Below are 72,089 nucleotides of genomic sequence, written 5' to 3' on the forward strand. Positions count from 1 at the left end.
CCACCTCTGTCTACAAGTTTTCCCAAGGGATGATTCCTGCCCCAAAGTCTTATCTATGGCAAAGTACAACCCAGGTTTATTTTGTACTCAATCATGAGAATTCTTGAAAGCATGCAAAGGCAAGCGTTTGATAAAGACAGCTAATTCTTCATTTAAGCAGTAGTTTAATTATATTTTATGTTCAGGCAAAACAAAGATAGTTTTCATTATCTTTTGCTTTGGTTACCTGTGTTTCCATACAATATTTGTTTATAATGAATATGTTTTTTTCTTAGAATATAAATCCCCTATCTCAATTATTCTTTAAAAAAAACTTAAAATGAACAGAAGAGTGAACATCTTTTAAGGAGCTCTCCTAGACTGAGTCACAGACACCCTATTTCCCTGAGAACTGTCTATCCCGTTCATACAGATGGGCTGCTGACAGTCAAGTCACATGAAAGATCTTGTCCCCGTGGTCAGGTCTAACACAACCTGGACAGACTCCCAGGCCGTTCTGTAGGAATCTAGAACTGTGGCTAGAGATTTCAATCCCAGTGTGGTCAGGGTTCTAGAACAGAGAAGCTATAAACCTCAAAGCTGTGGGGCAGGCATTTCTTGCCATCTCCACTGAGTCATAGAGAAAGCCAGGAAGGAAGAGATGAGAGAAGTGCAGAGAGAAGCAGCAAGAAGGAGGGAGAGAGGACTCCTCAGCTTTCATTTACTCTATTCTTAGTTCCATAGGATCACATCTCCTTCTTATTTAGCAAGCTTTTACCTGCAAGTGTGGCACCCTAAAAATACAGAGAAAGTTCCTCCAACTCTACTCAGCTGCCCACATCCGGTTTCCCAATCCCTGGCACACATTTGCCTTAGAATCAGCAGAAAGTCCTTTAAACTCATTCCCTCACGAAAGATATTAACCAAAATGAACCTCATTACCCAAGTTCATTCTAAGGAACCTTAAAGGTTTTGACAAAATATATATTTTTTTGACAAAATATATTTTAACATTGAAATTATTTCAGACTTTTTGATAGAATTCAATTTGGACCTGAATGTCTTTCGTAGAATTTCAATGCTGTGTGTGTATGTGTGTGTGTGTGTGTGTGTGTGTGTGTGTGTGCGCGCAAAGGCACTTGCAGGTTCCTATTACATGTAATAGGACCCTTGCCTACCTGAAGTTGCATGCCTACAAGGTGAGACAGGAAAATCAATGGATTCAATTGTCAAAATCAAGTCTGTCGACTGACCTATAATCACAGTCCAACATATCAACCAAACATATTTATTTCCTTAGTTGGGAGAATTGATATAAATATATATATATATTCCACAGTGGGGCTTGAACTCACATCCCTGAGTCAAGACCTGAGCTGAGATCAAGAGTCAGACGCTTAACTGACTAAGCCACCCGGGCACCTCGGGAAAATTGATATTCTACAGACATTTTCCAGCTTAGGATCTGTGTGCTCCAAATGCATTCTGGATGGTTACAAAATCCAAGGAGGTAGTAACATTCCACAAAGCCAGCATGAACTCTTCCAGCAATGGCAAACTCGTTACCTCATAAAGCACTCATTTCCTTAAGTGAGACAACACATGGCCTTCCAATAACATCCTCCAATTCATAAATCTAGAAACATGAAGCAAAAAGGACCATAGATTTTTAAGAATTAAAGTTAAATGTTCCATCAAAAAATTATTTCTGGAGTACAATCCAAAAACAGTAACTCCAACAGCATTGATTTAAAGATTACATGTGTAATTATTTATTCAATATGTCTCCTTCATAAGACTGCAGAAGCTCTGTCTAAATTGGTTGATCTCATGCCTCTCTTTTTTTTAAATAATCAATCAAAAATCAAATGTTAGTTACAACCAGAATTCCAAGAGCAACACTACAAAAATCTTTTCTAAGGTATTTTATAGCAAGAGTATCATATTAAATATGGATATGAATTCATTTGATATGTTTTATATGATGAGGGAGTAGAGCCTCCAAAAATAAGAATGTCCGGCACTTAAGGGAGTCTTTAAAATGCTCTGGGTAGAGGGAAGTTCTATTCTTTGTTCATCAGCAATGTCCACACAAACTGGTGTGACCTTCAGAAACCAATGCTGAATGAGAACAGAGCAATCAGAAGATTTTAGCCTGAGTTTTTTTCCTGGCTAAGGGAAAAGTTCACGATGTCCATAAGCAGAGAGCAAAGGGACCCCAGCTGTGTGAAGGTTGGTGAGGACCCTAGGGGGGAGGAGCTGCCCAGCAAGGTGCCTGGCAATTTGCCCCAAACCTTATGGCTGCAGCATGAGTTAGGTCTATTGTTAGGGGAGTTGGTATTTTCCTCAATTATTTATTTTTTCATGGACATTTGAGAAAAATGTACCCATGCAGCTACTATTTATTTATTGTACCCACTGCATGCCAGATAACATGCTAGGTACTGCCTATTATTTGTTCCCTCATAGAGTTTACAGTCTGAGAGGATACAGAGTATAAGCAAGTCAACAAATAATCCTACAATTACAGATAGTGGTGAGGGTTCTGAAAGTAATAAACCCAGTACAGTAATAGAAAATAGGCAGTGTCGGGGAAAACATTTCCAAGGAAGAGATACCTAAGCCTCAAAGATAAGAAGCAATCAGCCATAAAGCATGGCATGGAGAGTGGCCTGGACAAGAGGGGCCATCTGGCATGAGCTCTTCCATTCTAGAACACAAAAGCAGTCCAAATTGGCAAGGCAGGCAGGGGTCAGATCATTGAGACCTTGGCAAGAAATCTGAATTTTATTCTAAGTACAACAGGAGCCCAGGTCTCTCTCCCACAGTGCCTGGCATATAGTTGCCACTCAATAACTATTTATTGAATGGTGATTGGATTAATGAAATCCATTTCTTTTTTTTTTTTTAAGATTTTTATTTATTTATTTAACAGAGATAGAGAGAGAGCACAAGTAGGCAGAGCGGCAGACAGAGGGAGAGGGAAAAGCAGGCTCTCTGCTGAGCAGGGAACCCGATGTGGGGCTTGATCCCAGGACCCTGGGATCATGACCTGAGCCGAAGGCAGCCACCCAACCGACTGAGCCACCCAGGCGCCCCTGAAATCCGTTTCTTGATCTTGACTAGCCACACCCCAAAATGGGACTTGGTCCATGTCTCAGAAGCTCACAAGGAATGGAGAAGACAAAACAAAAATTTGAATGGGGACCAATCATGTTGGGCACCAATATAAAGCTGTAAAGAATCAACAGTCTAGGAACAATAAGGCAGATCATAAGGCCCTCACTAAGGGAGGGTATTCATATTCACTGAAACCTACTCTTCTAAACACGACTTCTAAGAACTCATTCAATTATCACAGCAACTATGATAGGTATCCATATATTACAGATATGGAACTAAGGCTTAAAGAAGTTATCTAATGCCACTGTCAGGATTTGAAGCCAGGATCATCAGCTTCTAACCACTGATCTTTCCATCACACCAGAGGAAAGTAATGGATATGAAACAAAGTAATCAAGAGGCAAAAGATAGCTTAGAGCAGGTTTGACAAGACCGGGCATTAATAATGACTAACACTGACTCAGTGTGTATTACGTACTAGGCCCTGTCCTAAGGGCTTCATATGTATTCACTCAACAAATTCTCATAACAGCCCGATAGAGCCCTGGGAAACAAGTGCTGTTATTACTCCTTTTTTACAGGTGAGGAAATTGAGGCACAGGCAGGATAAGTAACTTTAAGGTTACAGAGCTGGAAAATGGTGGATCGGGATTTGAGCATAGACTGTTTATGCCAGAGCATGTGCTCTCCACCATGACGCAACACTCCTTTTAGTAAGTACCTACCAACAGCTAGTTTGTAGACACATCTGTTATACCAGGAGAGCTTGCTGATTTATATTTCAGTCAACTCCAACCATTCATACAAGTGTGAACCTAAGAGGACACTCCCTGAATCAAAAAAATATGTCAAAAGAGTTTGATAAAAGCATGCCATGTCTTTGCCTGATCCATCTGCCCAGAAACTCCAGCCAAGAAATAAATCATGGCCATGGCATTAATCTACTCTAAGAAAAACTTTTGTTCCAAATGTTATGCCATTTGTTAGTCAGAGATTCACAAGAAAATGGCCCATTCCACAGCGATGGGAACATTAACATTGTCTGGTTTCTCTTTAGGGTTGAGATGTTCACTAAAGTGAATCATAATAGCCCTGTGAAAATTAACAATTTACTATGCTTATTAATGAATATTGGCACCCCAACTTTTCTGAGAAACATAAAAATTTAACCCAGTTAATAAAAAGAGATTGTCAAGGGCAGAGGATTCAGAGCGCCCACATCAACCATCTAAGCAAGGGAGATGCTGAGCAGATACACCCAGGGAAAGGGACAAGCCCCTTTGCTTTCTCCTATAAATCATCACATTCATATCCTGAACCACAGATTTTATAGGACATTAAACATAATCAATAGGATTCCAGAACAAATTTGTATTTACCATAAAATACAGGAGCAAAATACATGTTTTCACCATTCCTATCCATCTTCAATCCCCAGCCCTGCTCCCATAATTAGTTTCATAAAATTACTGCCTGGGTGTAGACTGAATTTTGCCCATTTCCTAGGATTCTAGAACAGCTGAGATTTGCTATAAACATTCTTAGCACAAAAATATATTTAGAAGTTTCATTAATAAAAAATAAGGAAGTATAAAGATCATAAGCTTCATATAAATCAGAACATCCCTGGGCAGCCTCGACTTTCAAAACTCATTCCCCTGACTCGTTCTCATTAAAATTTACTTATTTTTCCTAGAAGTGGAGATTTTATAGAGCAGCTTCCCAGATTTTCTCCTCCAGTGAAATGTTAAGCCTTAGAAGTCAGAATATTTTTCTCAGTACCACTGCAGTCCAACTATTACCTTTTCTCTGGCAACTTCATTACATTTCATATTTTATCCTAGAAAACTTTACACATACAAAAAAGCAGACAGTATGCCTTACTGTACTGTATAACCACTTCCTACGGACCCATCACCAGCCTGATCATTATCGTCTAAATTAGCTCAAATTGAAACAACAAATTCCCATAGACTGAGTGTCTTAAACAATAAACATTTATTTCTCTAAGCTCCCTCATGTCTTTTCCTCTAAGACATTGATCTTGTTCATAGCACTCCAGCCTCATGACTTAATTACTTTCCACCCACCTCCTAATACCCTCACTCTAGGGGTTAAGATCTCAGCATATCAATTTGCTGAACATGAACATTCAGTCCATAGCTGAATGGATAGTCCATTAAATTATAAATTTAATTTTTTAATCTCACCACCCCCTCCTGCCCCCTCTGTATTAGTGTGAAGCAAATTCCTGATATCCTATTCTTTCAGTCCTAAATATTTCTATTTCTGATTGTTTTAATAAAAGAATTACTATGAGACACAGCCATGATATCAGTGGCATACTATAAAACATCAACAGTTCCTTAATATCATCAAATATTCTGGGTTCAAATTCCCAATTGCCTCATAAATGTCATAAATTTATTTTAATGTTTGTTTGCAAAAGGATCTAAATTTAGATCCACATATTACGATTGGGTGATACAAACTTTATCTCTTTCACTCTGTAAGTTTCTCTTCCATCTCTTTCTTTCTCTTTCTTTTTCTTCATAATTATTTTCTGGAATAAATCAAGTCATTTATCCTGCAAAGTCACCTGTTCAGATTTTGTTGATTGTATCTCCGATTAGTTTAACACATTCTTCCCTTCTCTGATTTTCTTGTAAGTTAGTATTAGGATCTAAAGACTTATTCATAATTAGTATCCATTTTATGGTAAAACAGAAAGCAGTATGCTCTTCCACCAGGAGGAATATAATTGTTGGCTCTCTTCCAGTGATATTAGCAGCCATTGATGTGCAATGTCTAGCTCCATTAGTTATGGCACTAGTTCTTTCAGCATTAGCTGGAGAAAGTATAAAGAGAAATGTCCCTTTATCTACTATTTGTTGCCCAGTAGTATAATTTATATCGGAAAAACAAGATAAATGTTTTATTCTTTTCCTTTCTTTATTTAAGGTGCTGATGCTACCAAAAATCCTTTTTAAAGAGAACTTAATGACTTCTCCTTGCAGTTGCCATCTTGTTTCTTTCTTTTGCCATTTTGCTTTTCCTGCCTAGACTAGAAAGTCGTTTTCTATCCTCATGAGGTCATGCAATGCACCTTTGCTAAATCATTCCCACATCCCTCCCCTTTTCTATTGAATCCCTGCATTATTATTGCATGCCTTTATCACAGTCTTGTTTTATCACACTGGTGTTAGCAATAAGAGACCACAATGCACTTCCTTATTCTTTCAATTCTAAGACATTGTAACATCATAAATATTACTAGAAGAAAGAGACTATGAAAGAATGTGGTCCCCAAGATACCTGAAATAAACAAGTCTAGTCTCTCTGTTTTGTTTGTCTAAAGCCAAGAAACTATAATCTTTTTGTCTTTAAAAGAAATAGAATTTATTGTATATAATAGAATAAAATAGAAAACAATGGGACTGCTATTTGCATTATCTGTGACAAGCAGTGGTCCTATGTTTTGGTTGGCATTGCTAACCCCCCTGGCTGTTTCCTCTGTCACTAGGCAGCTACCCACAGTTGGTTGCCCCATCATCTAAGACCGAGCCAGTTCTGGCGCCAGAGTGAACTCAAGGGAAATGTTTTACATAAACCCAATTTATAATTTCAGCTTTGTCCTGTGGTTTGAAATTGTCACTACTATTTAAAATCCCAGTATTCTCATCTGCAGAATGAGAAATAAATATTATGAAGATTAAATGAGATAATATTGGTACAATGCCATTATGTATTTACCAAGAGCTGCCATTAAGTAGGAGGTTTAATACTATTGTAGCTTGTAAAAAAAAGTAAAAGTTTCAGAAAGCAGATAAAATATGCACTTCCCTTAGGTCTTTAAAATGCGATGAGTATAATAGTCACTCCCTTTACTAAAACAAATTCTAAAATCTCTCCTAAAAAGAACACTCACTAGGCTGTCGGCTCCCCCCTCAGATGGTAAACTTCATGAAGAGAGGCACCCTTTGTATCTTTGAGTCCTGAATATATGGCACCTGACACATGTCACATATTCCATGAATAGCTTTGAACTGAAGTGATCCAGCCTTAGTGACAACACCACAATGCCTCACTAAGTTACAGCATTAAATAATTCCAAGGAAAACTGCTTTCCTTGAAAGGTTATGAGAATTCTAGAAGACGTGGATGGGACCATGTTCTATTTCACACGGCTAACACATGGTGGGTATTCAAACAATGCCTGCAGTCACTCTGAGAGTTTCATGAATTCTAGCTCTTCCTCTCACCCCGTCTCCAGCCCACAGGAATTTGGCACACTTCTGCCTGTCCTCAACAAGATAGAATGCTTCATCTGTCCTACCTCTGACTACAAGGCCCTAAAAATCTGGTCAATTAGGTGACTTATCTCCCCAACCCTATCACCAACTCTGGAACCAATTCATCTTGGTTTGCCTGGGACAGTCCTGGTTATGCCTGTTAGCCATTGCATTTACTCATGGTGCTTCTTTCATTCTCAAAAATGCCCTCATTCGATCATCCTAATGACAACCAGTGAGGCATGCCCTGGGTCTCGCTGGTATCCCAAAGTGCATGATTTACTCTCAACAGGTGTTTGTTGGTTGAAACAAGGATGGTGCTTTGCTAACCCGTCTAAGAAGAGGCCAGTATTCCTGTCTCTGTGTGCATTTTCCCATAGCTCTACTCTGAATGGAATATCTTCTCCAAAAGACTTTATTTTTGACATATTAATAATGCTTCCCTTGCCCTTAAATAATGGATGGGCTTGTAAAAATATCAGTGAATAGAAACGGAGTGAACTGGAGTGGAGGAAAACTGAATATTTTGACAGGAAAATATAAGCTGCATCAATGAGTATATGAAGTAAACTTCACAAATGGGGACTTAGTGGCCTTTTTGCAGAGTTTTCACTTCTTTCTTACCAGAACCAATAAATTCCTGCCACATGACTGGTCCAACTGCATCTTCAAGACTGACACTAAGATTTGTATGGAAATTGGTGCCTTTTCAACTTGTGCTGTCAGAAATGAGGAGGGTGACGGACTGCCTCGGAAGAGAGTGCGGAGCATGGCAAGACTCAGCTGGCACAGGTCAGGAAAGCTCTCTAAACCACCTGGCCTCAATTATAGCCACACAGAGAAAAGTATATTTCCTAATGCTGGCCTGTTTTAAGCACTTGCGAGGGATTCAGCTACTTAACATAGCTACTCCTTAATGAGGGGTCAAAGAGAGAATCAAGTCAGGAACTAATTGCAGGCAATTTAATTTTACTACAAACATCAACCATGTTGACTAAAACTCTAATATTCAAAGTATGAGAATATTGTTATGATTGACATAACAAAATGCTGTCTCACATAGTCCAATATTAGTGGATCTGTTCTGGGAGTGATTTCTTCTCCAGAGGACATTTGACAGCATCTGGAGACATTTTTGAATACCATGACTGGGACTCTGGCATGCACTAGTCAGAGGCCAGACAGATATGCTCCTAACCATTCTATAATACAAAAGACAGCCCCTATGACAAAGAATTATTCCACTCAAAATGTCAATAGCATCACTATTGAGAAACCCTGGTCTTTATCATTGAAAATACATGTATTAGAGAGGGGACAATCATATTCAATGACCATTTACTAAGAAATTAAGTTTGTTTTAGATTCTGATAGAGATAAATAGGACACAGTCCTGAGAGATCCTATTCTGGCAATTTGATGGTTTAGAGATCTGGAAAGCCTCCCATAATACAATTATGAAAATTCCCCATGCACTATTAAGAATGCTCTTGTAAAAAATGGAATGGGGCTATAAGAAAAAAAAAGAATTCCATTCATGTCAAGAAGTCAGAACACTGAGACCAAGAAGGTAGGCACACACTGAACCAGCTCTCATCCTGGAATTTAATGGAATTCTGTGCAATGGAGCTTCTGCATACTTGGGAAAAGGGGCAACAGTTTTGCCTTTTGATCCATATCAATGTATTATATATTCAGAAAATAAAATTTGCTTTAAAAGAAGAAAATGCAAATCCTAAAACTGAAAACAAATAGAAACAAAAGTAATCAGATATATAATAGTATATCAACTGAGTAACAAACTCACAAATAAAAGAAACATTCCAGGTGGCTTTGAAAATGAAACTACATTCTTAGGGGGATTTATTTTAAAAGCAAAATAACTTAAAAATCTTAAACAATGATCAGTGATTTTATTTCTGTTGGTAGAAATGTCAGCCTTTTCCATATTAAAACTATTTTATGTGTTGCAGCTAGAGGTTGCCCAGGAAACAAAAAAGTATGTTGTAGGATTCAGAAAATTAGACACTGTTTATGCTATTAGGAATCAAATTTGCAGTATTAGAGAATAGAAACTATAGTCCAAAAAGTTGATAAAGGGTGTATAAGGTGAATTTGAATTGAGACTATCAATATGAACACATCATCTTTAAAAATATCTTTACTTTCCGCCAAAAGAGGCTAGAAGCCATGATACCCTAATAGCGTTAAGTGCAAAGATGTTATTTTATCCCAGCCCAGTAGTGGAGCCACGAACAGGAGAGTAAATGAAATTGAAGGGCCTGGTGTGAGCTGGGACTAGAAAGGGATGTCTGGAGAGAGCTGGGGTCATAAGGAGAACCCACCATCACCGGAAGAGGCAGAGCAAGAGGGAGGTGGGCCCTGGTTCCTTGCTGCCTTTGCCCTCCAGCCTTCCAATAGTCCCTCCTACTGGATGACCTTTCCTGGAGGCCACTTGGCAAGGAAGTCTGGGAAATTGAGTTCACTGTACACTGACCAGATCAGAGCAAAAGAAGGGCTGGAGAAGGCACATGATGAGCACAGTAACACTTGTAAAGAAAAAAATCTGCCTCTATTGGAGGTGACTCTTACACCAATTCTTTACTCCAAAAATCAGTAGATATAGGGAAAGAATTATCCTGTCTTTATAAAAGAATCTGTAGCTGATCCCCAGTTACAAAGCTCTCCCTTACAAAAGAATGCCAAGTAAATAATGAAAGAAACCAATAAAATCAATCCATTACCATTTTTGCCACATTCGATGAATATTTGATTCTGACAAGACTCATGAGTAAATGTTAAAATCATTAGCTACAATGTTGGGAAACAGAATTTTTACACAGTGCCAAAACATCATACCACAGAACACTTGCTATTTGTAAAAGGGAAAATGTTCTTTGACAATGGAGCGATCCTCATGTTATGGTAATAACTGTGCAATAATCACCACCTTAATCAAGTGATCACACTCAGCACCACCCAGCCTGACTATGCTCCTTGAAATAACATAAGATGAAATACAAAACATTGCCTTTGAAATATTATTGCCAAAAATTACCTATATCCTAAAACCCTTAGGCATACTGTCCAATTTACAGGAAATAGAGGAAGAGAAGAACAAGTTAACCACCATAAAGAAATAATCAGGTAAATTCAGAAAATGAGATATTCTATCAGACAACTACATTCTATGAGAAAAACTGGAACCATGATAAATTTTAGAAAAGACAAAAGCATGAACACGAATTGGATCTTGGCTTTCAAAAAGTTATTGTATAATGTCATGTAATTACTGTTAATTCTCATGTGTGAGATAACGATGTAGTTACATGAAATAATATCTTTATTCTTGGGAGATTATGTCGAAATATATAGTGGTGAATCATCACAATATCTGCAACTTGCTTTCAGATACACAAACACACATATATGTATGTAAATATGTATGTGCATCAACTATACATATGTAAGCATATGTGTGTATATGTGGGAGGTAAATAGTAAATAATCATTGAATATTAAGCAGTGGGTATATGACTGTTCATTGTAAATTTTTTCAGCTTCTCTTTGAAGCTATCATAGTAAAAATGTGCAAAACCCACAACATATTAACATTTATAAAGGACAGTGTAATCACGAGCACATATTTAGGCTTTTATAATCATCATAATTTTTTAGAAAATTACTAATGAATAAACTAACCCTCAGAATGTGAACTTACTTGACAGGTTTACAGGGTAAACCGCTCCCCTGGCACAGAAATCATCAATGGCAAAGTTGTTCTTTCTGTTACGTACACATTAACATGTCAAAATACTGCCCTGCAATTGAAAGCTTCCCCTCTTATAGACTTCTTCTTAGCTAACATCAGTAAGATTGTTCTGCACAAACTGCTTCTGCATTCCTTTGTTCTAGAATCTTAAACTGTTAGTTAGGACTTCAGATATCAATTTTTCCAGGAACTAGTTTTAGGACTATTTCTAGAAATCACACCAGAAAAAATAAAATCCATTTTAGTATTCACATGATAGCAAGTCATCATTCTGGAATTCTTGCCTAACCAAGGGCATATTCTAGACTACATTTTTGTATCTTCAACCATCTCATAGATTCTCACTCCTGCTAGATTCTCAGGAAAGAGTGAATAAGTGTCTGGACCAGTAAGAGTTGAGGAATGATTTTGCTAAGCCTATTTATTTACTGACTTATTTATTTGCCACATTACAAATAGGCAATTATTTGTAATCCTGTTTTATTTTGTAATAATAGACCATTTTAATGTGCAAGTGAAATCAATGTTTTCTTTGCTGTTTGTCTCTTTAAAATTGAAATAATCGGGGCACCTGGGTGGCTCAGTTGTTAAGCATCTGTCTTCGGCTTGGGTAATGATCCCAGGGTCCTGGGATGTCTGGCTCCCTGCTCTGTTTCTCCCTCTCCCTCTCCCCCTGCTTGTGTTCCCTCTCTTGCTGTGTCTCTCTCTGTCAAATAAATAAATAAAATCTTTAAAAAAATAAAATAAAATTGAAATAATCATATTTGGTAGCTCTTCTATTTCCAAAGCATGCCATCTTAAATAATAATTTGATTTTATTAAGCAAATTTTGTGTTATTTCACAGATACACACGAGATGTGAGAAAGCACTTTTGCATGTATTAAAATGCTTAACTAGTAACTACCAAACTAGATATTTTTATTCCTCAGAATCTTTTTTATTGAAGTGTAATTGACATATAATTCTATTTGTTCCATGAGTACAACATAGTAACTCAACATTTGTATACATCGCAAACCCATCACCACAATAGTCTAGTTACCATGTGTCACCATACGAAGTTAATACAATATATTGATTGTATTCCCTGTACTATACATTACAAAACTAGAATTTTTATACTAAGCAAAAATATCTCTCAAAAATTAGAATAAAACAAAAACATTTTCAATTAAAAAAAACTAAGATATTACCTCCAAATAGTGTCAACTAAGAGAATTTCTAAAGGATGAATAGAAATAACCACAGAAGGAATATCTGACATTCAAGAAAAAAATGGTGAGTTAAAAAATGGTAAATATGTGTATAGTCTAAACAAACACTGATCATATAGGACTATTAAAATAATTCCACTTGAGGTATTAAAAATTCAAAATAGAGCTAAAATACTAAAGAATAATTGGATATCTATTTGGAGGATATGATTGGAGGTAGCATTTTAAATTTACGTTGTTTAAAAGGATTACAAATTACAGACAGTAGACTTGGTTAAGTTAATGCATGCTAAAAATAAGGGCTAGTAATCCAAAAATAGTAGTAGAGAAAAAAAATGAAATGAGAAAATAATCCATTTAATTAAAAATCATTCACTAAACAACTAAACAAAAGTTGAAAAATATGATTAGATGAAGTAGAAAATAAATCCTTAGAACTATATGGGTTGTATATACCCATAAGAAGAATAAAACAAATTTAAACACACTGAATCTAGTTAAAAGACATAAATTATTAGACCACAAAGCATACAGAAATGGAAATGTTGAAAGTAGCCAGATTTCTTTGAAGTGAATTCATTCTTTGAATGAAATGTAAAAGTTGATTGATGTAGCTATATTAATATCATACAAAATACACAATATGGTAAAAAGTTCTTAATAGAATTCAACAGGCTTACTTCCGAATGATAAAATTTCAGTTTACCAGGAGGATATAACAGTTCTAGATTTTTACACTTAAAATATAGTCTTAAAACATACGAAGCAGAAATCAACAGGACTATATGAGTAAATTATTTGAGACGTATATGATAAAATCTTAATTCTGGAATAATTAGCAGGAAAAAAAAAACTAAGACTATAATGGATTTCAATATGTTTAACAACATTGGCCTAATGGATAAATGCTGAATATTTCACAATACTATCCACCAACATTCGAATAACCACAAAGCCTGAAAGAAAATATATATTTATAAAAAGACATTAGAAGTATGCAGTCTATTCTCTGAGAAGTAGGCCATTAAACAAAAATAAATAATACAAAGATGACTAGAATATGTTCCACTTAATTTTTTTACATTAGAAATAATTCATGGGTTAAAGAATATTAAATTATCAAGGCATTTAGAAATTTATATAACTAATTTATTGTTAAATATGAGAGCTTATGGAATGAAACCAAAGCAGTATTTGAGGGAAAATGATAGCTTTAAATTCCTAATGTGAGAAAAGAGTGACTGAATAATTAATGAACTAAGAATTCATCTGCAAAATGTAGAAAAGGAACAGCAAAACAAATCCAAAAAAAAAAAAAAAAAGAAAGAAATGGATGGGGTGCCTGGGTGGCTCAGTCCATTAAGTGTCTGCCTTCAGCTAAGGTCATGAACCCAGGGTCCTGGGATTGAGCCCCACATTGGGCTTCCTGTTCAGCTGGGAGACTGCTTCTCCCTTTCCCCTCTGCTACTGCTCTTTCTCTCACTCTCGCTCTCAAATAAATAAATAAAATCTTTAAAAAAATGAAATGGAAATAATTTGACAAGACCAAAAGTATTTATTTGAAAAGACTAATAAATTGGCTCTTAATAAGACAGATGAAGAAACAAAGAAAGGTATAAAAATAGTACTATGACAAAGGAGACATCTCTAAGATCCAGAAAATATTTTTAAAAGATAAAAAGGATACAATTTGGAGACATTCTATGCTGATTAAGAGACATTGGTAGTATAAGATCTCTTCCTTCCAACCGTGATATCTCATCATTTCTCCTATATATTTAACTCTACCCCCAGCTCTGTGTTACTCATTGTCCATCACTATGTTTTGTCTTTAGATCATTGATTCCTCATTTGGTTTCAGAACACAGTGTGAAGTATGGCAGAGTATTTTGTTAAACATTAACATTGGCATGTGAACTCACTGGTCCCACTTGCAAACATTTGCTTAAGGGACAAATTAACCTCTGAGAATCCTTAGAGAAAAGGCTGAGATGAATGTACGTTTCAGAAAGAGCTGAGAAACATATTTAAAGAAGTAGGATCAGATTATACACACTATTTTAGAAACGTTTTTCACATAAATTATCATTTACAGAAACGTTCATGTTACTAAATTAGGTCTATCTCATTATGTATGAGTATAATGTTAACAAACATATCACAGTTGGGACTGTTTACATTCCGTCTGTTTCACAGTGTGTTTGTACATGTATGTATATGTATGATTCCTCTGTTATGCTCTCGTATGGCATTCTACACTTCAAGGAACCAACAATCATGGTCTGTAACTGTTCATGGCATTTGGCTGTTGGGGTTCTTATTTAATGTCAGTCTGCCCAAGGAAAGCAGAGCATTGATGAGATAAGGAATTTGTTCTGACAACTATTTTATACCTAACTCTTAGAACAGTGCCTGATGTAAGGTGCATATTTGATTATTTCAAAGTAAATTTTTAAAACTGTAAATGCTAGGTTAAAATATATAATGAACACTTAAATTGTTAGATATTGTAAAATTACCTTCTAAAGGTTTATGCCAAGTTAAAGTTTAATAATAGAGGATGAGTGAGTCATGTTTTATTTTTTATGTGAACTTTCTGTTCATATACTTTTTTTTACCCTAGCTAATTCTTTTTGCATGAGGATTAAAATTTATCCTTTCAAACTACGTTTTTGAATTAATTAGCAAAAGTGGTTCATAGTATTCTCTTTTCATCTTTTGAATGCCTGTAGGATTTGCACAAATGCCTGTAGGATTTGCACAAACAGGGTGCAAATGACCCAAAGAATGCAACTGGAAATGGCTGTGTAGCAGTGGTAAACAAAACACACAGGGTTCATCTCAGAAAAGAAAAACGAACCTCTTAAAAGAAAGTTTATCTGCGTATTTTGGCTGTACTTTAAAGAGAAAGAACACAAATATAGTAGGCCCAGAAACTGACATTGGTGAATCTACAATTTGTACAGCCTCCAAAAGGGAAAATTTCTGCCTTCTCTTTTTCACTCTTATTTTCTTCCTAACTAATCTAGCCAACGGTTTATCCATTTTATTGATCTTTTCAAAAAGCTGTTTTATAGGGGCGCCTGGGTGGCTCAGTCGTTAGGCGTCTGCCTTCGGCTCAGGTCATGATCCCAGGGTCCTGGGATCGAGCCCCGCATCGGGCTCCCTGCTCCGCGGGAAGCCTGCTTCTCCCTCTCCCACTCCCCCTGCTTGTGTTCCCTCTCTCGCTGTCTCTCTCTCTGTCGAATAAATAAATAAAATCTTTAAAAAAAAAAAAAAGCTGTTTTGTATTGTTCAACAAATCTTTCTCTTGTTTTTTTCTATTTTCTATCCAGTTGATTGGACTCCCTCTTCCTGTAATACAACCTGGAAACTCTCTTCAAGTGATAAGCTGGTCAATTGTAGGTCTCATTTTGCTTGTTTTCCTTTTCTTGGGGATCATATTCTTGTACTGCCTGTTGTCCAATATCTAAGAATAATTTTTATATGTTTTGTCCAGGAATTTAGTTATTAAAGGTAGAAAGGTAATCCGTACCTGTTAATCCATCATGGGAAAAAGTGGGAAATCTTTTTATTTTGCTTTTCATTAAAAAAATCATAATTTTCTCCACCTGAGTGCAAATTATATTAATAGATTTCCTGAAGTTGAAATATCTTAGCATTGCTGACATGTCTTAGTTGTTCAATTTATATGACTTTAAGGCCCTGTTAAATAATATTCAAATGAACTGCCAAATAATATTTTATTTACATATTTGCATCTATATTCAAATTATAATTGTTCTAAAAAAATTTCCTCTTTTGTTAATCTACTTTGTGTATCAAAAGGTTATCCAAGCTCCATTTAATAAAATGGGAAGTTGCATATCTTTTTTTCTTGCATGGAGCAAATTTAAACATATATGTTTATAATATTTCACGGCACTCAACCTTAAAAAAATCTGGGCTTCATTTACTTTTGAGGGCTAGATCTTGCGACAAACACTGCAATTTTTTTAAACTAGGGTAACACTGGTTTTGTATTGAAGAGGAAAATTACCCAGAGCAGGCCCAGGCCAGGAGACCCCAGAAGATGGAAAGTTACTAACAATAAGCTAGAGATAACCAGAAGCCCTACTGGGAGCAAGAGATAACCAGCCATTTCTCCTTCTGCAAACAGGCTTCCCACCACAGGCTCCCTGCACTACTGTCCCCGCCTAAAGCAGCCCCACCCCCCCAGTTTAAACCCACCTACCAGCAGTCAGCATAGCCCTTGGAACACGACTGCCTGCAGGCCCCTATAAAAGCGCTATAACCCCGTTGCTCAGGGCCCAGAACTCGAGCACGAGCTCATCTGGGTCCGCTGGCATAAAATAAATCCAATTTCTCCTACTTCTCCGAGTGTCACTTGGTCTCTCGCGGGTCTGATTTTTATTTTTTCTGCAACAGTATCACTTCCTGGGTTAATTTGTAGTTTATATTTTCCTAAAACCACTGATTTTATCCCCATTTTCCAACATATTGGTATGATATCATACAAAATAGTCTAATGTTTTTTAGTCTCTAAGTATACCGTCTTTCTCATTCCTGATACTGTTATTTATGTTTTTTTTTTTCTTTTCAGACTTTGAAATATGCCAGCTTTTAGTTATTTTATTGGTCCTATCAAATAACTGGCTTTGATTTTATCAAGAAAATCTACTATTTTTCTTAAACCTTATTTTTCATATTACTCTTACTCATTTCTTTCTATATTTTTCGTTTTTGTTGCGATTTTCCTTTTCCTTCTGAACAATATCTGAATGCTTTGAATTTTTTCTGTTAACTGTATGAAAGCACTTAAGTATGTAAATTTCCTCTGAGTACTGCCTTGACCACAGCTTGAATTCTTTAAATGAATTCTATTTATTAGGAAACCTTAATAAAAACATTTAACAAAGCATTAAGCTGATCATTCAAATGACAACATAAACAAATCTATTCATTTTTCTGATTGCTCACTTCAGCAGTTCTTTCCTATTATCTGCATTTCTACTGTGCACCAGGTGCAGACATTGACTCAAAAAAAACAAAACAAAACAAAACAAAACAAAAAAAGCCACCATAATAGATCATTACCCACAGGGCTCTCTTGTACTACTAGTTACCCTAGATCCTATATCTGATCCCTATTTCACTCTTGCAGCCTTTGTTTTCGTTTTGTTTTGTTTCATAGTACAACCTTTTTTTAAAATTAATTTTTTAATTTAAATTTTAGGTAGTTAACATACAGTGCAATATTGGTTTCTGGAGTAGAATTCAGTGATTCATCACTTACATAGAATACACAGTGCTCATCATAACAGGTGTCTTCCTGAATCCCCATCACCCATCTTGCAGCCTTTGATTTCTGATTGACAGTAGACTAACTTTCATATGTTACCTACTCAGATGTGGAGCCTCCAGTTGAACAGTATTGTGGCCTGGGTTGAATCATTGAGTCTTTTTGGCTTCTTTCTTCGGCATCTTGTCAATGATATCTTGACAGTAGATCCTTAGCCTGCTTCTAAAGTTTTCTGTGCAACTCCTGTCTTCATTACAGATTACACAGCCTTACACTTGGTTATATAGCCACACACACACACACACACACACACACACACACACACACCCCCCACTGATTTCAAAGTTACCACTATATTTAACTAAACTTTGCTAAGAGCTAAACCTCAAAGCCTACCAGAGGCTGTTTTTAGAAACATTTTCCCATACCCAGAGTTATAGGGCTTGCACAGCTGAACCTAGTTCATTAAACCCCTCATCCACTTCATAACTCCTTTCTGTGTAACAGAGGAACACATTCCTAAAATTCTGCTGCATTTTCATTAAGTCTCTCTAGTCTCTCCCAGGTTTTCACTATAAAAATACTATTCCTGCTCTTCAATCTCATTTACTTCTCTTCTTTCCACTTACGTTCTCTTCTTTTAAATGTCCAAAAATTATTACAGTATTACTTTAATTGTAAATGTTATTTGAAAACATTTACAACAGATGCATAACGGATACATATTTGTAATGGATGACTACTCTTACTAAAAAATTTTTGTATTGTTTAGCATATCTCTTTTCATTTCTATGTAGGTTCATTTTTTCTTATGGATCTCTGAATAATACTGTGGAATATATTACCTGACGTCAAGATTATAGGCACAACAATATGGATATTTTAAGGCTCACTCTATAGTACTACATACTTCCATTAAAATGTTATACTATTTATAGCAATGATTATATACATTATATTCCTCTTATTACATTTTTGAAATCATTGATCTCTTTTGCTTCTTCTGTTAAATAAGTAATAGTATCATTTCATTTAAATTTGCATCTGTAATAACCGATAATTTTGTAGATTTTTAATTGTGCTTATTATCAACCTGTATTTCTCCTTCAGTAAATTTTTTGGCATACTATTTTTTTAGTTTTAGTTCTTACTAGTTTGTAAGAATGCCTCACAAAGAAAATATATCAACTTACATTTTATATGTGATACAAATATTTTTAATATATTAAGGTTTTAAATTCTAATGTAGCCAAATACATCAGCCTTTGCCTTCATATTTTTTCTTATTGTTTATATCCTTATAAGGTTCATGTTCTTTGTAAAATAAATTAATAATCATGTATATGTTTTACAGCCTATAATTTCACCTTTTTAAAAACACTTTACACAACTGAAATTAATTGTGGTGCATTATAAAGTTTAATGATTTGTGGAGAATTTTTCCCCTAATCCAACTCTTTTAATACAATCTGTTGAATAATTTTCATTAATGCCCATGGGTTTGTGCCTTCATAGTTTAATGGGTCAAAATGAGTCACCTAGAAAAAATTTTTAGTGTAGATTTGATCATATTTCCAAATATATACCTAAAGAATGGATAACTGATTACTTTTATGGATTCCCACTGATAGCTTTGCTATTATTTTGCAAAGCTCAATATTTCATAAAATGAGGAATACGTGCTCCCCAATATCTTTTTTCTATTTTCAAAAAATAAGAGAAATTTATAGGACATCCCTTCCACTCTCAAATTCCAAAAAAATACCTCTAGAGATAGGAATTTAAATAAGTAGTGATTGAATTCTCAGTCTCCATTTCCCACTTAAGAGTCTTGGATTTAATAGATTTTGAATGCATAATGCCCCAAATGGAGTCATTATAGCCATGATGGGTTTATCAACTTAACTTCTCTATGACTTGAATCATGGAGATAGAGACTTTTGCCTCTTAGTAATAGAGACTGACAGCAATGAACCCATCATATTTTTCATGTCACTCCACTCAAACCCTCCCCCCTGCCGTCTTCAGAGTGGCACATTGCCTTATAAAGTCAAGACACTGATACACCCAGAAGTAAGTGATCTAGCCTCCACCTCAGACTCACTAGCAATGAGCTCTCACCAGTAGACTGGGAAAAAAGAAAAAAAAAAAAGTCTCATTTATTGATCAGAATAGCTGTAGTTGTTTTGAGGTACATATTTTAAGTTTTCCAGTTGCAAAATACAGGCATGTGCAATTAAATTGTAAAAGATCCCGTGGACACTAAAGGGAAGAGCTAAGCTTCAACCTACGTTTTTTAGACGAAGTTCCTTGTTTTTCTTCTAATCCAAATTACCATTCGTAGACTGATTGAGAGGACCTATTGGATGAAGAGAGTTCATATAAAAACTCAATGGCCTTCTAAACCATTATTTTATATTCTATAGAAAGGATAGCCTTAAATACAATTGCATTTTACCACTGGTTTTGCAGTCTGTCTTGCACTCTCATGCTATGTTAAGGGAAATTCACACATATGTTCCTGAGCTTTAAAATTATTAACTAAAGGATCTTGCAAACTGAGTTCACATTATGTCACTATAACGGAAAATCTAGACTCCTTAGGATGTCAATTACACAGTCTGATATTGGCATCCTGGAGATTTATGAAGGCTGGATGGAAATTTGACCATTTTTGGTCAAATGCCTTCATATTTCATTCCTGTTCTGCCATCATTCTCAAAGCCTTATAGTATCTGAATGCACAAAGCCTAGTCATTTTGTAGACTGGTGAGAGATTTAGTTAGTTGTCAAGTTTCATGGAGCAAATTACATTCCTCACACTCCCCAAAGTGATGAAGAATCAGAATTTACATTGATATTATCTCAGCTATGCTATCCAGAAATGCTTGTCTTATGAGGCAGCCTTTCCAACCAACATGTTTACATATATAACTGACATCATACTGAGGAGCAATAAAAGTCCTCTAGATCATATAATTGCAGGCATGCCCGGGGGCGGGGGGAATGGTGATTATTGCCTAGTCCTGCTCCCAGTTTATAGTAAAATTAGGAAGACTGGTTAGGTTGGCCAGAGTCTAGTCTCCCATATATGAAATGAGGTTAGATATCTGGACCCTCCTCCCTATATCCCTACACTCTATCTCCTCATTGCTTTTATCCTGTACTATAAATCCAGACTCTGATCTGGTAACTTAATCTCAATTCTAGTTTATGTTCTTTGCTGCTTGTAGGGTTCAAGCTTATCTGGTCCTGACCCTGGTCTCTGCAATAGACTAATCTCCTTACCCTACAAACCAATTATATTGTATCTAGTATGTTCCCAAAAAAAGGTAATCAGAATGCTATTTTGCCTCCAACAAAATCTCTTGTAAACAATAAAAGCACAAAGATTGATTTGATCAATATTTTGAGTTAGAATGAGCTGTCAGAGAGCTCAACACTGCTTTCGGTCTTCTCATGTTCATTAATTTTAAGGACGATAAATCATATTAACTAAATACACTGTTCTGAATTGGATGGTATTATAAACTAGGGAGAAATGACCCAAAGAATGCAATTGGAAATGGCTGTGTAGCAGTGGTAAACAAAACACACAGGATTCATCTCAGAAAAGAAAAACAAACCTCTTAAAAGAAAGTTTATCTCTGTATTTTGGCTGTACCTTAAAGAGAAAGAACACACATATAGTAGGCCCAGAAACTGACATTGGTGAATCTACAATTTGTACAGCCTACAAAAGGGAAGCTACAATTTGGAAGGGAAAAGCTGAGAGTCCATTAAATCAATCAAATCATGCTTGGTCATTTGATCTCCAAATTGTAATACTTAGAAAACGGGGAAACTCACGTGTGAACAATTCAAGTAGCTGTGTTAGACATCTGTTCTCACTCAAGTTCACTACTCTGGGTCCCAGGAAACAGTATGTCACCTTGCCAGTTACTATCTGTGTGACTTTGGGCAAGGTATTCAAATTCTCATACTGAGGAGCAATAAAAGTCCTCTAGATCATGTAATTGCAGGCATGCCCAAGGGGGAAAAAAAATGGTGGTCATTCGCTAGTCCTGTTCCCAGCACATATTAAAATCAGGAGAAGGAAAACTGGTTAGCTTGGCCAGAGGCAAGTCTCCCATATATGAAATGAGGTTGGATATCTGGACCCTCCTCCCTATATCCCTACACTCTTATCTCCTCACTGCTTTTATCCTGTACTATAAATCCAGACTCTGATCTGGTAACTTAATCTCAATTCTAGCTTATGTTTTTTGCTGCTTATAGGGTTCAACCTTATCTGGTCCTGACCCTGGACTCGGCGGCAATAGACTAATCCCCTTACCCTACAAACCAATTATATTATATCTAGTATGTTCTAAAAAAAAGGCAATCAGAATGCTATGTTGTCTCCAACAGAATCTCCTGTAAACAATAAAATAGCAATGCCTTATCCTCACAAATAAGGATAATAAAAATTTCTACTTTGTAGGGTTAAGAATTAGATTTAAAAATGAGTGTAAAAAGCCTGAAAAAGTTCTTGTTATTTAGTAAGTGCTTGATACGTGTTCACAATTTTTAAAGGTCTGGGTTTGGTTTGGCTTTGTTTTGTTTTACCAGACCCCATAAATTTTATATAGTGCTGCTTGAAGGTGGGAAAAAAGTATTATTAAAAATGAGAAGATAAATGTATAAGCAAAATGAAATCTAAATATATCAATCCAGGTCTAACACTGTAAACCTACCTAGCAGGAAGGAGGGAAGAGGCTGTGTCACAGGCAAAGAGGATTAGAAAAATAAGTTACAGTACCTGACCTCTGAAAGTTCACATTCTAGAGAAAAATACAATTAAGTGTAAGGGAATGCATTGATTTCAACAACAGAAACACATGTTAAGTACTACGAAACTCTAAGGGAAATTATGACTAAATCCGTATTGAGGAATTAGAAAAGCTTTCAGAGGGGAAATAACATTTCAATTGTTGTTTTAAAGAAGAGTGGGAGTTTTGCAAGTGAAGAACAGTATTGGAGCATCCTAAAGATGGGGAGCAATGTTTCTGAGGCCAGAAAGTTAAAAAAAAAAAGGCATGGGGTGAGTAGTTTGATGTCTAAAGCAGAGAGAACTAAAGCAAGAAATAGAAGAAGGAAGAGAGAGAAAAGATTCAGCAGAGAGAAAGAGAAGTCTAGTTTGCCAAAAACACGGAGTGGCATGCTGGGAGTTTAGACATCATCCTGAAGAGGATGGTGAGTTGGAGGACAGGACATTACTCTAGGGAAAGACAAGTCTTCAGAGTGCAACCATGGAATAGGACTGCAAGAAACCTGCAAGGGCATAGATGAGGTGGGCGTTTATCCTGGTCAAGAAAATCTCCAAAGGAAGAAAATCTCCACAGAAGGTATATAAATATTCAATTAAGTGGGCATACACAGTTCATCATGCTAGGTTCTAAGGAAAGGATAAGGGCCTACAAATGACAGATCCTAGAGTTTATTGTGCTGAGTGGACACTCGAGAGTCTGTCCAGATAAGAAGCCTCCTGTTGTAGTAAAATGCTGACTCCCTGATCCATTGGTCAAGAAGAGTTTGAATGGAGTTTCCCAAAGACCCACAAAGCCAGCGTCACTATGGGCTAGGAGCTCAGTCACCCTTGAGAGATAAAAGAAGCTGCTGAGAGGTGATTTTGGAAAGGAAAACCAGAGCCAGTAAGAAGTACTGCCTTCATTACCCACAGGAAGAGTTCTCTTTCTTGAAAAAATATTTGGGAAGGGTCCATAAGAAAAAGGAGAAACACATCCATCAAGGACCAAGTTTGGAAGGAAACAAGTTTGGAAAAGGCAGGAAAACAAAAATGGGCTTTGCATACTTAGTACTTGAGATTGGACTCCAACTCCATTATTTAGTGACTGTAGGATCTAGACTCTATTATTTAAATTGTCTTAGATTCCGGTTCCTCAGCAGTAATGTGGGGATCATGGTGCCCTTATCACAAGGCTGTTGTGATGCTGAAGCGGGATAGAGCATATCAAGCACGTAGCAACAATAGATGCATTGCACCCAGCCCAGACACACTGATTCCTCTCCCTCACCTCCACCCCTGACCCACTCTAGCAGCCTGAAGCTATCAAATGCACATATCTTGATGACTTTATCCGAGCTCTTTGCAGCATTCAAAACACAGGAGAAGGGACTGAGGCATCGAGGCTTTGGACATGAAGAAGACCACCAAAACGTGCCCTGGCTCTCTCAGTTGCCCTTTTGGGGGCTTTTGTTTTTAATCATTATTTTCTGCATCTTTAGAAGTTTGTGGTTGCTTTTAGTGCAAGTGCTTTTCTGATTAGCTGTTAATTCAACGGTGCTCATCTTAATATGGCTTTAAAGGACCAACAATATAGTATAGATTCAAAAATAACTCTCTGGTTGTTTTATTAAAACAATATTGGTAATCGATAGCTACAGTCTTGCCTGATAGCCCTTGACCATCAAATTTCTCGAAAGGAAGTTCAAGCAAGTATATGAATCATCTGTTTTAGTCAACAGGTATTGGGAATTTGCAGCATCATTTAAAAGTCACTGGAAAAACAAAATGCACTGTCATTTCCTGAGTTCCAGACTATATTATCAATAAGAGATGACTAATTTTCTCACTCTACCACACCTCCACTATAGCCTGATTTCCCACCAGCTTATTAGCCTAGCATTCTTAATAAGAAAAAAAAATGTATCACCTAAATTTTCAGAATTTATCTAATATCTTCTAAAACACAGGCCTGCAACATTTTGAAGAATCATAAATTATTAAAATTAAACTATGGTCATGTCTTGACTTGCTCACTGAATACATAATAAGAGTGCTCTCCTCATTATTAAGGGGACTGAAAATGGTATAATGCAAAGAGCTGATAAGAGCCAAGTGAGTTGGACTCTTTGTTAGTTTCTCTGGGGCCTTGAAAAAGTCACTTCACCCTCCAGTGCCTCAGTTTACCCATTTATAAAACCAGGGTGATGGTTGCCCTGGTAACACTCCGAATTCTTGAGAACACATTTTTTAAATGTTATTGAAAATTATAACACACAATGTAAAAGTCTGCTGGAATTACTGCTATTGGAAATGGTGCAATTTATGTTGAATTTTAAACTGTCAGTTTATCAAAGACTTGTTTCCAGCATTGAGTTCACTAATGCCTGACTCTCTCTAAAAATAACCAGCAATTTCAGTAAATTGTGAAAGGGGAACATTTGCAAGGCTTCCTGTCAGTAAAGACCATTTATGTGCTTGAAAGAAATGCCATTTAGATATGACAAATATAAACCCTGAAATTCTCTATAACTGACCTTGCTCAGCAGAGAGAATATTTTCTTAGAAACTTACCCTGTCAATAGGATCTCCTGGCATAAGACACACTTTATTCCAATGGGTGAATCTGAAGACAGTTCATAAGGCTCACTGCAGTTTTTAAACTTGTTTTCAAAGTCCAATGATTACCACCTTCTAATTTATAAACGTTATCCATATGGTGATGACTCCTCAAACTATTTATCTCTAACCCAGGTGACTCTGTTGACTTTAAGTTCCATTCATTCAACAGCCAATCAGACATTCTGTGCTCAACACATTCTTGACTAAATTTTTCAGCCTCTACATTAAACTTGGTCTTTCTCCATTCTTCACATGGTCGTGACTGATTTCCTTTTGCACAAGTCAGAACCTATTCAGTCAACTGAGCCGAGGTTCTATGCCACCCGGGGTCCAAAACATCCATCTTTCATACCTCTTGTGTGTCTAGCTCTGTGTCTAATTCCAGATGGGCCTGAAGCAATCTCATCCCCCATTTCCACACTCCAGTAAGTAGCAGGTAGAGAAAGAGTGGGAGTAGGGAAATAGAAATGAGGCCAGCAGTCTTTTAGCTTGATCCTAGGACTAAGAAGTAATGTTTGACATGTGCACAGATGTTGAATTCGACTATCTTTCCTGGTGTTGAGAGAGGAGATTTAAACTGAGTTCAAATGCTGACTCATCACTTACTAGCTTATGACCTGGAGAAGGTCATTTGGCCTAGCTGACTGCATGTCTGCTATAACCAACCAAACAAACAAATAAGCATATCCATCTATGTCTGTGTCCCCACCCAGTTCCAGGACTCTCATGAAAGTCACTATAACGAGTAGTACCAACTACCATAAAAACCTTCTAAGTTGTCTCCTTCCTACCACTTTTCCCCACTTCAGTTCATTATCCCCAGAACAAAGTGATCATTTTAAAGATCTCCTACCTGCTATTCCTTTTCCATGTTATAACTGATCAGTAGCTCCCCATTATTGAGACTAAAATCTAGAGCTGGGGAAGGCCCATCAGACTTTCTCACTTCCTGTGCATCAACACTCTTGTTCCCTGGGTTGTAGGAGCACTGACTTCCTCTCAGTCCCCCAGGCATAAACACTTTCTTCCCACAGGTGCTTTGATCAAGTACCCTTTCTACCTGGAATGCCATGGGTATTTGAATGGATGGCTCCTTCTCCACAATCAAGGTTTCACAGTAGATATACTTCTTCTAGAGAGAACTTCTCTGATCACCCAATGTAAAACAGGTGCCAGTCAATATGTTTGTTTTTATATCCTCTCATTAGAAGGTAAAGTCTAAGAGGACAGAGGCTTCATCTATTTTGTAGACTGTGGTATCCCCAAAGACTAGAATGGTGCATAATACATCAAAGGCACTTTTCAATAAATATTAGTTGGATTATTTAATCAATCCATCAGTGTAATAGCACCATGCTTACTTTCCTTATAGTCTCCAGCATAGAATATATTAATATCAACCCTGAATTTGCTTAGTTGTTGATCGTCTCTCTGTTTACAAGAGGGTAGGGAGCTTGTCGGTTTCAGTCATTGTATTTCCAGTACCTAGAGCAGTGCTTGGAAATCTAGATGCCAGATTCAAATGACTACTCTATGTCTCACTGGGCTCAGTACAGTACTATGCACAGCACAGGCTCTCAAATATTAGTAAATCTATTGTGATGAGGATTCCTCATTTTCCACTATAAACATTACAATATTCAGTATTCATAGGCTATCTCTACCCTGAGGCCACAGAGAAACAGACCTTACCCTCTGTCTCAGCACCTACCACAAGGTATTTACATGTATATATTTGAGTATCCCTCTAACTCCCAAATTGAGACTCTGAGCTTAGTTACAAACATCTATCTGACACACGTGTGCATCCTCAGTTTGGAATGTGGCTATCAGCACCATGATCATTATGCTTTTGCTCATTTGTCTTGCTTTCCTATTTGTTTAAAGGAACTATCTGGTTCTCCAGTTTTGTTTATTAGTTTTGAGTTTTAAAAGGATATTGCGTTTAGATATAGAAGATACTCTATTTTAAATAAATTGCAGGGTTTTTTTGTTTTTCTCCTAATTTATTAACAATTTGTTTATGATATAGTATATTTGTTCATAAAGATAGATGATAGATGATAGATAGATAGATAGATGAACTAAAATGACAGACATTTGTCTAGTGCTATCTTTGCCTTTTATATTTTTATTTTTTTAATCAATGTTGTACTAGCCTTATAAAATGATCTGGGTTGCTCTCCATCTTATTCTATATCTGTCTCGGATATAGACATTCTGCTCCTTTATTTCGTGGGAATTTTACATTTTCAAAGGTGTCATGTGATCATCCTCAAAATCTTCAATATCTGCTGCACTTTCTCATGGTTTTAGAAGCCTATTCTTTTTATTTACAGGTATTGGTGGAGTTGAGCTTCTGCTCTTTTTTCTCCATTGAGGTAAATTTTTCATAAAGTTCTCAGCTAAAAATACACTCATTTTATTAAGATATAATGTTAATACTTTGAAATCTACAGTTTCTAATGTACAGTTGTGTGACCACCATGAGCAGAACATAGCATAGTCCCAGCCCCCCAAAGAACTCCTCTGCCCAATGTCCTCCCCCAGGCCCCAGTTCTTTTTTTTTTTTTTAATTTTTTTATTGTTATGTTAATCCCCATACATTACATCATTAGTTTTTGATGTAGTGTTCCATGATTCATTGTTTGTGCATAACACCCAGTGCTCCATGCAGAACGTGCCCTCCTCAATACCCATCACCAGGCTAACCCATCCTCCCACCCCTCTCCCCTCTAGAACCCTCAGTTTGTTTTTCAGAGTCCATCGTCTCTCATGGTTCTTCTCCCCCTCCGATTTCCTCCCCTTCATTCTTCCCCTCCTGCTACATTCTTCTTCTTCTTTTTTTCTTTCTTAACATATATTGCATTATTTGTTTCAGAGGTACAGATCCGAGATTCAACAGTCTTGCACAGTTCACAGCGCTTACCAGAACACATACCCTCCTCAGTGTCCATCACCCAGTCACCCCATCCCTCCCACCCCACCCCCCACTCCAGCAACCCTCAGTTTGTTTCCTGAGATTAAGAATTCCTCATATCAGTGAGGTCATATGATACATGTCTTTCTCTGTTTGACTTATTTCGCTCAGCATAACACCCTCCAGTTCCATCCACGTCGTTGCAAATGGCAAGATCTTATTCCTTTTGATGGCTGCATAATATTCCATTGTGTATATATACCACATCTTCTTTATCCATTCATCTGTTGATGGACATCTTGGCTCTTTCCACAGTTTGGCTATTGTGGACATTGCTGCTATAAACATCGGGGTGCACGTAGCCTTTCGGGTCCCTACTTTTGTATCTTTGGGGTAAATACCCAGTAGTGCAATTGCTGGATCATATGGTAGCTCTATTTTCAACTTTTTGAGGAACCTCCATACTGTTTTCCAGAGTGGCTGCACCAGCTTGCATTCCCACCAACAGTGTAGGAGGGTTCCCCTTTCTCCGCATCCCCGCCAACATCTGTCATTTCCTGACTTGTTAATTTTAGCCATTCTGACTGGTGTGAGGTGGTATCTCATTGAGGTTTTGATTTGGATTTCCCTGATCCCCAGGCCCCAGTTCTGAGCAACCATTGGTCTGTTTTCTGTATCCGGAGTTTTGCCTTTTCCAGAATGTGAAATAAATGGAGGAATACAATATGCAGCCTCTTGAATCTGGCTTCCTTTACTTAGTAAAAACTTTTAAAATCTATTCATGTTGTTGTGTATATCAACACATCTCTTATTTTCTGAGTAGCATTCCATTATATATGGATTTATTACATTGTATTTATTCATTCACCAATTGTGGTAGGCAGGTTAAGGTCTCCCTAAAAATAGCCATGCCCCTAATCCTTAAAAACTGAATATGTTACCTTACATGGTAAAAAGAGCCTTTGCTAATGCCATGAAGTTACAGGCCTTGCGATGGGAAGGTAATCCTGGGACAAATATAATCACATGGATCAGAGAGATGGCAGTGTCAGAAGGAGCTGCTGCCCTGTTCCTGCTTCTGGAATGCAGGGTCCACATCAAAGAGCCAGAGAGGAGCCTCTGGGAGCTAAGGTGGAACCCCGCTGGCTGCCAGCAAGAAAACCAGACCTCAGTCTTCTACCACATGGAGCTGGTTCCTGCCAACACCCGAATAACAAAGGAAATACATTTTTCCCTAGAATCTCCAGAAAGGAATACAGCCTTGCGAACGCTTTGATCTTAGCCTGGAGAGAAAGCTAAGTAGACGTTTGTCCACCAGAAATGTAAAATGACCAATCTGTGTTATTTTAAGCTACTAAAATTGTGGCAATTTGTTCCAGAACCAATAGAAACCTAATAGACCAGCTAAAGACATTTGGGTTGTTTCCAGTTTTTAGTAATATTGAGAAAAGCCTCTATTAACCATGGAGTACAGGTTTTTATGTAAACTTAAGCTTTCATTTCCCTTGAGTGGAATTTCTGGGTCCTATGATAAGTGCATAATTATTAGAAATTGCAAAACTGCTCTCCAAAGTGACTACATCATTTTTCATTTTCATAGTCAATGTATGAGAGTTCCAACTGTTCTGAGTCCTCACCACTGCTTGGTATTTATAGAAAATTTTTCATTTGTTTGTCTGATAAATATTTTGTGGTATCTCACTCACTGATGGTTTTAATTTGCATCCTTAATGATTAATGATGTTGACTTAGTAAAGGATTTGTTCGAATCTTTTGCCAAACTTTGTGTTATTTTATTATTGGTTTTGTGTGTTTTTCATACCTTGTAGTGTATTAGTTTCCTACTGCTGTGTATATTACCACTAACTTGGTGACAACACCCATTTATTATCACTCAGTTTATGTGTGTCAAAGGTCTGGGTTCTCTACTCATAGTTTTACAAGCTAATTTGTCAGCTGCCGCATTCTAATCTGCTCTGATCTGGAGCTCTGGATTCTTGTCCAAGCTCATTCAGGTTGTTGGCAGAATTCAGTTTCTTGCTGCTGTAAGTGGGACCAAGATCCTGGTTCTTTGCTTGCTCTTGGCTGGGGTTGCTCTCAGCTCCTAAAGGCCACTCTGAAGTCCTAGCCAAGTAGCATCCTAACTACCTGGCTGCTTACTCAGAACCTCTCTCCATTCTCTGTGATGGTTCCTAGCACCAAAGTGATTGTCTTATCATATTTCCCTTATCATGTTATCTAATCAAGGGACTATCTCATCATATTAAAAGGCTCTGCCCATACTCAAGGGGAGAAGATTATATAGTGCTTATGCATCAAGGGGCTAAAACCCTGGGGACCATCTTAGAATTCTGCCTACTACAGCTGGATATAAATCCATTGGCAGATATGTGTTTTACAAATGTTTTCTCTTAGTCTTTCACTTTTCATTCTCTTTTAAAAAATATTTTGAAGAATGGAAGTGTTTAATAATGAAGAAGCCAAGTTTTTCATTTTTTCCCTTTCGTGTATCATGTTTTTGGCATTGTATCTAAGAAAGCTTTGCCTAACCCAAGGCACACGTTTTTCTCCTGTTTTCTTCTTGAAGCTTTATACTTTTCCATTTTCCATTTGAATATATGATCAATTGAGTTAATTTTTGCATGTGGTACATGGTATGGGTCAATATTTTGTGTTTTTTCCTCTTTTTTGCATATCAATATATAATTACTTAGTACCATTTGTTGAAAATACCACCCTTTCTCTATTGAGTTCCCTTTGCACTCTTATCAAATATCATATATCATACCTGCCTTTCCTTAGGTAAGGCTAGGTGCTTACTTTGCAACCTCATCTCTTTGAATTTGATAAAATTATGATTTTTTAATATGACCTGGGTTTTCCTTATTGTGATGGGAAAAATAATCTTTCCAACATTCTGTACTCAAAGTGAAAGCTAGAAGTCCACTATTTCTTAAGACATGGAAAATCATGTACATTTATACTACATACTAATCAAACCAATCTAGAAATCAATGGGAACTTTAGTTGTAATAAATGAATTCATCTTAAATGTTTCTAGAAATTATAGTATGTCCAAGGCAATTAAAGAATTATAAGTAAGAGTCAAATCCATTCCTGTTTTTAAAGAGCTTACAATCTATTGGGAGAGAATAGAATGATAAGGAGAAAAGTATAAAAAATGCACTGTCAAATTCTTTCTGCTATTCCCTTCTATTACCTTTAAACAATAATGATATAATGAGTTTTCTGTTATCAAAGATTGAGGTCTGGGGCCTAATCTCATGAGAACTCAGAGAGCCATCCCCAAGAGGCATTAAGGAGCTTGTGGGGAGCCTAGAGCCACCTGACTACGGGTGCCTTGTCTTAATAAATCACTGGAACAACTGACTATACAAAACTTTAGAGACTAGATTAAGAGAATGTAGAATTAAATCTGGCTCAAAAACAATGCTGAAAATGATAGTCTGATCCCTATTTGTCTTCTCGGGTGGCATCTGAATATATTTTCAGCAATTAATTACTACTTTTCTTTGATCCTGCCAAGGTGGGAAAAAGATTAAAAAGGAGGTACAAGTAGATAGGAACAAGGAAAGTGTGAGATCATAAGAACCCAAGGGACAGTTCATATTCAAATATATATGGAAATAGAGTTTTAAAATCCTCTGCAAAACCAATCTTAATCTTGGGTTATATAATATGGTATAAGGACAAACTTGGCTTTTGAAGCAGAGAGAAGAGAACAGAATCAACCAGATGTTCAGACAAATTGCTGAGGCCCCACAGCAGTTTTACTTAATGCCACCCTATCATCCGCTTTAGACAATTTAAGATCAAGAGCACAGTCAGACTGACAAATACATTTGCTCAGGACCTTCTCCATTATAATTCCATTAATATCTCTGGGCCCAGAGCCAGAGAAAAACATCTGGTAGGGATTATATTTCTGCAGAGATAAACTTGCAGATGTTCAAAATTATTTTTTAAAAAAATTTATCTATAAAATATTGTGATAACCAAGATGAAAAAATGGCAAAAATGAGATCAAGAATTATATATTATAGAAGCATTTTGGAATTTTTTAATATTTTAATATAATAAAATCAATATATTCACAAATTAAAAATAAATCCATAAAGAGGATAAGAGGACATTTAAAATATTTCACCCCAATTCTTTATACTCCCACTCCCTATTTAATTTCCCTTACAACTGTCTCTATTTTGATAAAGTTGATAGCTCTCATAATTCCAAATAGTATACTCACAGCTCTATTTCTTAAGCTAGAAGCATTGTTTAAATATTGGCTCCCTATGTAAAACAGGAAAATATAAGTTTATTTAATATTATTCCTCCTCTATCTACTCTTCTTATTTATGCTACTAATTTAAGTCTTCCAGTTATTATTTCACAGTTAAAAAAAAATCCTTGGGGGGGCATCTGGGTGGTTCAGTAGGTTAAGCGTCCAACTCTTGATTTCAGCTCAGATCATGATCCCAGGGGCCTGGGATCCAGCCCTGAGTTGGGTTCCATGCTCAGCGGGGAGTCCATTTGAGGATTTTTTTCTCTCTCTCCCTCTCCCTCTAACCCTCCATGCGCACTCTCTCTCTCTCAAATAAATACATCTTTAGGAAAAAATAAAAATTAAATAAATAAAATTCTTAAACTCACATTTCTTCACCCATTTTACCATTAGCTATTAGATTACATCTAATACCTTACCACTGCATAGAACAAGGAAAGGAAAGTCCTTTACTTCTTCTCCCACACTAGTCCCACGTACTGGCTGTTGTCAGCCCTAATATTATTTCCACTTTCGTGCATTTTGTGCACTATTTGAATTCTGCTTCATAACTATTGTTAAGATATCCAAGTATTTTCTATAGGAGAATAATAAAATTGAAAACCGAGTAAGATAATTTAAAGTATTACAATTTTTCAACATCATATACTGCATATTCAGTAGTGATTGATTCCTAGAGAAGGACATATACGCCTATTTTAAACTCTTGCCACTCACAGATTTCAGGCTTCAGGGTCAAAAGATTCTCTATTTTTCTTTAGTACAACAATTGATAAAATACATGGCACAATTCTGTTTTCTTCTTAATTAGATGACTTTTTATGTAGTGTCCTGGGTTACTATTTAAATAAATCCTCCTTTATATTTTTAATTATGATTATTCAAATTCTCCATTGATCTGTTTATTGAGCCTGAGATTCCATTGCCCAAGAGGGGAGAAAAAAAGAGCTCAGAATATGAGTTAGTGTTTCATTTTTTTTTACCTTAAAGACGGGCTTTTAAGCTTAGTTCGGGAAAAATGGTTGGTTGTGAGAATTTCATACCCCAAATCCTTATTTTATCAGAGCAGAAAAAATATTAATGCATAGGAAGAAATGGCAGCTCCAAAATAGGGCCCTTTGTCTACACATGGAGTCATGAAGGTACAGAAGTTCTTATACCACATCGTGGAAGACCCAAGCAGGTCAGAAGAGCCAACAGGCTGAAAGATGCCCAGCAATGAGACAGGGAGGGAAAGAGAGTGTTGACCACATAACAAGAAACCACAGCACAGAACAGATGGCAGCAGCTTGTTCTAGTACATCCCCCCAACCAGTTCTCAGAAATCGCATCAGCAATGACAGGGGCCAACACACAAAGACGAAATAGGATGACCTATCTCAGTGAAAAGCCATTGAGAATACATTGGATATCAAGTGGATCTGAGTAATTAATAAAAAGTAGGAAAAAATTAAGTGAACATAGATTTAAAAAGTAGAGCATGACTTGACCCGATGGATTTATAGCACAAGGTACAAAACAACTGTAAAATATATTTCCTTTTTAAGTGCCTATAATAATATAGTCCATATGCTAAACCATAAGTTATAAATATATTTCAAAAATTAAAATCTTACAAGCCGGGAACCTGGGTGGCTCAGTCGGTTAAGGTCTGACTCTTGATTTCGGCTCAGGTCATGACCTCAGGGTCATGAGATCGAGCTCCATGTCGGGCTCCACACTGGTCGTGGAGCCTTCTTAAGATTCTTTCTCTCCCTCCGCCACTCTCACCTCCACCCTTCTCTCTCTCTCTCTCTTTAAAAAAAAAAAAAAACTTACAAAGCATATTTTGTGAATATAACAGCATTAAATGAAAAGCCAGTACAAGGATATACAAAAAAGGCCACATATTTAGAAATTGAACATACTTCTAAGGAACCATGATGAAAATAGTAATTTAAACTGAAAAACATAAATATAAACATATCAAAGTTTATAACATACAGCAAACAGAGTTCAGTGGGAAATTTATAAATTAAATGCTTGTATTAGAAAAGAGAAAAGATTTGTAAAAAAAAATATTTAACTTTTCATTTTAAGAAGCTAGAGAAAGAACAAATTAAGTCTAATGGAGGAAGGGAGGAATTAAAAGAAGTGGTAATTAATGAACTAGAAAACAAAGAATAACAAGATATAAAATATATTGATAAATGTCAGCAAGACAGATCAGGATTAATAAAAGTGAAAAAAATACAAGTTATCAATGACAGGAAAGAAAGGGGGATAATAAATACAACTGTAGTTATAATTACAAAAAGACCTTAAAAAGGTAGTAAGAAACTACTATGAATAATTTTATGCCAATAAATTTTGTACCTTAAATAAAATAATCTAATTAGTAAACAACTTATAAGAAGCAATAGAAAATATAAATAGCACTAGATTTATTAAAAAGTTTAAATTTGTAATAACTTTCTCATAAAGAAAAATCCAGGCCTTGATGTTGTCCTAATTAAACTCTATCAAATACTTAAGGAAAACATAATACCAAATACCTGAAGAAGAAAATTATCTCAAGAAATATACAGAAATCTTTCATCCTAACAAGTAAATTTAGCAATGTCAAAGGATAAAAGGAAAAAAAATTAAAATTAACTCTATTTCCATATTCAAGCATCAATTTGGAAATGAATTTTAGAACAATTTAAACATCAGAGAGACATGCAAAACCTCCAATGAAAACTCTACAATATTGTTACAAGAAACTGAAGAAGACTGAACTAAGTTGAGGGATATACTATTTTCATAAATTAGAAAATTCAATATTGCTAAAGTGGATTCAACAAAATCTCGGCTGGCTTTCTGGTATAAACTGACTATTCTAAAATTTTTAAGCATTTACCCTAGACAAAATAATATTTAAAAAGAAGAACAAATTTAGAGGACTCACTCTCTAATGTTAAAATTTACTACAAAGTTACAGTATCAAGACAATGTGATATGGGTAAAAGATAGACAAAATATCAATGGAACAGAATAGAGTCCAAAAAAAGACACATGCATATATGATTAAATGATTTTTAAAAGATAAAGGTACCAGGGTAGTTAAATTGGAAAAGGCAAGTTTTTTCAAAAACTTCTACTGAAATAACTGGATAAATTGATGGAAAAAAAGTTCCAACTTCTCTTTAACACTATGCACAACAACAGCTCTTTGAGCTGAAGATAAATCTAAACATAAAAGCTAATGCTGTGATACGTCTAGAAGAAGATGCAGACTATCTTCCCAACTTGGGGTAGGTAGAGATTTCTCAGATACTACACAAAAGGGTTCAAATGGAAAGTTAAATAATGGTAAATTGGACATCATTAAAATTTAAAACTTCTCCGTACAAAACAAAGTTGTTGTGATAATCAAATGTTAACATGGATATAGGAATAGTTTAAAGGCTATAATGTTAAACAAATGTATTTGCCTGCAATGAACACTCTTTATAACCTTGCATTTATAGTTATTCAATCAACAAACTTTTATTAGTACCTACTACGTCCAAGCACCAAGCTAGGCTCTAGGAATAAAGATTTGACAAGTCATGGTCATCCCTGCCGTCAAAGGATTTGCTATCTAGTAATTTACACTGACCACTGGATGTAAGAGGAGCTGTTCTGGGGGTAAGTATGGCTGCTATTTATTGAAGGTTACACAACTCTGTTTTAGAATTCAGGGACTGGCATCGAAATGGAGACCTAGGGGCACCTGGGTGGCTCTGTTGGTTAAGTGTCTGCCTTTGGCTCAGGTCATGATCCTGGAGTCCCAGGATCGAGCCCTGCATGGGGCTCCCAGCTCAGTGGGGAATCTGTTTCTCCCTCTGCCCCTCACCTCACTTGTGCTCTCTTGAGTGCGCACACTCTCTCTCAAATAAATAGATAAAATCTTTAAAAAGAAAAAGAAATGGAGACCTACAGGCGAAGGAGAAATTAACCAGTCGAAGAAATGAGCAGTGGTGCTTGGGAGATGGGGGACTGCAGGGAGGTTGAAGTGGAGAAGAGAGGTTCCAGGCAGAAAGAACAAAGACCTTTTCTCTCTGGCGGGAGAGAAAACTGGAGCATGTTGTTGGGAAACCAAGTGACATTTAGGATGACTGAGTGCAGAGCACAAGAATGAAGTGGGGGTGGGAGAGGAGAGGTGAGGAATAAAGCAGGGATTTCATTTTTGTCAATTATATTTAGGAGATGAGATTTTATTCTGAGGGCCATGAGAAGAGAGTAAAGTATTTTGTTTGCTTGCTTTTATCAGGGAATGACTGGATGCACTCGGAGCTCTCTAGCTGTTTGTCTACAACAGATTGTGTGGGTCAGAGGGGCTGCGGTTAACTAAACTGGCAGTGAAGAAACCTATGGGGAAACTTACAAGCACAAGCTGAATGAAGCCACAGCAGGTAGACTGGGAAGAAATGGGTGGTACAGGTTTGAGAGAGATTTGATAGAACTTGGCTGTAGATGTAGAGACTGGGGAAGGATGCAGAATTAGGGATGTTCTCCATGATTCTGTGTGTTTCAGGTTGGAGAAACTGCCCCCACCTTATCCTATGCTGTGAAATGCTCAAAAAAGACTAGCAGTCAAAAGCACCCATAAGTTTGAGCAAGAAAGAGGTCTCCGGTGGAGTAAAGGTTTCCAGGTCGCAATGGGGCAGAAGATGAATTCCAGTAGTTTCAAGAGAGAGTGGTCACTCTCTCTTGAAGTGAGGAGAGAGAGGTCAAGAGAGAAGAGAACAGGCCACTAATTTTGAAGACATTTTTTAATAAGCTTAACTAGGAAGAGAGGGGAAAAGCCTGCAGCTGAGAGAAACAAGGATAGAGATTTTTTTTAAGTTGAGACTTGAGTGCGTTTAAATATATTGTATAGAATTGTTGAATCCGTATATTGTACATCTGAAATTAATATAACATGTATGTTAACTATACTGGAAATAAAATAAACAATGTAATAAAAAAAAGAAAGAAAGGATGAGACTAAAGTTACAAAGAGGAAGGGAATAATCCATATGGTGATTTTCAAAGGAGTGTGTGCAGGAGGTAGGGAGAGAGAGAGACAACAGGGAGATGAAACCCATATCAAGGTGAAGGAGTTAGCTTAACCCTGAAGAAAGGACATCTTTCCACTTTATTCAGAAGGAATGTTCGCAGGTAGGAAGGACAACAGTTGAAAGAGTTGCTGCCAGGTCCCATTTGTGTGTGTGTGTGTGTGTGTGTGTGTGTGTGTGTGTGTAATAAGAGATGAGGGGAGACAAACCATGAGAGACTATGGACTCTGAGAAACAAACTGAGGTTCCAGAGGGGAGGGGGGTGGGAGGATGGGTTAGCCTGGTGATGGGTATTAAGGAGGGCACGTACTGCATGGAGCACTGGGTGTTACATGCAAACAATGAATCATGGAACACTACATCAAAAACTAATGCTGTAATGTATGGTGATTAACATGACATAATAATAAAAAAATAAAATAAAAACTAATGATGTAATGTATGGTGATTAACATAACATAATAAAAAAAATACAGGAAAAAAAATAAGAGATGAGGCCACTTACTGACAGTCTTGGAAGAGAATTAATGAATTATAGGAGGAAATTTTGAAATCGACTATATTAAAAAATGTTAACAGCAACTAGAAGCATGTAAGTTTGCTAAGAGTCCTTGAGGTCCTAGTTCGTGTTGGTGAACTTACATGTGTGTGAAATTGAACTACATGGCTGTGTATTTTGGTTCAGTAGTTTTCAGGGACATAAGCTAATGTACAAAGAAGTTGGACCATTGCTTCATTTTAGTAATTTTTCAAGTGAATGTGCCAGAGGATAGGGAGGGAAGCCAAGACTATTGGCAAGGGTGATTGATGTAAAAGACCCTGGTGCATAAGTTGGATACAGGGGAAAAAAAAAAAAAACTGGACAAAACTGAGAGACAGAGAACACATATGGGAGTTTGCAGACCATAGATCTTGATAAGGTCTAGAACTCAGTTAGTCAGTGAGAATCATTGATGAAGCACTAGGAAAGATAGGAGATTCTAGTGAGAGAGTAGCAGGTTTAAAACATAAAATCTCAGAAGTTGGATCATTCTTAGGGGTACCAAGTTCTGGAAGGGCATAATTGCAGTAGGGTGAACATACAGTGCAATTGGAACCAATAGGGTCAAGGTTTGGAAAGGCCATCAGAGTAGACATGGAAATGACGCATCATAGCTTCAGTGGGAATGAAGAGCAAGAGTCAAGTATGGTAGGATGAAGAGTAGTGAAGAAAGCAAAAGGAATGATGCATTGGGGTTACCATAAGCAGACAGAAACCTGTGCTAGGCCACAGATACCCGGAAGAATGCAGCAAATATCACAAGGACAAATGGTGTTGCCTTGAGCCCAGGGCAGAGGAGAAAGGGAAAGGAGAGGATAAGGCAGCAGAGGTCTTGGATCCCCATTTTACTACAAGGAACTTACAAAGGTATATTTATTTCCCAACAGATAAAGAGATAAATAAAGAGAGGCTGACAAACATATTTGTCTAACCTTTGCAGATTTAAGTAGCAGGTTGTATGACAACAGGGAAATGAAACGGCACTGCCATTTTATCTGAATTGAAAAAGTCATAGAAAACTGTAAATAGTAGTTATTACCGTTTCCAAAATTTGCTCTCAGTCTCCAGAAACCTTCTAGAACCTGGAAACTTGATGAGGAGGTGACTTTAGAAAGAATAAAGATGTTTGTGGGAAGAAAAAATAATAAAAGAGCTGCTGGTGAAGAGAGACAGAGATGGTCCATAATTAATATGAACATCCATCTTTTTGAAACGTCAGGGTGAAAGCCTATTCTTGCTGAAATAATTTGATTCATTGTCTCTTAAAATAGCACAAAAAGCAAAAGAAAGGGACGTTGGCAAGGAAGAGGTTGGTAAAAACATAGCACTTGGTTTCTTCCCATATTTCCTTGGTGTGCATGGTCCTGAGGGGTGGGGGGCTTAGTTGATGTTACATGCTGGGTCCTGGCACTGCTCCGGGCACCCAGCCACTGGGAGGAGCAGCTACTGGTTTGAGCAGTAGAGATATCTACAGAGAATGAGAAGTCCTTTGATTTATACTACAGTTTATACTATGAATGAAGTCAAGTACCAGGGGTATTTTAGCCTAAAGTCTAAGCTTTCTTCATCATACATTCTAGAAACATTCCTCCAGAATGCTGACACTGTTCTATAACACCAATACAACAATAAAGCATTATCATTCCCTTTGATTAAGTGGTTGCTATAGGACAAGCATGCACTTTCAACGTATGGCTTCTTTCAGTCCTTACAGCAGCCCTATGTGGGAGACATAATCTCTGTCTTGGAGAGAGGGAAAGAGAGACTCAGAAAGGTTAAGAGTTAAATAATACATTTTAGATACAAGTCGTTGTCCCTGTGACTGCCCCCCCCCCCCCAGTGACCTTTCCACCATGTCACACTGCCTTCGGAACAAGTCTCTCTGGTCACTGGCACTTTCTCAGAAAAGGTCTGGAAAAGACAGGACAAATTGTACCCTGTTGCTGCTCATAGCAGTGCTCCTTCCAGCTCGGTGGCTCCATGGCGATCAGAGATCAGACCCAAGACCCCGGGAGAGTGCAATGAATCCATGCCATCCTTTATGTCCACACCTGGAAGCTCATCTCTGCGGGAAAGTCCCCCAAAGCAAAGCACAGATTTTTGTCCTTCCTTAATGCTGGAAGAGGGTCAGTGCCTCCAAGAGAGGGCCAACAGATCCTGGTGATGGTCTTAATTTATGCATTTTTTCATCCAACATGCATTTCCTGAGCATCATCTATGGACTATAGATGACAGGCATTCAGAATATATAAATCAATAAAATAGTGCACCTACCCTCAGTGAGCTCACAGATCAATGAGGGCAAAGCCATGAGGGTAAATGATGACAAGGTAGCATGGCAGGGGCAAAGACAGCATTATGCAAGCAAACTCCAAAGAAGTAGGCATAGGGAGAGAGGCAAAGATAAGCAACTACACCATAGTATTCTCCACGGATACTGTGGATACACTCGGTCTTACACTCACTGCCTCCAGGGACATTTTGTTTTATCAGAAGTTTTACCATCTTACCCATATCAAAAAAAGACAGAATCAGGGCCTTGAAGTTAATTCAGTTTTTCAGCCATAAGTCAATCCAGGACCAAAGGAAAACTAAATAAAAATTGAAAGATTTACCTTCCAAAAAGGCTAATTGACATTTTTTAATAATAAAAAATGTGTTTCTACTAAAAAAAAGTGACTATAAGACCAAAATATCCTGGTTTATTCATTGCTGGTTTTCAGACATCAATCTTTTCTTTCCAGATTTCTGAAGATATTTTTATCTAGAGATACATTTTATCAATTAGTTGTGCTCACCCTGGGTAACAGAAATCCTGGCAAGTAGAAGAAAGGTCATTTTATTCCCCTTTTGCCTCATGAAAATACACAATCTGGTAGCAAGCTGTGGTTAGTATTGACTGAGGGTCATTAAAGTCTCTGGGACTCTGGTTTTTTCTTCCAGTCTGTGTTAAAAGAGCTACTGCTGTTCCCTGGCTGAGGCTGTATTAATGGAGAGCTTAGCTGATGTGTGTCCTAGGCAGGAAGGAGGGGAGACTAGCCAAGGAAAAGGTGCATGTGCTTTTCCTTGTCTGCCTTTCTTTCCTGGAAGCCCTGCCTAATAACTTCTGTTTACATCGCAAAGCGGAGGTCACATGTGTTACATCTCAAAGACAAACACCACTGCTGTGTCATCATCCCATCTGTAAGGGGGGCTGGGAAGTTTACTTATACACACATACACACACACACATACACACACAAATATATACATATATATTTGTACTGGTCCCATTGTTCCTTCTCCCCTTGTAGGTTTCTGTTAATAAGAAAGATGGAAGAATGACTATTGAGGATGTGAATATTAATCTCCGCCATAATCTTCAACATTTATTTGTAGAAAACAGTATGTCTTTGACCTTTTAGGAAAACTTTTATAAATCACTCCATATTAATAAATTCTAATGTGGCAGGAAAACAAGTTAGTGTGTTTAGCTACAGTACCAGTACCATAGAAATATTTACAGCTCTCAAAACACAGACCTGCACACAGGAAGTTAAAGTATTGCTAATTCATTTGATTGAGTGTATATACCCGAATTCATTTTTTTGTTCTAATCATTGCTTAGTAACTTTATATTAATACGTTTAAGCACTGGTTCATAAACTATGAGTCTTTCTTAGAAGAGAGATGCTAAGTATCAAAAGGAAGATTCTTACATTTTTCTGCTTTGATATCTTGAGGCTTAGGGAAAGAGAAAATAGAGCATGAAGTAAAAATGCAATCTGATTTGAAGTTGGTATTCTTAGCCCAGCAATTCCAGCTAGCAAAGCAGTTAGCTGATTCAAAATAGTACCCTTTTTAAAAGACAAAACTAGTATCTGTGTTTGTGTGTATGCACATATATGTATACATATACATGTATGTGCATATACATATATTTAACAGGTGCATACTTACACATATGTATACTTAGCATCTCAAACACACATTTTGTTCTGAAACGGGGCTCACATATTTTAGGTTGTTTTATTGGTTCGCTTTGCTGTTGCCAAAGAACAAAACCACTCCCCAAGCAAATCCTGCCTTCCATCAGGAGACTACTTAATGTTTCATGTAGCAAAAAACTTAAAAGACATCTCTTCCCTGTAAGGAATATATTAGCTGACCAGCTTATTCCACTCCCTGTCATCTTTTTAACACCTCAGCAGCTTTAGCAGTTGAATTGACTAACTTCTGAGTCATTACTATCCTGGACAAATACTACTGGACATATTAAAATACATCGGTAAATCAAGTGGTCTTATCAGCTGAATAACTAATTTATCATATATTAAAACATATATTTCATCTACTATCAGTCAGGACATCTGCTGGACCCTAGGAATACTGGTAGGACATCAGACATCTGTGTCTCCAACATCGGAAACACAGTCAGGCAGTTACCAAACCCTACAATGAGTTCCGTAAGAGAAGCATATGATTCCTAGAAGGTTTTTTTTCAAAATATTAATTGAATAGAGAAAGCTGAGGGGAAATATGTATAACCAAACCCAATGTCTTTATTTTACACTGGTATATAAATACACAAATTCACTTTCACTTTTTTGTAAGAATGCAATACTTGAGCATCTACTCAAGTGGATGACAATTACTATTTTTCTTAAACTAGGCACCCTTCAGTATGCCTTAGTAAATACTTAATGTGAATTACACTCATGCTCTTTTTTTTTTTTTTAAGATTTATCTATTTATAAGGGGAGGGGAAGGAGCACACGAGTGGAGGGAGGGGCAGAGGGAGACAGAATCTCAAACAGACTTCCCGCTGAGCACAGAGCTGGAAAGACGTGGGGTTCGATTCTGAGACCTGGAGATCATGACATGAGCCGAAACCAAGAGTTGGACACTCAACAGACTGAGCCACCCAGGCGCCAATACATTCATACTGTTTTTAAAAGGTTTTGGATTCTTATGAGTTCCTGGAAAAAAAATTTTAAATGCTATTTTGCAGAGATATCCTTAATAAATCAATGCATTCTGCTGATTTCAGAAAGCTAAAAGCTAAACATTATTTTGATTTTGATAAAAAAATACAAGTAAAAATATTTTATTTTTCTGACCTTGGAAGAGTAACTAACTATATCCTTTATCAAGTTGATATTCAGTGTGCATGTGTGTATGTGTGTGTGAGAGAGAGAGAGAGAGAGAGAGAAAAAGAGAGGGAGAATATCTATGGTGAGGGCTATGGGAAGGTGAAGGTTTTCATTTTCTGTTAATTTCTTTTTATAAATTATTTTAAAAATTTGGTATAAGTGAGATGCAACAGCTATTGATTATCTTTGAGCCTCTTAGCCAGAAAGAACTGGGAGTTTCTTCCTTGTGCAGGGACCACATTCTAGAGACATTTTTCATGTCCTGGCAGATGCTTCAGACTTTTCTATTCAGGTATTTGGTTTCTATTTAAAGGGAGGCAGTATTGACAGTGGACATAAGCATAGACTTTGGAGACAGAGGAGCAGGTTTGGGTTGGATGGTCTGAACAGAGTGCTCATCTGTAAAATGAAGCCTTAACATTTATTTTATTAGGGTATTGCTACTTAGTGTATATGAACTGCCCACCCTAGTATGTAGTAAATGTCCCGTGACTAGGAGCTTTCATTATTACTATCTAGCTATTTAATATTTAAAACACCTTTGCACTTATTCTCCTCGCATTAATTAAGACTTTTAATTAATAGTAAAAGTAATTGCTTTCCAGTAAGAGAAGGCAGAGACAATTGAAATAGGTCCCATTTCTACAATGTTATTTACTAATGTATGTTCAAATATCAAGTGATTTGTATTCTTATCCAGGATACTCATAACTCAGAAAATGATCAATTCAATAGGTAGAACTGCCAAGATATGAAATGGATGAGTTCGGACTAAATAAGTTGGCCAAATATTATCAAAATATTCAATATGTTCCTTCAGAAGAGAATTGAGATATTTATGAAACTGTTTCCTGAGAAGCTACATAAAGCATATTTTTGCTTTCTACTACCTCTTTGTAGTAAAAAAAAAGAGAATATTCATGAATAAACCTAATGAGAATAAGGTATGACCTAAATAAGGAAAAGTACAAATTACAACTGGAAGTTGTAAAAGAACATGAATAAATGAACAAATATATCTTATTCCTAAGAGAAAATTAAATATCATAAAGGTATCAATTCTCCATATTTAAAATATACTAAGTCCAACAAAAATGCCAAGAGTATTTTTCTTACTAGTTATTAGCTGTATAAGTCACCTAAAATTATATATATATTGAAAGAATTGAAAAAAATCATCTTAAAATATATTTAAATACAGCATAAAGTTGAAATGATTACATTATCAAATTAATCTATAGATCTGGATGGAGAAGGATAAATAGTCCAGCAGTAGATCATTTCTTACACTAAAATTTTCTATGGAATTAAGACAATACCAAAAATCTGTGAGAAACAGAAAGATTTATCAAATTATTATAACTGAGTACCAATTGGGACTTAAATTCCTTTAGCTTCATGTGACACCATTTACCAGTATAAATTATTAATGATTTTTAAAAATTTTAAAAGAAGAATATATTAGAACACAGCATGAAAAAAGCCAAAGAGTAACAAAACAAAACAAAAATCTCTAAAATGAAAGGGGAAAAAAAGCAATTTAAAAACCTGATAAAAATTGAGCTCTATGCTGACCACTACTTCCCATCTGCTGGATTGTGCCCTCTCATTCATAATATTTCTCTTATACATGAAGATGTGTCTTTTGTTCTTCTTTTTTTTTTAAAAGATTTTATTTATTTATTTGAGAGAGAGAGAGAGAATGAGAGACAGAGAGCATGAGAGGGAGGAGGGTCAGAGGGAGAAGCAGACTCCCTGCAGAGCAGGGAGCCCGATGTGGGACTCGATCCTGGGACTCCAGGATCATGACCTGAGCCGAAGGCAGTTGCTTAACCAACTGAGCCACCCAGGCGCCCCTTGTTCTTCTTCTCTTAATGGATATTAGATGTTCTCAGGGTAAATTCACAAAAGGGAAAATAAGGAAATGATAACCCTTACGGGTGGAATGCACGTCATTTGTTTATAACTACTTTCCTAGAACCTAGCATAATCCTTGTATGTAACTGGCATTCATTCAGACTTGCTGAATAAATGAATAATTGGATGAAAAGAAGAATACCAGTGGCGAGTCACAGTAGCTTTGAAAGCATCAAGAAACAGAACAGCACAGCTGGAAAATAGAGTTGAGAACTGATTTAGTTGAGTCTTTTAATTTGCAGACGAAGAAACTAAAGCCCAGAATAAGGAAGTGACGTACTCCAGATCACATGGTGTATAATGAGCAGAGGGTAAATAAATGAAAATTAATACTTCCCTTTGATATTTTTCTCTCTCTACCAGAACATCCAAAATATAACTGAAGTTGTGATTACAGACCTGATGAGTTAAGAAATTCAGACACTTTTTTCTTCACAGTTTTAAAATTTAGATATTCCAGAAACTTAAGCAGAGAGGAAAACTGAGGTAAATATTCTTTTTTTTTAAAGAAGTACACTATGATAGTTAATTTTATTTGTTCAAGGGCTCATATTGCAAGCATTAAACCAAACATGGGCATCAAGTCCGTGAGCCCACATTTGCATATTTAGGAAGTGAAAAACAAATGATGATCCATGAATGTGGGTGAAAACTAAAGGCTCACGGTTATATTTCTATTTTTTATATTTGTTATATTTATATTTATAAAAAATACATAGTTTTTATGTTTCTACAGCCTAGAAGCCAGAAGTCACGGGTCTTAGGTCTTTCTGGATGTTCTACAGGGTATGTGGACTTTTCTTGAGCTGAGCCACCTCACCATCATCCAGCTTCCGGTTGATCACTGGTTAATCCCCACGCATTCAGGATACACAGAAGGCTCGGGAAGACTTCATTCTCCATGCCATACATTCCCTTCACCCTTGTTCACACTGGAGGAATACTGGACAGATTTTCAACATGTATTCAATGAGATCAACCACATTTGATCCAATAGCTCAGCTGGTATATCCTTCTAGCTTGAAGACTTCGTAGGCACTTTCAACCACCATCGTACGCACTCCCTTCCAGTTTTCACTGTCATTGTCTGTTCCCATTTCTGGATTCAGTTCCTGGAGACAAACAGCTGCCACATTCACTCCACTCCACACAGCCACATTTGAGTGGCAATGTTCTCCCAAAATCCATCCATGGCAGCTGCTGGGATGAAGGCCAAGTTTTTCAGCCATAAAATAGCAAAATCTAGCCCCATCCTGATTACACCCACTTCCAATCACATGGTGCTTGGGTAGTCCACTGAGTTTCCAGGTAACATATGTGAGAATATCCACTGGGTTGGAAACCACAATTATGATACAATCAGGACTGTACTTGACCACCTGAGGAACAATGAATTTGAAGACACTAACATTCCTCTGCACCAGATTGAAAGGGCTCTCTCCCTCCTGCTGGCCGCCTCCAGTTACCACCATAATCTTAGAACTGGCAGTTACAGAATAATCCTTGTCTGCCACAACTTTAGGTATCTGAAGAAATAAGCTCCCATGTTGCAGATCCATCATTTCTCCTCTGAGTTTATCTTCCAAAACATCCATCCAAACAAATTCATCTGCCAGAGACTTTCCCAGAATGTTGATGGCACACGCCATACCGAGTTGTGCAACACCCACTACAGTGATCTTGTTGTTGGGATGGTTGCCTCTTCTTCTGCAACTGGTGCAATCAGTTCTGTTGTTGTTGTTGTTTTTCTATAAAGAGAAAGAGGGTGAGAGAGCAGAAGAGCAGGGGAGGGGCAGAGGGAGAGAGAGAATCCCAAGCAGACTCCACACTGAGCACAGAGCCCGACATGGGGCTTGGTCTCACCACTCTGAGATCATGACCTGGGTGGAAACCAAGAGTTGGAAGTTCAACCAACTGAGCCACCCAGGTGCCCCTGGTGCAATCAGTTTTTCCTCAAGAGTTGCCATTGTGCACAGGACAGAGACAGCTATAGGAGTCACGTGAAGAAGACAATGAGGTAAATATATTCTACCTATTGGCCAGAAAGAATTTGATAAGTTTTCTGAACTCTCTACCATTGTTAGCTTTCAGTATGAGGCCTAGAGATGAAACCACTTTACCTAATATAAGGTAGAAGAAGAGGGCAGGAGCTCAGCTCTCCTGGGTCCATGTTTAATGCTCTTTCCACCGTACTCATCCTAACCAGAACATTTCTTACTGAAACACAAAAGTACTAAGGAGAGAAAACAGGACCCAATAGCATTAAATTTCAAGAATAAGTGGGGGAAATAACTTGTATTTAAATAAACATGTTGGGCTCCTGGGTGGCTCAGTCGTTGGGCGTCTGCCTTTGGCTCAGGTCATGGTCCCAGGGTCCTGGGATCGAGTCCCACATCAGGCTCCCTGCTCGGCAGGAAGCCTGCTTCTCCCTCTCCCACTCCCCCTGCTGGTGTTCCCTCTCTCGCTGTGTCTCTCTCTGTCAAATAAATAAATAAAATCTTTTTAAAAAATGAAATAAATAAATAAACTTGTTAAAATTAATACTTCAAGAGGATATGTAAAATAGGATATATTTATTCTATCAGCATTTATTTGGGTAGCATACATTTATTAATCACCTACCACATGAAGACATAATACAAGGTATGGGAGATGTAATGATGAATAGATCAGAAGTTGTTCTTGCCCCCATGGGGTTTTCAGTTTAAGGACTAAGGGTCAACAATGAGACTGAGATCACACAATCTGCCACTCTAGGGATTGGGCCACTTGGGAGTAAAAATGTGACCACCTGGGCCATTCTGGTTAACTAAAATTAACTGAGGAACTGAGATTTTATAGAAATATAAGTCAAAAATCATCTCTAAGAGAAACTATTTTCATGTGACTAGCCTTTGAAGTTTATTTCTCAATGTTTACATAGAAAACCCTGCACCTTAACAACCACAAATCCAAACCAGTCTTCAATCTCTAGACAGACCATCAGCCCTCATTAAAATGTACATAAAGCTGTCTCCAATGACTTCCACTAAATATTATCAATCAACCTGAAATAAAAATGAGATCTTCAGGGGAGGTAAAATCTTTGAGGAATAACAAATACTTCCAATTTGCCAAATAAAGATCCAGGTCTGTATACATATCCACACTTTGCAAGGAGTTTTCAGATCAATGATATTACGAAGTCTCCAGGATTTGAATGGTAACACCTTGGATATCACTCTGGAATGATGACGAAGGCATTGGCTTTCCTAAACTGATCTCCTGAAAAGGAAATTCTGCACAGTCGACTTATAGTAGAGTCAGTTGACCCTGCCATCAGGCAGCCCTAGTTTCCTGGGAAATTTAAATAGCACAGAGAAGACAGCCAAGCATAGACATCACCTCCTGGTGGAGTTTTGTTAAGATGAGTCTTGAGGGTTCCTAGATATCCCTATACTTTCTTTTCCTTTAGCTCTATATTTTCCTACACTGGAGAGGGAAGAAAGCAGAGCTATGGGGAACTGAATTGCAAAAGGAAGCAGGATGCTGGATCAGCCTGAGATGACAAGGTATCTCTAAGAGAGTAAAAGATCAGAAACAAGCGTGACAAGGATAAAGCTACCAGAAAGCTAGAGCCCAAGGAAAACTTAGGAAGGATGACCATTCTAGGAACCAGAACCCTGCCGTGCTGTAACAAGAACTGCTAGGGGTACATAAGGTTTACGTAGTACACCAGGCACTATGCTTACTGCTTTGTATTTCTGTTTAAATCCTCACAGCTCAATGAGTTTACATCTATTCTGTCCCTGACAATTTACCCCAGACTGATGTGCCCAAACACCTGTACTATCCTTGACCCCTAGATGTGTCTCTAAAGCATGGACCTCCTTTCCTATCAGCTACTTAAATCTTAATGGAGTTGTTTTCATATTTAAGTAAAATTACTTCTTCCTTTGTTCATCTTTCCTATTTACGGGTTTTCCAAAAGGACAACTGAAATCCAAATGCCTCTTTGTTAAATAAGAGGGAAGATACGATATTTACCCAGAGGGCACTTTTTACAAAAGGACTACTGTGCACATCAGTGAATATAAAACTGGAAATAACCTTGGAAGGAGGTCAAGGTCTTGGCTAATACTCCTCTTTTCTCACCCAAAGATGTAGTGCATGGTCTCCACAGGGCAGCCCGTAAAGAAAACTCAGTCAGGAACTATGATGTCAGATGACAGAGAAATCTATGATTCCTGACCTGGTTGCTTTTTACAGTTTCTACAGACACGTAAGGCTGCCTTACTCACCAGTCAGTTCAGGCCTGTGACAGCAATTGTTCATCCAGTCACTAAAATCAAGGAAGATGCGGGAAAGCCAGCTACATGCAAAAGGGCGATATTGACTGTTAACACTGTAATATTGTTTAGCATCACAGCAGACATGACAAAGAAAAGGGAGTGAAGAACAAAAAAGGTCACAGAGGACAGTACATTCCCAGTTCTCTTGTCTCAGTTGGTTCTTTGGACTGAGTATTTTAACCATTTTCCCGATTACAAAGGCCATCTCTGATTAAAACAAAGAGAAAGGAAAGGATGTGCTTGTTGTTTGTGACAGCATCATGTCTGTATGTGTGTGTTAGGTGCATATCTGCGTGTGGAAGTATCTCTGTGTATGTGTGTATCAGTGCAGGATTGTGCACCATCACACTAGATGCTTGAAACTAGCTCTGTGGGTTATCATGGAACATCTCTAATAACAAGAACACCCAGACACACACCAGTTTGCCTCATATTAAATTAAAATCCCTCACTTTACATCCAACTTTTATGACTTCCTCTGACTCCCCTCTGCTTAAGGATCCAGAACATTTACCTCCTAGAAGAGAAGCTTTAGCTGTTCCCTTTGCCCTCTCCCTTTTCCTTCCTCCAAACCATACTCCCAACACCTGAAGGAGTTGCCAAGGTCTTTAGAGGAAGGGAATTTTTTTCGAAAACATCTGGAGAGGGCTGAAGTGAGCAGACAAGAAAACCTGGATTTACTGGCCAAAATACAGACTTCCACTTAGTCTTCCCTGTGGGGTTAAAAAGCAAATTCCCTGCTTAGGTAGAGGTCCAACCTTGCCTTATCCACTTGAACCACCCATACGAACAAGCTTCTATCTGAAACAATGCTGTCCTGAAGATATTATGGTTCCTGGTACTTTTAATTAAGAATCCCAATCTCTACCAAGGATAGCCAGTCTCAGCAGCATCTGGAAAGAGAAACTGACAAAGAATGGCAACACACAGCTCCAAGCTGATGGCAGAGAGTAGAATTGCTATTAATGGGAAATCATTGAATTTTGGCTCCAGTTAAGCCTGAAACATTAAGCATTTTCTAATGTTTCTCTCTGTGGCAGTAAATTGACTGAAAATTGTGATATTTTTTTAATGGAAGATGTGATGAACCATTCAGCAACAGCCTCAGCTCTTCAGCTGAAATTTTCTCTTCTACTGTTTCTTTGCTATTTTATTATTCAGAGCTTTAGAAATACTCCTCTTTTTTGAAGTCTTTATTTTAATTCCAGTTAGTTAACATGCAGTGTTATATTAGTTTCAGGTGTATGATATAGTGATTCGGAAATTCCATGCATGACCCTGTGCTCATCATAAACAACAAGTACGCTCCTTCATCCCCACCATCTATTCACCCATCCCCCCACCCCCTCCCCTCTGGTCACCATCAGTTCTCTATAGTTAAGAATCCATTTCTTGATTTGCCTTTCTTTTTTTTTCCCCCCTTTGTTTGTTTGCTTTGTTTCTTAAATTCCACATATGAGTGAAATCTTACGGTATTTGGCTTTCTCTGACTGACTTACTTCACTTAGCGTTATATTTTCTAGCTCCACCCATGTTGTTGCAAATGGCAAGATTTCATTATTTTTCATGACTGAATAATATTCCTGGTGTGTGTGTGTGTGTGTGTGTGTGTGTGTGTGTGTGTGTGTGTATCACATCTTCTTTATCTATTCATCAACTGATGCCCACTTGGGCTGCTTCCATATTTGGCTATTATAAATAATGCTGCAATAAACATAGGGGTGCATGTATTCCTTTGAATTAGGAAACACAACTCCTCTTAACCAAACTTCTTCCCTGTAAAATTTGCTAAGAATCCAAGCTAAGTGAATCATTATTCAGTGTCACTTTTCTCAAAGTTTCAACTTAACTTTATACTAGTTTTGAAAAGTGATATTGATGTTTATTGGTATGTCTCAGCTCATCGGTTGTGAACATGAAATGGTTTTATTTTTTTCCAAAAACTGTTTCCCAACTGTGCTGTGTTTCTCCCTTTTCTTGATGGGCAATATATCCCTTAGTGACATCTTGGTCTGACTTCTTGACTTTCCAGTCCCTATAAGTTATTAAAGGAGTCTTATTCAGGTATGTAAGACTTCATTTGAAGGGACAGTCTCAATCTTAACTGAAGCATATTTAGCACGGGGGAAGCAGACTCATGGTGCATGGTGTATATGTAGGGGAGATGTGGGGTTATAATCTCTGCCTTTAAATGTTTGGGGATTGGTGGGAGGAAGAGATAGTAGATTTGGACGCTGTAATCTCAAAAGCTAAGTCTCAGATCAGGGAGAGATGTTTCCGGGAGACAGGTTTAAACTCAATATATGGAAATTCTGCCTACAAATTAGTTGTCCAAAAATAGAAAATCTGGCTTATAAAGCTGCACATATTCTTACATCAAGTAAAATGTTGCTCAGGAAAGAATCCTTCATTATTCCTTTTACTCCACCCCACCCACTGACACCCACCAGCCCAGCCAATATCTCATCCATTAGCAATCCTGCCAGGCCTACCTTGGATCTCTGTTCCTGTTGGACTGCCCTCATAAAGCCACCATCATTTATTGCCTTGAATATTGGAGTAGCCCCTTCTCTGGAACAGCCCCCAACAGGAATAGCCTCCTGCCATGCTTCTTCCTTCCTTGCCTTCCTAGATCTTCCAACAACAGCCAGACTGGTGTTTTTAAAATATGAGTTACCTTATGTCTGTCTCTCCTTGAAAAGCCTCTGTGATCTCTCATGGCATTTCAATAAAATCCGTGTTTCTTACCAAGACCACCAAGACCTGCAATGGTCTTGTCCCTGCCGACCTCTGTCTGAGTTTATCTCAGGTTTGCTCACTTCTGAGGCTGGTCCTCATCAGCCTCTCCAGCTGCAGGTCGCCTTGCTGAGTCTTGAAGGTGCCAAGCAAACACATTTCAAGTCCTTTGTACTTGCCATTCCCTTTGTCTAGAAAGCCAATGTGCACATGGTCTCCTTCTTCTTATTATGCACTGTGCAGCTCAAATGCCACCTCTTCTGAGTGGCCTCCTCTGCTTCCTCATCTAAAATACGCCCACACTACTCTCCTGGTCTTTCTGAATCACATCACTCAATTTTATGTTGTTTTAAAATAGCACTTAATCTAACAGACTTATTCCTTTGTTCAGAAAATAATTCTTAAGTACTTGCTATGTTTCAGATGCTTTTCTAGGCAGTGGGAATAGGTGAGCACAAGAGTAAAGTCCACGCCTTCATAGAAGCTATGTTAGAACATTCTCCCTGCAGTCTGAATTACCATCCTCACTTTTTGTTTATCACCTGTCTCCTTCCACTAGACCCCCACAAGGCAGCGACCTTGGCAATCTTTTTGTCCACTGTAGTCTCAGTTCCTGGAAGAGTACCACTAAATTGTGGCCCAATAAATATTAGAAAGAATGAATAAATGGAGGCTTGTAGAAACATTTAAAATCCTTAGATTAATGAATTCTATACATCAAAGCACCTAGTTTCCTTCTCTTCTTAACCCAATGTCAAAGCTAAGAGGTTGTAAAGAAATCCTGGCCCCATGCTGTTTAAAGCAGGGCCCACAGAACAGCAGCAGGGACATCCGGGGCCCAGCGCCTGGGGGTGGGGTAACGGGCGATAGGCATTAAGGAGTGCACATGTTGGGATGAGCACCGGGTGTTATATGTAACTGAAGAATCACTGAACACTACATCAAAAACTAATGATGTACTACACAGTGGCTAAGTGAACGTAATAAAAAAAAAAAATCAGCGGTGCAAAAAAAAAATATTGTATGGTGACTAACATAACATAATAAAATAAAATTAAGAAAAACAAAAACAAACACAGAGTCTCAGACCCCACTCCCGAACTACTGAATCAGAATCTGCATTTGATGAGATGGCAGGTCATTCCTATGCACAGAGTGTGATAAACACTGAGATGGTCCATATACCTTATGTTAGAGAGAGTAAACTGAGGCCAAGAGACGACAAGGACTGCCCAGGGAATAAGATCCTGTTCGGATTTGGACCTTTCCTCCAAACCATGAAACTTCACAGGTATTCAATTTGCATTTCAGTAGGGACTGGGGACCAAAAAAAAAAAAAAAATTGAAACCTGAGAAATGACTCAGATGGTGGGTATTTCCAGAAGCCTGGCCCTCAGGACCCCTGATGTGTGCCTGCCTCCCCAGCACCCACTGTTGAGTGATTTCTAGAGGTGAGTGCTTTTGCTCCGAGGTCATTCCTTGGTGTGCGCTCTGGTCCCAAAGCTTTCTCAAAACAAAAAATTATTTTTGTCATTTTATTCTCGACTGTCAGGAAGTTCTCATCTGAAACCTTTTTTTTTTTTTTTTTCCTGCGGGAGGGTTGTTTTCTGCTCATCTTACGCGAGAGATGCAAATGTTCTCTTTGCATTATTTCTGTGCACACGCTCCCCGCGTGTCTGGAACGGCAGCTGCATTTCACCCTGTCGCCAGCTCACACGCTCTCGGCTGTTGTTTTCCTCGCTCTAGCTCCCCGGACTCTGCAATGCAGTAAAAGATGCTTCTGTGATTGACCGGCTCCTGAGCTGTGTCCCGTTCTTAGCCGACCATCAGGCTTCCTCTGCAGACAAACTGCTGGTGACACTGTTCCATTTCTAAGGTCTCCAGAATATGGCTAGCAAATAGTATTTCTTTGCTGGAACAACTAGCAGGGAAACGAGGACTTCAAAAGGTTATATTTTATCTCTTGTATTCAAACATCTGCATTTGGAGCCTGGAGTTGAGGCTCTAGCCTGAGGATGGTTCTGCCCCCTGCATGGCACCACACCAATTCACCTTACCTCACCTCCAATCTCTGCACTAAAAGAACAAAGAGAATCTAAATAATAAATGTGAAAAATCATTCTCAATTCTCACTCTGAGAAGGGCAAAACTAGTCCTTCTCTCCTGCAGACAGATTTGAAATATGGCAATTCATACGGACCCCATACAAATAATGGAAAGACCTGATTTGCCTTTCCTTAAGTTTAGAGGAAGTAGCAGGGGTTTGGGAACCAGTTGGGTTTGGGTTTGGATCACAGCTCTGCTGCTTCCCAACACTGTGACCTGGAGCATGATACTTAATCTCTCTGAATCAAGGATTCTGTATCACAGTAAGGGAGTAATCCTCCTCCAGGGGACACTCTAAAGCCTCCTGAGGCTCGTGGCACGTGGTGGCTTCAGGGGACAGTGGATGTTCCTGCAGCTGTGATGATGAGTGGTGACAGCCTTTACTGGTGCAGATAATGGTGGTGGTGGCATATAAATATCTCATGTGCAGCCACTCAGATAAGTGGCTGTGGACCTGGGATTCAAATTGATTTAAAATGCGTCCAAGTATATACACAATAGATGTGGATAATCAGTCAACGGGGAATTGTAATTAGCAAATTCCTGAACCATGGCTCTGCTTGCAGGGCCAATAGACAATTGCCTGCTGGCTCAGAAGGCCACAGGATCAGGAGACAGTATTGGCTGAAGTGGTCTTTGTATGAGCAGGACAGGACCCAAGCTGGGGGCGGGGGGGGGGGGGGGGGGGGGGGCCCAAAAAAGGAAAGAGAAGGGGGGGGGGGGGGAAGTTGGGAGTGGCAGGACCTCAATATAGCAACAGATATGAAGCAGCATTGAAATTCTGAATCAGGATCTCTGGGGTCAGAATCCTGCAATCCGAACCTTTCCATGTGATTTCCATTCACACTAACTTTTGATAATCTCTGGTGAAAAAGCATTCCAGGACACCGTCCAATGAGACAGTATTAATCCCATGAGAAAGAAGCCTTGGTCAAAACACATGATTATAAGTAAGAGACAACTTAGCAGCCTGAGTCAAAGGATTCCCTATGTCTTATCCCTCTCTATATATGTAACCCATCTCCATTTCCTGGCAACCTATACGGGATTAAGGACTTTCTGAAATGTGCAGAGATTCCCTATCCCTTTGATGGTCAAACTTTTTCTGTTTTCCCATTTTGTGAAGTTCTAGCAAACTCTATATAGCATATAACACATTAGATAAAATTAACATCAGAGAAGTGGACAGGAATTTACTCTCTCAACTCTACATTTTTTTGCGACCACATAATTGTCTATCAGTCAATTACCAAGTATTTACTAAGCAACAATACCAGCCAACTGCCTAGGGAAGCCAAAGTCCAACACCTTTCTCCAGAGTTTTTACAACCTAGTATAGAAAAAAAGCAAGAAAAAAGTGGATTAATACTGAAAAAGTTACTATTGAAAATAAAAATAATGATAGAAGGAATAGCAACCACAACATCCATTTACTGAATGCCTCCTATAAATCAGGAGCCGTCCTGGATATTTATATAAATTATACCTGATCCTTTCAACAGCAATACAAGAGAGAACCATCTCCTTATGTTACATAAGAAACTGAGGTTGAGGTGTTCAAGGTCATCCGGCAAATAAATGGAAAGGCTGGGGTTCAAACTTTGGATTATCAAATTCTAAAGTCATTACTTTTTTAAAATTAGGAGTATAGAGAAAGAATTCCCAATGATACAAATATGTTGCCAAGTTCTCTTGTTCGTGCTGATGGGGGGATGAGGTTAACGACTTGGTCAAGGGCATGAAGCTAACAAGAACTCGGGTATCTTTACTGCAAACTGTGAGCCCTTGAGTCAAAAGTATACAGTGTCACACTCGTCTGTTCAATACCAGACAATTACAACTCAGCAACGTTCTATCCTCTTCCTCACCTTCTTCTCTCTCTTCCTGCCCCCTACATATATCAGTCAACAAGCCTCAAAACAGAATATATTTAAACCAATGATTCTTGAATATGTTTGGTCCATGGACCATGTCATCTGGCAAGTGTGTTATGCTTTTTCATTCTGCTCTGCATCTTCAGAGGCAATTTGCTGCCTAGAATGCCAGTCATGCCCATCTCGGGCAGGTAAACCTCATTTCATGGCTTATCCAAATATGCATCTCTATATGAAGCCCTTTAGCAATACACCTATGCCAAGTTAATGGGTAGAAACTATTTTTGATTCATTCTTTATCTTCAGCTTCTAACTCTGGACCAAGGATTAACAGGTGCTCAAAAGTCTAGGTAGACAGCAGATGGAAGATGGGTAGAGTTCTGCCTCAGTCTTTAGAAGATCCCAGAAGACCCCAGCAATACAGAAACCATCTCCTCCGACTGCACGATCAGCAGAGTCGGCCATTTTCCAGGCCTGAGGAGACAGTGAGAGGAGATCATGGCCTTGGGAGAACACTGTCAGTCAGAAACCCCAAGGGAGCACAAGTGACGGTTGACATTATTATAATTAATTAAAAGATTTTATGGATTGTGACTGTGGCAGGGAACACTTTTGCCGTTAGAAAATAGATATCCTACAGGTTTTCTGGATGGAATGTCTCAGAAAGCCATTGTGTTTTCAAACATCTGACCTTTTTCTATTAATTTCAGTATAAAAGCTCCTGGCCTCTCTCTTTGACATTCGCTCCTCAACACACCCACATTACATAGACCATCTTCCATTCTTGCTGATCATTCTTGGGTTTCCTCCCCTTTGATAAAAGCTGTTCTTGAGGTGGGATGTTTTATCAATTATTAGTAACTTAGCATGGGTTGGAATAACTCACTCCTATGAGTAACTCTCAAGACTGATTTTACATCAGTCAGTAATAACATGGCATGAACTTAGAGTAACTTGGAATAAATCCCTGAGGAGTTGTCATCCTGGAAAACAGAGATTTTTAGCCCTAAGAAAGAGATCAGGGCTGGGGAAAAGAAGGATGGTGGGGAAGCCCTCCTTGGAGTATCTCAAAATACCTGAAGTGGGCAGTCGCCTAGCCCAATATTATTGTTCTCATTGTAATTGTTGATGATTATTATGTCCCAGGCACTGTGCTAAGTACTTAAATAAGTATAACCTATGATCCTCACAATAATCCTATACAGCAACTCATCCAATTCATCCTCTCTACCTCAACTTTAGGGCTTTCTGACCTCCCCACCCCAAAACTGTACTAGAACCCTCTCCAAACATATTATTTATCAATAGCCTTTATCACAATTTTAATTATATGATTCCATATTTAGCTATACAATATCTGCCTTCTCCACTAGAGTCTAAGTCCATTAAGATAATGCTCATGTCTATTTTATTTTCATCCATGGCTCTACCCCTAGCAACTAGCATAATGCCCTGCTTCATAATAGGTATTCAATAAAAATTTCTTGATTCATGGGTGATTGAAATGAGTGAATATCATATAACTGTTGCTAAACCCACATTAAAAGGAAGTCAAGGTCAAGATCAAGTTTTGAAAGTTTGAGCGTAGCTGAACCACTTCCCCCAGGAGTGCTTGACTCCCAATCCCACGCACTTTCTACTACACCTGCTGCTTCAAGTAGGAACATACTGGTTAATGAGGTATCAGACGTGCACCCACCTTATTTCTCCTAATCCTTCCACACAAAAATCTAGATAAACATCTTTTGATGTCTGCATTAGAATCTTACTCATAAGCTTTGGATGGGCCAGCTACTATGATCAGATCAAGAGGTCTTCTAAAAGGAAGCCAAATTAATTACTAGATTATTTTCTCTGTTGTTGTTTTTCTGGTAAGGAATGACAACTGGATTTCAAAATAAAAAGGAATCAAGATAAGAAGAGTTATATAAAACATCCATCAGGGAGGCATTGTACAAGCCGGAAACCATTTTGTGGCTTGAAGACAAGGCATTACACATATAAGCAGTAAGTGCAGAAGAATTCTGGAGAAATAAAGAAAACACTGACATTCTACAGAGGCCATGTGGCTGGGGAACAAGAACTTGGGCTGGGGGATCAGATGACACAAGTGAGCCCCAGATCATCCTCTGTCATGGCGATAAAACCCACGGAACAAAGTTGACCTGAGAACTAAATAATGTGCTACATTTGGAAAATGCTTAGAAAAGCCTTCATAAATGTGACAAGTTAAAGGCTGACAAAACAAAGACTGGGAAATGCCCTCATATTTCCTGGGACTGACTAAACTCACAAGAAACCCATGACATATTTGAAGAGAAAGAACCAGGGCTTATAAAGAGTCTTGACATTTCAGTACCTGGGACCAGTGAAGCTGTACAGTATTTTAATCTAAGAATCATTTTCGGTTTGGTTAGTGCAGGCTTTGCCTGCTGGAGAAAATAACTCTCACAGAATCTGTCAGCCTCGTGGTGAGCTCCGAGAGCAAGTTAACAAGCCATTGGTATTATTTCCAGCCGAACTTAGATTAAGCAATTTATAGGCAGAAGAGAATGTCTAATTTGCACGTAACTGATGGCAGGAAAATGAAAGATAAATTCATAACATTTCAGCTGACTCTGTAGTACAGCTTGACTTTTTTTTTTTTTCCATTTCCTTCCAAATTAAAAGGAACAGACACAAGCACAATGATTTCACTGCCTGTGGACGGGACTCTTTACCCTGTGCTCTAAACCCTGTGTGATCTGGCTCCAAATTCCTGACACTCCAGGCTCCCCTGTGAGGGGTTCACTGATGGAATTACCTACACATGGTACCCACCCCCCCAAGGATACCTTTTGCATTCCCAGCTCAGGGTGTCTCTTTTATCCGTACACTCACGAATTCATTTATTCTTTCATTCGAGTCACTTTCTGGTGTTGGGAGCCGGGGATGTGCTGATGAAGGAGACCGTCACGGCCCCCTGCCTCAGGGACTATATAGTCTGACAGGCAAATGCTATAAACATCTCTCCCCAATTTCCATCAGCTGATATACTGCCCTTCTTTTCCAAGTGTTACTTATTTTTTCACATCTTTTCTAAACACTTCAACGGGGTACCACTTTCCTGCTTGCTCTGTGCCTTTCATAGCTACCGTCGATTAAGTGCTATATGGCTAGTGCTGGACTGAGTGCTGTAGACGGCATACTGGATTTAATTTTCAAGATAGCATTATATGTAGAAAATGTCATGAAATCCAGGTTTACCAAAGATGAGACTCGGACTTAGAGATGTACTCTGCCCAAGGTCGCTCCACTCCAAGGGCTAAAGCCCGGCTTCTAAGCCAGGCAGCCTGACCCCAGCACCTGGGAACTATATCATTATAGCTTCCTGGCCCTAGATTGTATCACCATCATTCTTGTCTCCCCCTGACCCTGTGGACCTAAGCTGAGAGTCTCCTGAAGATCTCATTCTACCCTGCCTGTCACACCCTAGCTCCCTGCTAATGTGGCCCAGCGGGAATAGCTACAGAGCCAATATTTGCTGGATTTAATTGAATTCTATGGGTACCCAATTTAAATTCTGCGATCTATTCGTGAGCGATCTAGATGACCTTTTGAGTTCTTATAACACATCAGTTCACTTTGTACTTCAATGTTTTGTGGTTTCATTTGCATAAACCCCTTGGTGTTTGTGTCTCCAGATATTTTATCATGCTCGAAAGCTGGCTCCATTTGCTTTTATTCATGATCGGCTGTTATAGAAAGTGAGGAGGGAATCTGACTTGTCCAGGGGGAGGAAAAGCATTTCAAAGAATAAATGACTCTACTAAAAAGGCTGTTAAGTTTTGCCAGGAGGGTGCAAGTCCGGAAATGCTTTGAGCAGAGGTCTCTGCAGACTCATCTTTCTCAGTGACAGGTCCTGGGACGGCTGCCTCTGTCACCACCATCAGAAGGCCTAATGGACAGCATCCAACCTGCATGACCAGTTTCCCTCTTTGTAATTCTCACCGCGAATGCTCTGGAGAAGGTCTACCATAGATGTTTTAAGTCTACTTGCATGAGAGTAATTTGAACATTGATCTTATATAATAATTCCCGATCTCCAATCAAGACCTTCACTGGGACAGAAAAGATGTAGCTCGCCATAACCCTGTAGTCCACAGAGACTTCAAGAAACTATTTCCTATGGGAGAAGGTGGGTATGAGTGCTGGGGTCTATGTGATACTACTGCTCTTAAGATTTAAGCAGAATCGTGTAAAAGTCAACCTTTTATCCATAATTTCAGTGGAACTGGAAGTTTCCTGGATCTTGGGAATGAAATTCTTAAAGATACCAAAATTAATGTGGTTATTGGCTGTCTGAAATTATTTTGTTATTGGTGATACAAATAGGTAGGCGTTAACAGAGTTTAAACTGCATTATCCTTGCTATGATAGGCATCAAAGCTAAAGGAATGAGCAACGGAATTGGGGCACTACCTCCCAGTTTCCCAGTACCAAACTCATATCTTACTCACTTCTGGCAGGAAGTGGGCTCTCAGGAGTTATGTAAGATCTGTGAGAGAAACAAATGTGAACTCGTTAACATAGGGCAACGTGATGAATACTCTAGTACAGAAGAAATTGGCCAATACTAAGAAAATGAATGAATACAATTCAGCATAATCATACCCTAGAATATTACACCACATTGAAATACACGAATACTCCTATATGACAGCATAAAGAAACCTCACAGATAAAATACTGAGTGAACCCAGTGACAAACAAAAGAATACACAGACTGAATGATTCCATTTACATGAAGTTCAGGTAAAACTACTCTAGAGAGAGGATGGGAAAGAATGTAGCCCGAGGAAGGGATATTGAAGCATTAGGTTTGCTGATGAATAACTATATTATTTCATATTTCAGTGTTTTGCATATGTTCTTTTCTGCCTGGAATGTGGCCCCTCTCTCGTGTGCCTGGCAGGAATCTCCTCCTTCTTTAGGACTTAGCCCTGAGAAGACATTGATTAAGACCGTTCCTTACCCTCTAGGAAATATCGCTGGTAACTGGTTACCAAAAACTAGCAATAGATTTCTTTGGCAAGATGCAATGGATGTCTGAGCAAAATGAATAATAAAAGGGTTTACTTTTCAATGGATTTTGTTGTTGTTGTTATATGGATCACCTATTTAAAATAGAATTTAGGGGGGAAAATAAATAAAAGTGAAAGGTAAGTGCCTGAGCTACCAGTTCACGATAAATTAGGAATAAAGGGGAAGACACTCTCTAAACCTCCTAGAAACTTCCTTGCTCTCACCTACCCCAACCCAGAGACCACTTTTTCTTTCTTAAGAAGACATGGAGCAAAGCTAAATCAAGCTGGGGTACAGCAAGTAAAGAGGGAGTTAAAATCTGTAGGTTGGTCATAGTATGGTTCTGATACAAAGCTACAGTAAAGTTCTTTTATGAGAGCAGAGATTATGAAATATAAAAGTCAAAAAGAACAGAATTCACTTGTTACCCAGGTTAAAACAATAGTGGGTCAAATCTCCCCAGACTGACTCTCCCCTGCTTGCACTCCATAGTCCCTCATGTCTACACTGTGTGATAAGACATCCTTCTATAATGAAATAGAAAAATTGCTCTAAAATATTCACCTTGAAATCAGAGAATCTGACTTTGGAGAGCTGCGGATATTTTTCTGAAATAGGATCCACAATTGATTATGGGTAGCATAAATTTAATGTTACCATCAACTACAAACCACAGCTAAGATGTTGTCTTCTGGAATCCTCCATTCTAACCTTAAACAGCTCTAATAACAAACAAAACAGGCAAACTGTTTCCATCCAACCTAGCAACAGATATTTATTTCACATTTACTCTATGTAGGATATAAAAATAATAAATGGTCCCAGTTTCATCACATTTATGTTCTAATAAATTATGAACAGGAGAAAAACAAAACAGAGGGACGAATATGGGATTTCACACAAAAGGGTGGTGGTTCAAGCCACATCTCTACTATATTTTGCAACATGATACTAAGCAAGTCACTATATCTCTCTAAATCTTAATTTCCTCATTATAAGATTGATGAACAAGCCTGAAGAACAGGATTTTAGGAGCACCCAAAACAATTACAGATTACAGTACATATTATACAGTAGATCCTCCATCTCTTCTGTATATTTTCTTCCTATGATATCCTAGCATGGCGTGTACTAATCACGATACTACCACCTTCCACTTTGCCTGTAGAACATAAACATTTTAAAGAGTCACTATGATGCAAGTGTTCAGTTGGGGTGGAAAATACCACAATTAAAATCTTCTCAGTTACTTGATGTTTGTCTTCAGGAAAATGTACTGATCATTGAGTTTTCATTTTCTTATTCCTAAAAAGGGGGATAAAACCATCTTCTCTTAAGGGATGGCGTGAGGCTAGCCTAGGATACACCCTCCTTACGAAGTCACTGAGTAAGCATTTCTTCCACTGCTTCTTTCCCTTAAAAATCGGTGTGTTTTGCATTTTTTAAAAATAATTTTCTGAAATCCATTGAGATAATTGGAGACACCTTAGAATAGAAAGCCATCAAGAAAGCCATCAGAAATAGGAGAGGGAAAAAGGAAGAAAAGCACAAAGCTAGAACATGTGTTCCTTGATTCTGTTTTCTGAAGCAGAAGCACCCTCACCAAACTCTTGATAAAAACACAGCCACTCTCTGGGGACTGGCCAGTTGTCACATGTTACCTAGTCAATTATCCGGCCCTCAAGACGTTGTGGGATTCCTCTTAAGATGCGGCTTCCTCATCCTTTTCTCCAGTGGACTCCTTCAGCAAAGCCAAGGCAGTGTTCCAACACTCACTTACAGAGCAGTTGCTCAGTCTCAGGAAATGAACATGTAGACCTCTTGCCAGTTTGATCCCCTCACTGCTTCTGAGCTTCAGACCAACTCCCAAGTTCTTTTTGTATTCTTCATGACTGACACAGCCATTCATGCTTAAGTACCGACTGGACAGAAAGTCTTGAGCATGTATACCAGAAAATATGTTCAAGAAAGTTCATGCCTAGGGCTGAATTGTATCCCCTCAAAATTCAGATGTCAAAGCCCCAACCCCCCCGCCCCGTACCTCAGAATGGGACCTTATTTTAAAATAGAGTTGTTCCAGATGTAATTAGCTATGCTAAGATGAGGTTATACTGGAATAAAGTAGACCCCCTAAAACAATAAGATTGGTGTTCTTGTAAAAAGAACACCACATAAAGAGACAGACGCTCACACAGGGAGACCACCAGGTGGGGACTGGAGTGATGCTGTCACAGGCCAAGGAACCAGCAGAAGCTGGGAGAGGAGACTGGACCAAACCCTCCCCTAGTGCTTCAGAGGGAACACCACCCTGTTGACACCTTAATTTTGAACTTCTGGCCTCTAGAACTATGACATGATAAATTCCTGTTGTTCTAAGCCACCCAGTTGTGCCACTTTGTTATGGCCCCCCCAGCAAAGCAATATAGGCTGGCAATCAGTATACACTGGTATAGCTGATGAGTCGTCAAAATATTGAGCTAACCTTCCTCCAGTTACTATATAGATGCTTATGTCACTGTTCCGAGTCTTCTAGGCACCCCTGGCCTCCCTGCCCATCCTAACCCCTTTCTTGGGACCCATGGGCTTCCCCCATGATACAAAACTAAAGGTTTAAGGTCTCACAGACTCAGCAAACTACATCTTTAAAGCTTCAACCACCTACTCAGGCTGGTTTACTCTCCCCCTGCAAGAGAGGCTGAAGAATATGCCCATTCTCCTCAGTTCACCACTTCCTCGTTGCACCTTAAGACAAGGCCACACTCTCTTCACATCGTAAGGATTTTACCACGAAGCTCTCTGGAGAAAAAGATGCTTACGTATTAACCATCATGGGAATGTAATAAATATCTCAAATCTATATAATCCTCTCTAGTTCCTGGTTCCCATCAAAAAGGAGATGCTGAAGTTGAGAATGAGTTAGACTCACCTACCCAATGTTTTAGACCTAAAGATCTAACCAAATATTCCTAACTTATGTCCATTCAATGATTTCCCATCTCAAGTGGTATTTTCCATCTCTTGCTTCTGCAGCCCCACCCAGGAGCCATTCCCATACAGAATTCCTTTACCAAGGAACATAGGACATACATGCTTCCCGTCTCCAGACATCTGTTGAAACCACAGATGGAGTCGCTACCTCTGTTAAACTGGGGCAGGGAAACTTTGACACAAATACAATGCTACAGGCTATACCTTCATTGTAGGTAGGCCTCCCATGAACTGATGTGATCCTGTGATCTCTCCACGCTAGATCTAGCAACAGCTCACTATGCTCTAAGGGGAAACTGCTCTGTGGACATGACGTCATATGAAGTCACTACGGCCTAGTTGAAACAGTCATCCGTGCAGGCCTGTGATAACACCTGTGCAAGAAGGATGTGGTGTAAACTACAGTTTTAATAGAAGCCCTGAGTTTCTAGAAAGATTATGTTTCAGAACCCGTATTCATGCATTTCAGTTGCTATGGGCACAGGCAGCTGTGTGGGTATGAAGCAGCTTTTAAATTAAGCATCCAAAGGAGACCCATGATTAAAACAGATCTCAGCTTGCTTAATGAGTAATAATAGACCCTAAATCCAAAACACCAACTCTTTGAGGGAACTGTTTTATTTGCTTCCAATAACATTTCTTAAGTCACGTCTGTTGTATGAATAAATGAATGAATGAATGAATGCTTGAATGAATGGTTCATTTAATGGGTATAAATCGAGGGACTATATGTGGCAGGCATTATGCCAACAGGCAGAGATGCAAAGATGAATAAAATATGGTTTCTGCCCTCAAAGATCTTTGAGTGAAGATCTTTAGAGCTCTCTTTAGTGAAGAAGGAAGGTATACATTACGGTAATTTTTTAAATAGATAATTTCTGTGTCCAAGAGAAACCACTCCTGGGAGGAGAGGGCAGTGTCAGACAAGGCTACATAGAGGGAGGTGACAATGAGGCTTAGTCCGAGTGGATGAGTGGGCTTTGCCCCAATATGTTTGAAGATCACAAGCATTCCCAGCAGAAGGAAGAGTATGTAGAAAACACAGTCATGAAAGAGCAAGAACCTTAGGGACTGCAAGGAATATTTCTCATTCAGACAGATAGTTCTAGCACCCCTCAAGCACCAACCAGTAATGCCTTCAATATCTGGCAATCATAATCATCCAGAATATGGCCACAAATATGCAAAGGTCTCCTCAGCATGGGTGCCCACCAGGACAAAGTCCACACACTTGATTTTTTTTGTGGAATAGTGACACCATCTTCAGAGCAAAAACCTAGTAAGGTAAATGCTTCATGTGACATCAAGTTTACTCATTTAACAAACACAGTTTTCAGTAGTCTTTTGGGGACACACACAAGGAAAAATATAAGCTGAGAACAAGAAAAATAACCAGAAAAATGCAGAAATCTAGTAATCACCTTTCTAGCCCTTCCCTTCCCCCAATAAAAATACATCCAGCTCCCAAAGTATCACATGTAACAGGGAAGTATAACTGATATTTGATCCTTCTGACTAGGAAACTGGTTAAGCTTCCAAGTTTATAATTTATTAAAGGTAACATACAATGACTCTACAGTTTCTCATCAAAACCACTAAAAAACCTTGTTTCTTCAAAGTGTTAGTTTTTACTAATTTTTAAAGGTGCTCATTGAATTATCCATTTCTGAAAGGCCTGAATGGAAAACTGAGATATCAGGGTATTTTCACTTGTCTCGTAATTAGTGAAGCAGATGTTGGCCTCCTTATACCATGGCTCTTTGGTGTGATGAACAAAGTCATTAGGTTAATCAGAAAACAGTTCATAGAGTCGAAATACATATTTTATTTTGACATACAGAGGCAGAAATATGATTACAACAAGCTTCGAACTGAAAATCAAGTGAAGGCATTAGGCAGGGTTTTAAAAGAGATAAAACTACACTCGAAACACAGGAAGAAGGCTGCTTTGGCAGGGACAGGGGCTGCGAGTTAGGCTAATGGAAGGTTTTGACTGTCTTTACACATTTCTGCAAAGATACAGAAAAGCACAAGCATATGCAATATTAATCACACACAACAAATCTGTGATGGCTAGGATCTGGCTTATATCCAAAGCAAAACAGAACTGCATCTCAACTCTACTACCTGTTAAAATTGTTAACACATCTGAGAGTTTGCCTTCTTCTGAATCACTGTTTAATCTCTAGAAATTGATTTAGCTAGCTAGCTTTCAGATACCTTTGAAATTCAAATGAAGTAAGTCTGTATAAATGCATGAATCTCATTCCATGAATCTTTTCTTTCCAACAGGAGTCTTTAGAGAGCAAAGGTGACAACTGGGAGAACTGTCACTGTAAACTTTGCTCTCCCAGTAGAATAGGACTCTGGTGAGATTAGAAATCACATAAGCTAAGCGCTGGCACGTATGTAAATAGTCTGTAGTGACTGTTGTTCTTCTATGCATTCAAAGCTTCAGGAAAGAATTCCATCTTAAATTGCCTTTCTACAGGGGGAGATCATTAGAGAGCATTTCTGATTTAAAAATAAGTACATAGCTATTCTTCAGTTAAAAATCTGACTCATTCCTCAGGTTACAAATATAACGCCCTCACAGGTTTTTTGGTTTCTGCAATGACAAGACTTTCTGCTCAGAAGCAGATTTAGTATAAAGTTTAATCTTCCAGGGCTCTCATGTGAACAAGTCCCCTCAAGGTTCTGGAAGAGGCAAACAATGTATTCAATTGGTTATGTGATTTTACAAAACTTGCGGAATAAATGTGTTTTGGCAGCAGACAGTTAAGACCATTGACTTTCCACTTCATTTTATCTCTGTCACACTTCTCCTCCTGTCAGGTACAGAGTATCTAACTAAAAGATACAGAGTAAGGGTGCCTGGGTGGCTCAGTCGGTTGAGCATCCGACTCTTGATTTCAGCTCAGGTCATGATCTCAGGGTCCTGAGACTGAGCCCCATGTTGGGCTCTGTGCTGAACATGGAGTCTGCTTACGATTCTTTCTTTCCCTCTCCCTCCACCACCCCCGCATGTGTTCTTTCTCAAATAAATAATAAATAAATCTTTTAAAAAACTAAAAGGTACAGAGTACCTTGCTAAAAGGAATGTTGAACTTGGGATACATTCAATTTGTTTTAAAGAAATAGAGTAATCTGGCTCACAATCACTTCCATGTGTAGGTAAGTCTTTGATAACCATTCTGTATAGGAATGTCTTCCAGGGACACTACAGCCATGAACTATGCCAAATGACCCCATATCTTGAAATGAAGGTATAGGGCAGAGGTTGTAGGCTGATAGGAATAGGTCTTAAAGCACCTGGTACTAGGATTAAGTAGGTAATGGAAAAGAGACAAAGTTTGAAAAGTACAAAGCTAAAAATTATCCAAATCTTATAGTTTAATATGAAATATCATAGAAATTTTTCCTAAATTTAACAATGACCCCAAAAAGGTAAATACCATTACTAAAATTATTATTGATCAATAATTTTTTAAAAATTAAATTAACCATGATAGAGAAAAAACTGAATAATCTTTTTATTCTCTCTATAGATAATAGTATAATCATAGGAAAATATAATCAAACAGAGCTTAAGAAAATATAGAAAAATATTACAGAGGTAAGAAAAGCCAGTAATAAAAACTACGATTGCTCTCAACTTTTAAAATTTTTCATGTGTGGAAATTTTTCATTTTTTTTCACATGTATATTTTTCAGTATAAATTAATATTTATTTTTATATCTCACTTTGGTTTTTTTCTAAAAGGAAGATAAAATAGATGTTTTAAGTCCCATAAAATATTCATCAGTCAGTCCCCTCCCTCTGCATTTCACTCAGATCTTGAACTGTCTATATATACAGTACTTTTGGTGGTCCAAGTGGCAATTAATCATTCTCTTGACCTCTAGCATTTAATCAGTAGAAAAAAGGCACCAGGAATAAAATGGAGATCAAATATCACTTTTATTAATGGGATGCCCAATGACTACCATAGGGTTCCAAAGCATGCAACTGAGACCTGAGGCCAATATGGGTGGCCTATTTTCTCCCCCCATGTGAGGCAGCAAGACATGACTCATCCACCAGTCACAATCAGAGTAAGTGAGAAATATTTGATGTCTTCCTCAAACTGGAAAGCCTGTTATATGGGTCCACATCATAAAACTGGAAATTCATCTATTCAATGCACCTGGGCACACTGAATTCAAAGAGGACGAGAAATAACAGGAAATCAAACATCCACATTGCCTTTCCAATGAAATCACTCTGGTGGCTAAAAAATGCTCTCCAAAGTAGATAAGGATGTACCCAATTAAATTAACTTCACCCCCCTTTTTCTTGGGCAAATGTGTGTATGGGGGCAGTGATGGAGAGGAACAGAACAAGTATTTCTTCAAATATGCCCTCTCCATGGATGTTCCCTCCCTGGAAAAATGAATAGAGGGTAATAAAGGTTTATCATTGAAAAGGGTCTTAAGACTGATTTAAATAAAAGGCTCGGGGTGCCTGGGTGGCTTAGTCACTAAGTGTCTGCCTTCAGCTCAGGTCATGAAACCAGGGTCCTGGGATCGAGGCCCGCATTGAGCTGCCTCCTCAGCGGGAAGCCTGCTTCTCCCTCTCCCACTCCCCCTGCTTGTGTTACCTCTCTCGCTGTGTCTCTCTCTGTGTCAAATAAATAAATAAAATGTTTTTTTAAAAATAAATAAATAAATAAAAGGCTCAAATTCTTTTTTTTAAGATTTATTTATTTGAGAGAGAGTGAGTGAGCTGGGGAGGGGGGGCAGTCAGAGGGAGAGGGAAAAAGAGTTCCAAGCAGACCCCATGCTGAGCCTGGAGACTGAGGTGGGGCTCAACCTCACAACCCTGAGATCTTGATCTGAGCCAAAACCAAGAGTCTGACGCTTAACCAACTGCACCATTCGGGTGCCCTAAGACTCACATTCTTTGAACTGATAGCAAAGCATAGTAAAAGCCAATATGTATGTATTAACTTTATTGCAGAGTATACCTGTTAACCTAAGTTCTTTGGGTCTTTGCTAAATCTTGGAACAAATATGTACATTCTCCTGCCTTATGAAAATTTTCCCAAAGCCAATAGATAACCAACAGCTATAAAATAATCACTCTGTAATAAATACATAACCTAAGGCTGCTACTAAAAAGTGTTTAGTTTGCTTCAGGGACTTATACCATTCCAGGAACTTTGTTTGTGTAGGTGTATATTTACTGTATGAAAAGAAGCATATTTTGATGTAGTTGTAATGTCAAGGAGAAATAACCTATAACTCCCAAACAAAAGAACTATAAAAATTTAACAGGAGTTTACCATGAGCAAAGAGAAAACCTCACTAAGTCTGCCTCAGGGAAGCCGAAGAACCAGATGCAGAATCAGGAAGCGGGAATCTATTGAGGGATGGAGCTACCACATTGAACTGAACAACAGAATAGTGTGGATGTTCTCACCATAATTATGCTACTAGATAGCCATAGGATCTTTTAAAAATGAACTATGTTCTCTCTGGACCTCCACAGCCTCATACACACACACACACACACACACACACACACTCACTCACACACACACACACACAATGTGAACTCATCCAGCTGTTAAGGTCTGTGACATAAGACAGGATTGAGTTCTTGATGCAGTGCTTCCCAAAGAGCATTTTTCTCAACTCCAGTCCATGAAAGAAGTTCTGAAGGAGGGCTTTACGTGGTCAAGTAATTTTAGAAAATATTGCATATTTCCCCATTGATATATTCAGTGTGCATTTGCCTAATGTTAGCTCTAAGATGTACCACAGTAAAGTAATAGTTTTATCTTTGTTTAGGATAGTGTTTGAAAAATGTATTTGACTGTGAAAACCTCTTAGCACAATATCTATGACATATAATTTGGGAATGTCCTCTAAGGCAACATTTGAGAGTTTCAAACAAGTTCTTTAGAGAGCAACACAGTACTGCATTTAGATAGCATAGTCAGAATCCTGCTTTGAGCTGTCCACTTATGATAGTGCTGAATTTGTTATTTGGAACTCCAGTGCACAGACACACAAGACTCCTTTGATATAAAATATAAAATGGGGGGGGGGGGGCGCTGGGGGAGGTAAAAATATGTTGATCTTTAATGATATTTTTCTTAATGGAGAGAAAAACTATTTTTAATAGCAGGAAATCATGTGGGCTTGGAGATTCATTGACTGTAAATATAAGTTTGTTACCACGTTAGGATCTCATTTGAGAAAAGGGGACATACAGCAAGACAGGAAAGTCACAAGCTCTAACTGTGAACTATTTTCTATGAGAGATACAGAAGAAAATACAAATTTATGATCTTTATTTTAAAAAGGACTTAGATTCTAGTTGGGGAAAATAATGCAAATATATGTAACCCCCCCCAAAAAAGCATTAAAAGTAGATTAAAAAGATAAGGCAGAGGATGGCGAGCTGTAGGTATTTGCAGAAGGTTTAGATTCCTCTGTGTAGTCTGAGAAAACCACATAAAGGAAATGGATAGTGCAGGTCTTCCAAGAATGATTATACTGAGGATGGAAAGATGGATGGATGGATAAAAGAGTAAAAATCAGTAACGATAATGCAACAGCTTAGATAGGAAAGTGATCATGTATCAGAATATCTGGGGTGAGAATACCACCAATAATACCTGATAATGAGAAATTTAAAGCAAGAGATATCAAGCCCCAGATATATATAGATGATAGATAGATAGATAGATAGATAGATAGATAGATATAGATATAGATATAGATATATAGATATTTTAAAAGCAAGTAAATCAAGGCCCATACCTGTCTCTAAAAGCTCAAATGCTTTTGGAAAATAGGTCAAGTTATTTAAATTCAGTAAACAACCATAGCCCAAGCCCTTGGATGTCAAGTAAGCATTGAAGGCATAACAGTAAAAAAATTTTAAGTAAAAAAAGTAATTTTTAAGAAAAGACACATTTCCTGAACCACAGGAGCTCAGGATATCCTGATACAGAAGATGAAAAAATAGGTATATACACAAGTAACCTGAATAAAATAAGGTAGCAATTCAATCTTTGATGTAAGTCAAACCCCAAATTGTAGAGTGCAAAAGAGAGAGTTAAATTTTGACTGTGATATTCTATAAAGATTATATAAAGAGGTGACATTTAAGCCAAGTCTCTAAGAATAAATTACATTAAATGAGACAGAGAATGAAGAGAGAATTTCAAAAAGTCCAGACCAATAAGCAAAGGAACGGAGATGTGAGAGGAAATTGGATGATTAAAGAATGTTAAATAGCAAATGTTCCTGTGAGATACCAGTGGCGTGGATGAAATGGACAGTATACTTCAGACAGAACTGTGAAGGATCTTGAATGCCATATTAGCAAAGGATCTGTGCAGAAGAACATTATGATTAAGTCTGTTTTAAAACAAAACTTTCCAATCCTTCTCTCGGGTTATGCAGCAACCACTCAGGAGCCAATCCAGAGAAGACAAGATAAGAAGAAAGTAAGGGAGCACTTACTTCCAAATTCCATATCCCCAACCCAATTTGAATAGCTCTGCCCCATATCTCATTCATATTCAGCTTCCACTAAAGGTTTGGTTTATACAAAAAGATCCACAAGTTTTTACTACTTGCTTACTACGCAAAGATTTGGAAAGGTAACTCTGGTTGTCAAGTACAAGATACTTTAGAAAGGCGAGGATATTTTAGGAAGATATTATAACAATTTAGGTAAGATAAGTTTAACCTTTATTAGAGAAATCAATGCTAGTAGAAAATGGAAATATTCAAAAAATATTTCTGCATTATAATAAGCAGGAACTATCTGCATACAAAGTGGACATACAATGATGACTCCAATGTTTATGCTCAAGGGCCCAGAAATATGAGGGTATCGTTAGCTGAGATAAGGATCATAAGCTGAAGAGAAGATAAGCTATGGGACCTGTTCAATTTTATATATACTGATTTTAGATCCAGGCTTGCAACTGGATACAGAGATATAGTTAGGTATTTCAGGAGA

At 38.0% G+C, this 72,089-nt stretch overlaps 1 protein-coding gene across 1 annotated transcript; it reads right to left on the reverse strand.

Moving 5' to 3' along the window:
• Positions 1-45,710: 45,710 nt before the first annotated feature.
• LOC116648234 (L-lactate dehydrogenase B chain-like) lies at positions 45,711-52,271 on the reverse strand. The gene is made up of 2 exons (XM_032430087.1): positions 51,976-52,271; positions 45,711-46,715 (listed from the first exon to the last, which is right to left on the reverse strand). The coding sequence occupies exons 1-2, from the start codon at positions 52,015-52,017 to the stop codon at positions 45,966-45,968; spliced, it is 792 nt and encodes a 263-aa protein (XP_032285978.1). The 5' UTR covers positions 52,018-52,271; the 3' UTR covers positions 45,711-45,965.
• Between the last annotated feature and the right edge of the window lie 19,818 nt (positions 52,272-72,089).

Source organism: Phoca vitulina, unplaced genomic scaffold, assembly GCF_004348235.1.
Source record: "Phoca vitulina isolate PV1807 unplaced genomic scaffold, GSC_HSeal_1.0 scaffold42, whole genome shotgun sequence".
Taxonomy (NCBI): domain Eukaryota; kingdom Metazoa; phylum Chordata; class Mammalia; order Carnivora; family Phocidae; genus Phoca; species Phoca vitulina.

What these genes read in the sequence shown, in the direction of transcription:
- LOC116648234 (XM_032430087.1), bottom strand. Translation starts at nt 52,017, where the DNA reads ATGAGAGATCACAGAGGCTTTTCAAGGAGAGACAGACATAAG. An exon ending in CAAGGAGAGACAGACATAAG is followed by an intron (nt 46,716 to 51,975) that starts GTAACTCATATT and finishes TTCTCTTTATAG; the next exon opens with AAAAACAACAACAACAACAG.